Consider the following 71,399-nt stretch of genomic DNA (forward strand, 5'->3'; position numbering starts at 1 on the left):
GAACTACCACAGCTCCCTGCCAGAGGTTTTTTTATTGTACAATTAAGAGCTGAAAGAGCATCCTTAAAGTGCATTTATCGCTAGCCAGGTTCCTCGGTGAACGCCGGCATCAAGACTTACTCCTCCAAGAGTAGTCCACGACCCATAGATAAATTCTTTGCACGCTAATAAAATTTAACTTCATTGGAGGGGTCCTGTCGATTACTTCTCAAGCCGAGATGCCCGTGGATGCCAGACTCCCACCTCGTGCAAACCTTGGTGCTGAGCAAAAGTGCTGACTCTTTATCATCACACTTTACAGCAAATCGTATGTTTGACATGCCCCAAAAGTAACATTTCTCAGCAATTTTTCCTCAGTCCTCTGGTAGCCTTGGGGCTTTTCATGTGCCACAGCGCTTTTGGGGGACCGATGGGGACGTGTGCCTCACGTGATAAGATTCCGTGGCAAATTAAGCCATCTTCTCCCTAACCTACTGGAAAAAATGCCATAGGCGAGGCATTTAGGATAGAAGAATCTGAAGGAATGTAATGTTTTAATTTGAAAAAGTAATAATCCAGAGGCCAGAAAAAAAATGTCATGTGTATAACATGCGTAATAGCTCATTATCAAAGCATTGTAGAGTCATTATTTTAAATAACTGTATTTCATTCCAGTGGCTGGGATGGAAAGCAGTATGTATATTGGGTAAAATAGATTTGCATTATTATTTATTCATGACTTTTAAAAGGATCATTATTTTTGACGGACAGCTCCTGTCAAAAGATTTATATATGGGAGCTCGTGTTTTCCCATAGTAATGATTAATCAATAAACATTTGAAAACGGTGCTTAAAATTCAGCAGTACCAGGATACACATTTACCTCTAATTAGAAACAGGTTTTCATTTGGGAAACCAGATCTCTTTCAAATTCCTTCTAATTGCTCACAAACCAACGTGCCTTCTCGCCTGCCGCCTGCCGTGGCAGCACCCGGGGCACCCACTGGGTGCTTTGTCTCCCCAAACCTGGGACCATGAGGGTGGCCGGGGGATGCTGCACACCCAGGAGCATCCAGCCTGTGCGTCTGTTCACGTACGCTGCGGCTCCAGGAGTGATGCTGAGCGACCGGGGGAGAAGCATCACATCTGGACGGCAAAACTCCTGGTGCCAACCCAGCTAGGCAACGTCAGCTTGAAATGAAAATACTGGGCTGTTGTTATTTTTAACGGTGACCCCGCTGAGGGTGGGAAACAAGCGGTTTAAACGCTTTGCGTAGGTGAAATCCAGATCCTACTGCAGAAAAGGAGAAAGCAAAGCCCGTGCCTGCTGCTGCTTCATATTTCAACCTGCTACCGTGTAGTAAATGTTGCCGGGAAGGAAAATACATTGGTTTTCTCGTCACTCCCCCAGGTTTTCTCCCCACGCTGCCTTGCGGATGCTGGATTTGCATTGCTGGGTATCGCCTCTCGCTATGTGACAGCTGAAAACAGGGATGTTGAGGTACGGGCCGCCGTGTCCTGCCCCAGCTCTGTTGTTTCCACCCTCTCTGGTGTCGGTGCTGCTGAATCTGGGGTGCACATGTGGTGCAAGCCAAAAATGTGGACGCTACACCCCTCTTCTCATGCCTCTGCACTGAGTCTTTCAGGAGCATCAGTACATACATTAAATCTGCTTCCTTTGCATTTCCCATGGCTTATATTTAACGAATTTTCAAGACAAGACACCTCCAAAAGTGCGCGGTGTCAGACTGCCTGGTCCATCAAAAGTGTCGTGGCCTTTGCAAAGCGTGGTGCGGGCTGAACGCGTCCCACCTCCCAGCATGGAGCTAAGTGATAACAGGACCGTCCAGAAATGACAGTACGTCCTTCACCGTTGAAGAGGAAGGTTTTTATAACGTTGTTTTCCCAGCCTGAAAACCGTACGGGGTGCAGTGCAGCCAGTGCCTTCAATCAGTCCATTAGTTGACCCATGGGTTCGTTCATGGAGGTGATTTCTTTTTTCCCCAAACCACAAAGCCAAGATAAAATGGTAATAACTTTTATTTTGGCCTTGTCCGTATTCAGGCTCGTAAGACCCCAGGTGAAGCAGTCAGGTGGAATTGGCCACAGGGACTTGGAGCTTTTCTCCATCCAAAGCGCACCCTTTTTCATGTGCCAAATTACTTATCCTTCACGTGGGCTGGTGAAGGATGCATAGATGGCGTGCAAATGCTTGTGAGCAATAACAGCGGCAACAATAACTGTCGTAATATTAAAGAGCCAGCTGGTAATTGGTGCCCGCCCTGATGAGGAGCGTGGCCATTATCTTTATTATCCTGCTTGCTAACAGAGCAGATTGGCACCGCAGAGCCGATGACCAGAAGAAATGTCACTGTCGCCCGGCTTTTCATTTACATCCTGGACCTTTTGCTCTTGGGGATGTGTTAATCCACGGCGCTGGGAGCGAACGAAGCAGGGGAACCCCTCGGCGAGGCAAACCTGGGCCCGAAATGCAGCCAGAGCACCCTCGGTTGGGCAGGGCAGGACGGGCAGGACAGGCAGGCAGGGCAGGCAGGGCAGGACTTGCCAGCTGTGTACGGGAGCACCAGCCCCATTTCTCCTGGGCATCCATGAATTATTCAGCAGGGCAGCACTGTTCTTGCTTTTCCTGGTCCCCCCAGAGCATCCCAGTGCCTGGCTGCATCGCTGCTCACCATTTACCAGGGGAATTACCAGGCGAACCCTTCCCTCAAACCAGCGCACCCCAAAAACTCCTTTTCTGCCCATAAATCAGCCTCGAAACACACATTTTATTTAATTTTTTTCCATTACCATGAATGGAAGTAGCTCAGCCAGATGTATTTGGGCTGCTCCTTGCCCGTGGGCTACAGCTTTGCAGCTGGATGTTGCTGCCGCCGGGATGCAGCAGGGACCCTGCGCCATGCAGGCGGCCCTGGTCCCCCTCTGCTCCCAGCAACCCCAAACCCCATGGCGGGGAAACCGCCGTCAAAAACATTCCCAAACATTCAGATGCAGCAAATTTCCCTTCAAAGAAGAAGAAGAAGAAGATTTCCCAGGGCAATTCTTCTCCAGGTGCCCCCACCCTATACTGGAGGGAGATGCAAGAGGAAAGGTAACTGGACAGAGGTTTTCTAATTGGTTGGGAATTTTAGTGTTAAATGTTGTTAGAATAATTTTATTTTTATAATAATAATTTTATAATATAATTTTATTTTTAATAAATTTACGACCTGAATAGGTGCCTTCGCTAGTAATGGTTTGCAATTTATGTGGTGTCACAAGCCTTTTTAATGTACGATGGTGAAATCTGGAGGTATTGTGCTGGCAGGGAAAACAGCCAGAAGTCACAGAAGTCCCGTCTATTTGAAATGGATGCTAAACTCTGATCATGAAAGTCGTCTTTAAAGAAATATGTAAAAATTCTGAAATTCATTTCAAATTAGCTGACTTGAATATTTTGTACCCTAACAACTGTACAGCCAGAGAGATGGCTCAAAGGCAGAAAGAGAATTGTCCTGAAATGCTCATTAAAATCACAATGGAATAAGGCTTTAAGAAAAGATGTTCTTTTCTCTCCGGCATGATGTGAGATGGTGGAAACTCCAACTCTTTTCACAGCCTCCCCTTGCTCCACTTCAAATCCCTTCCTGCCAGCGCTTGAAAGAGGCGTTCAGGCTGCGTTAACCCTGTGGGTACCTGGCGCCGAGCTCGGGAATGGTGGGGTTTTTTTGCAGGACGGCCGTTTTCAGCGCTGGGGATAAAATTCTTGGCAGGTGGGAAGGTGCTACCTCCATCCCTGATTTTGGGGTTTGCGGAGGTCGCGGTGGGGTGCGGGATTTCAGTGCTGTCCTGCTTTGCCCCTTGTGCTTACACAGCACAGGTTCATCATCCCTGCGGTGCCACCGGAGTAACCCTGAGCATCCTCAGGTGCGCCGGGAAGGTTTTCACCAGCAATATCAAGTGTCGTTCCAGTCTGCGGCTATTAAAAGCTGGCTCTGAGCCCATAATATAATACCTTGCGATTAAAGGAAGCACGTTTGTCCTGCTGGTAATATCAACATTTTATGAATGAGCGGGTTCTGATATCAGCTAATTAGGAGTGGTTTTATTGCAGCATCTGTCACCTGGAGTTAAGCAATTTATCCTGGGAGGCTCCTCCTGGGGAAGGGGCTGTCAAAAGCCGGCGGTGGGGAAGGCGCGGGCCGCGGGGAAACGGCTGCGCCTCAGCACCGCCGGGGGAAATCCCCACTGAAAAAGTGGGGAGAGCATGCTGGAAAATATACAAGCAATTAGATGCATTGTGGTAGCCTAATTGCCTGGCTCGCCAATAATTTTGGAGAGAGAACCATGGCAACGGTGGGATCACACACTTGTGTGTCGCGGCTGGAGCACGCGGAGCCAGTGGGCTTCCTTCTTCCCTTGGACGCAGGCAGTGCCCGTCTTTTCTCCTTGAAGAGCACCTCGTTTTAAAGCACCGCTACAGGGCAGCATCCTCCAGCAGCGCCAGTCCCCGCTGCCTCCCATCTCGCTGGCCGGGGCTCCCCACGGTGCTCAGGGGCACCGTCATCCCCACCGCCGGCCAGGGAAGCACGGGCAGGAGGAGAAGGCCTCTTCCTTGAAACCCCAGTGTTTGAATTCCCCACCATGAGCTTCCAGAAGACATGGGGAAAACAGTCGCACGCAGGGCATTGTTTGCAGGGAGCACTCGTAACGATGTGTCAGGGCAGGTCTCTGCAATTTCTATGTGTTCTGCTCAGCCTCCCATTCCTACCAAAAAAAAAAATAGTCCATTTACGACACGTCTCATATTCAAAGCTTTTTACCCTCGCTCCAAGAAGCAGTATAAAAAACACACATGCAAGATTTTGCCCTAACCCACGTGCCTGCTCCTGTCTTGTGGGACAACCCAACACTGCGTTTGAGTCCAAATTACCCAAATTCACCGCTGCATTTTAAGTGGGGTGTAAATTTCGGTGGCCACAATAAAAACCCTGGGGTAACCCAAATTTGAGGTTTCCAGACAGTTGGGGTGGAGCAAAGAGGGATTTAACCTCCCGGCAAAGGGTGAAAATTTAAAGGGGTTTGTGAGGAGTCCCTAAATCTGCACAAAGAAGGTGCTGGTCCTAATTTCAGGCTTGCAGATGCTCTGGGTTGCGGATGCTCATTCCCCTCTGATGTGCCACTCCATCGTCCCTCGTTCCCAGCGCTGCTGGGTACCAGGTACCCCCATCCCCTTCCCTACGGTGACCCCCACTTCGGGGCCAGCGCCTGCTGTGTTCTCCGCCTCAACCTACCCGCCTGCCCTCCTCCGTGTTTCGTTCTTGACATTTACAGGCAAGAATAATGATTTTTTATGTGGTTTCCTGCCAGTTTTTATGTTTCTGTTTCCTATTGCTGGCTTCACGAGTGGGATATGACAGCTGGAGCCCGGCTGGCACAGCGTGGATTTTACCTGCTCTACAAATACCTGGCGGTTTGCTCCTCTGCCCACGCTTCTGCAGGAACATTTCACCATCATGAGTGGGTTAAACACAACGAATTACCTCCATGTGCATGGCACTGGTTTAGCATCATTATCCCTGGCACGCGGCTGGTTTTCTCATGATGTGCAAGGAGATAACGAGCGCTTGTAGGTATGTCGTTAAAATAAATCAACTTCAAAGGATGCCACAAAGTTTTCTGTCTTTTATCCAACCCAAAATCTTTAAAATTTAACAAGGCTTAAAATGCAAATATTGATTTTGGTGCTGGATGATGGAAGGCCCAGGGCAGGGTTTTGGAAATGGGCTGTGCATTTCATTTCCTCCGCGCTGGGACAGCACGTTGTCATCAGCGTTTCTTTTATTTGCACATCTGGAACCAGGCAAAGCGCACAGCTGGGAAGGGCTGCTGGCCATTCCTGACGCTCTGCTTTCCTTCTGGAGAGCTCAGAAAACTACCCTCACTAAGGAGTAATTAAGCAGGATAGTTAATAAAGTTGTACTAAAGATGAAATGAGAGTCACGGTAGCACCGACCCCAAGCATATGAGAAAGATTTTGGAATTTGTTGCGTTTTCAGCAGTTTAGCCATTTGTAAAAAGCCATGTTTAGAGAAAAAGTTGTGGCAGGCAGAGCTGGGAGCACAGGCTCCCCGGGGCCGAGGCATCTTCCCATGCCGGCTTTCCCGGGGCTCAGCGTCGCCTCATTAAAATCAGGCAGCTCGAGGTACTCCTCAGAGAAGTGCAATAGCAAAGCCAAGGCTGAAAAAAATCCATGCATTACAAAAATATGTGCGCAAATACCCACCCGAATGCAGCCACCTGTGGAAATATATTCAGGGGCTGGGGGAGGCCGGGGGAGCTGGGCAACACATTCACCTTTTCATACATATTTGTGCTTCTGTGATATAGCCTGTCTTGTTATACAAGCGCAGGGCTCATGGAGGTGTTTCTTAGCCATTAATAAAAGTGAAATCACTATAATAACCATGGTTTTACCCACGATCAGCCCCCCTCCAGTGGGTCTGTGCCGTTGGCAGCTTGGCTTCGCAGCTAAGCAAATACCGGATTAAAAAAAGGGAAAATCTCATTTCATCTCTCTTAGCCTCAGGTCAGAGAGACTTTGTGACCCATCTCTATATTAAAATCCGGTTAAGTGTGGCCTGAGACTCAGCTGACATCATTAATACGGTGCATATGTTGGTATTTCATCTTTGGTTACGCCAGGGTCGGGGTTAAGCGCTGCTCGGTAATAACGCGGCTCCCACCCACGGGTGGCACTTAGCCTGGAAGATGCTGAGCAGGTTTGCGGAAGTGTCCTGGAGTAGGGGTGTGTGCTTTTTGCGAGCATTAAGTGCCGAATCAGCCTCCCACTAAAAGCGTTCCCCGCGATCCGCAGCTGCAAGGTAGTGCAGGTTGTGAGAGGTACCTCCTCGCCCACGGGACGCTCTGGCTTCAGAAATGATGTGCTGGGAGGAGGATGTCCTGGGGAGAAGCAGTTTGGGGGACATGACCTCTGTTTTCGAAATGCCGATTTTAGCATGGCGGCAAGGGCAGGTTTAAATTATGTTTTCCAAGCAGAGTTACCAGCCTCCACTGCCTGATACGATTATAACCTTCTCTCTTATTTGCCCGCAACTGTTTCTTCATGCAACGCCTGAATCTCAAGCCGCTCAGCATCTGCTAACGCTCTGCACCGGCACAGACACAGACCCGGGCTCACAGGACATCGCGACCCATCTCCTCCTACCATCACTGCTCTTGGGACCTGTTCTTGGGGTCTTCATTCCTAGTAAGGAAAGGAAGGTTGGCATATTTTTAATATCATGATACGCACATATTTAACCAGCCGGTTCCCAGCACGGTGTAGGTCCTGCGCAGCCTGGGTTCATCTCACCTTGGGATGCCACGCAGGGGGTGACAGGCTTTTCCCCCATCGGGAGCGTTGGGCAGCTCCAGCATCTTTAAATCTTACATTTGCAGTGCAATAAGTCTGGTAAATACCGATAAAATCAGTTCTGCCAAGTAAAGGCCTGATTAAGGGCTTATGCGTGAGCGAGGCTTTCTGAGAGCGTAACACTTGGCATGGCCGCTCCACAAGTGATTTGAAAAGCGGAGCAAAGGCTGCGTGAACGTAAATACCAGGAGATGCCAAGTTCAGGTGTGTTCACCCATCTGGGATCCTATAAATCCGTGCTTATACAGAAAAGCTTTTGTCAGGGCAGAGCCACGGTAGGCAACAGAAATACCTGCATGAGTAAACCCCTGGACAACCGGCTAGAATTTAATTCACTTGGAAAATAACCCCACAATAAAACAACACAATAGCTGGACAAATAAAAGAAGAAGAAAAGTGAAGTTAAAATATAGCTCTATAAACCAGTACCTATAAAACAGAAATGTTGGGAAAGGAGTTTTGCAATGGGTTGGGAAATGTACAGTTATGTTATAGCATTTATTTTACTGAGCCCTGTGACCAAATCGCAGGTCGCCTTAAATAACAGTGACCGCACTGGTGGTGACAAGCAGCATCCTCATCCTCCTGCCTTGCAAGGGTTAGCTGAAACCTCCAGCGAGAACCCAGCATCGAGGCACGCTGGCAGCTCCTCGTGGCCAGGCGTGCTCTGAAGGCTGGCACGGGGTTTTATAACCTGTTTTATGGGAATTTGGGAAGCAGAGGCTCCCACCGGTGAGCAGATCACGCGCCTCCTCAGTCCGCGCTGTGCTTGCTTTACTTCTTCTCCGCTTCCATCTGCACTGCAGTTGAGGCTGAGCAGCAATAGGGGACATTACTACATTTCCAATGAAGCACCGAATCATTAGGGACTTAAAGTAGGATTAAGCAACACAGTTAATTAATTGTAACAGCTGACTTCAGCGCCGAATTTGGAAGACTGCATTAGACTGATTCCCCAGCGCTGATATTCTGGGGGCACGCTCTCCTGATCACAGAAGGATACAAAAGCCCCTCTCCAGGAGGCTGAGCATATCTTTATCGCTGTTTAACATCTTTGTGGGTGACATGGACAGTGGGACTGAGTGCACCCTCAGCAAGTTTGCCAACAACACCAAGCTGTGTGGTGTGGTGTGGTCGACATGCTGGAGGGAAGGGATGCCATCCAGAGGGACCTTGACAGGCTAGCAAGGTGGGCCCGTGCAAACCTCATGAAGTTCAACGAGGCCAAGTGCAAGGTCCTGCACCTGGGTCGGGGCAACCCCCGGTATCAATCCAGGCTGGGGGATGAAGGGGTGGAGAGCAGCCCTGCTGAGAAGGACTTGGGGGTACTGGTGGATGAAAAGCTGGACATGAGCCGGCAACGTGCGCTCCCAGCCCAGAAGGCCAATCGTACCCTGGGCTGCATCCAAAGCAGCGTGGCCAGCAGGTCGAGGGAGGGGATTCTGCCCCTCTACTCTGCGCTGGTGAGACCCCCCCTGGAGAACTGCGTCCAGCTCTGGAGCCCTCAGCATAAGAAAGACACGGACCTGTTGGAGTGGGTCCAGAGGAGGGCCACGAAGATGATGAGAGGGCTGGAGCACCTCTTCTATGAAGACAGGCTGAGAGAGTTGGGGTTGTTCAGCCTGGAGAAGAGAAGGCTCCAGGGAGACCTTACGGCAGCCTTCCGGTACCTGAAGGGGACCTACAAGAAAGCTGGAGAGGGACTTTTCACAAGGGCATGTAGTGATAGGACAAGGGGTACTGGCCTTAAACGGAAAGAGGGTAGCTTGAGATTAGATATAAGGAAGAAATTCTTCACTATGAGGGCGGTGAGGCACTGGAACAGGTTGCCCAGAGAAGCTGTGGATGCCCCGTCCCTGGAAGTGTTCAAGGCCAGCTTGGACGGGGCTTTGAGCAACCTGGTCTAGAGGAAGATGTCCCTGCCCATGGCAGGGGGGTTGGAACTAGATGATCTTTAAGGTCCCTTCCAACCCAAACCATTCTAAGATTCTATGAATCGATGATCTTAAATAACCCAGCCGCAGACAAGGCAGGCAGGGAGGGCAGCAGGGACCGCCTGGGAGCATCAGCAGTGGTGTCCCTGAGCAGATAGTGGGAACCATTGGCCCAGATAGAGGTGAAGGAGATGGAGATGGCCATGGTGGATATGTAGCAGTGACATGAAGGACATCGTGACGTGCTCAAGTGGTTACCTTGGGATAAGCATGCTAGTTCAGGCCACTTACATGCAAATATGACTGTGTGTCTAATTTGTGTGGGTGCCTCTGAGCGTTCCTGAGCACAAGCGTGAGCAAAAGGGAAAAAGCTGTGCTCGAGGGTGTGTGATTCACCTTCTGGGGCCACAGAAAGGGGTTAAGTGCACCTGCTCATTTGGGTTTGAAACACGTGGAGGGTTTTGCCGACCCTAGAAGTCAGAGCTCTTCAGCGAGGGGGCTTTGCTGCTCCCCCTGATGCTGCTCTGAACCACGTTGTGCTTCCCACATTTCCAGGGCTCTAGCATTTTGGCTGCTTTTCATTAAAAACCTAGCCCACTTCAGAAATGAACATTTTATGATGAGTGAATACAGTCTGAAAGAAAACGTGGCTTTTAACTACCTCATGTTTTCAGTAATGTTTTTATTTGAACCATTCCTGACATCATTCTTCTGTGTTTTTCTGCACTAAACATGGATTTTCATACGATGCTGGGGAGATGCTCAGAGTAGCTTTACCCTACCCGTGAGACTTCCCTCCAACCTCTGCAGCACGAGGATGGGCTGAGGACACGGCTTTATCACTTGTCCTTGCCTCAAGAACATGCCAGGGAGGGCTGGGGGCAGCATGCCAATGTTTTTTGCAAAAAGAAACATATCCTAAGAGGAAGTTATTACTCAGGATGGTTCAGGAAAATGGACTTTGATGATAAGGCAACACAAAGATGCTTGGGTGTAATTGAATGCGGCTACAGTGAATCAGGGTAGATAATAATTTGCACTGGTAATTCGTTTTCAGAAGTGGCATGGCGCTAATGAATTCATAGAAAGTGTCTGCTTTCTGTGGGGTGGGCAGAAGGAGGCTTTTTGAAAGGGTGTTTTAAAGGTAGAAGTAGCATGGGATGGGAAGAAGTATAAAAATAAGCGCTTGAGCAAAGCCAGCACAAAGAGGTCTACACACACGGCCTATTCACGTCTGTGTTTTCAATGGGATTTATTCAATTTCTGGCAAATGCATCGCTTTTATGAAGAAACACGTGGTATTTCTCACCTTTCATTAGCTGGGAAAGAATGACAGGTTCAAACCTGGTACCACCTTAAAACTAAATAAACTTCCATCCACCAACGCATTTCACATTGTTTTGCTACCCAAAAAAACCTCCTGGAATGGGGCTTCAGCCTTTCATTAGCTAAATCCTGCTGGAGCGAGCACGGTGTTACATGAAGCTTCAGCAGCCAGCCAGGACGCTGCTGCAAAACAGCCGTTCCTCCTTGCCAAGTTCAGAAACTTCCCTGTGTTTCTGTTAACTGCTTTCATCATGTAAAATTGCACCAAAGAAAACATCGAGCTTATAGAATCATAGAATCATTTGGGTTGGAAAAGACCTCTAAGATCATTGAGTCCAACTGTTAACCCAACACTGCCAAGTCCACCACTAAACCATGTCCCTAAGCACCACGTCCACATGTCTTTTCAATACCTCCAGGGATGGTGACTCAGCCACTTCCCTGGGCAGCCTGTTCCAATGCTTGACAACCCTTTTGGTGAAGAAATTTTTCCTCATGTCCAATCTAAACCTCCCCTGGCACAACCTGAGGCCATTTCCTCTCGTCCTATCGCTTGTTACTTGGGAGAAGAGACCAACCGCACCTCGCTACAACCTCCTTTCAGGGAGTTGTAGAGAGCGATGAGGTCTCCCCTCAGCCTCCTTTTCTCCAGGCTAAACAACCCCAGTTCCCTCAGCTGCTCCTCATCAGACTTGTGCTCTAGACCCTTCACGTGTGGTCCAAAGAAGGACCATCAAGGACCATCTCCTGGTCAAGGACCACCTCCTGGTCTTACACTGCAGAGACCCGAAAGGTGCAATATTCTGCAGATGCTCCTGGTGTTGCAATAGAGCAAAAGTTGTATTGCTTAAAATGTCCTTATTTCTCCCGGGGGGCTGACAGTGGCACCCCCGGGGTGTGCATCCCTCCCCGCTGGCTCCTGGCTCTGTGGTGGGATGGGGACCGAGCAGGGTGCACGCCCCGGGGATGCCGCTGCCAGCCCCCAGGAGGGACGAGGGCATTTTAAGCAACACAAATTTTGCTCTGTTGCAATGCCAGGAGCATCTGCGGCTGTGAGAGCACAGCAAAAGCCAGTAAATAACCTTTGCTTCACTCTCTGGAAGGAAGAGAGGAAGGGAGGGAGGAAGGAAGGGAGGGAGGGAGGGAGGGAGGAAGGAAGGAAGCAATTCTGGAGATGCGTTAAAATGTGTGATTTGCTTTTGGAGCTCTGTGTGGGCAATAAAAAGCAGTTAGAAGGACGTGCCTAGTGCCAGGGCGAGGGGTTGGGTCTGGGGTTAACAGGTATAAATCTGTTATGTGCAAGTCTGCTTCAGAGAGACCTTTTTTTTCAGTGGTGTTAAGCTGAGCTGGTGCATTCAACCCTGTTTTGAGACCAGATCCAGGCAGGGAGAGCTGAGCAGCTGCAGATCACCTGCCGGGAATTGCACTCGTCTCAGGAAGGCTGAGGAATGCTATTGTGAAACCGCAGGGTTTGATACTGGGGGGACATAGGGAGGCTGTGGTGCAGCACAGCCAACATTCCCATCACGCTTCCTTGTGCAAACCTTCCCAGGTCTCACCTGAATTCGTAGCCCAATGCAAAGCCCTGAGGCTGCATGGTGGGGCCCCCATCCGTGCTCCTCAGCAGCTTATCACCAGCATTAATAGCTCATTACCTAATTAACCTCTGCCATCTGCTTTTTTTCAGGTGTAAACTCAATGGTAAGGTGGTGTGGAAATCGTGCAGGAACAGGGAGGGCGGTCCGTGCAGGAGGTACGGCTGTAGGGCCAGCGACCATGCGGTGAGCCTCCCGGGGCTGCCAGCTGCCTGTCAGATGCGTTATGGGACTAAGATTTGTGTACCATAAATAAATAACTGAATAAATATCCTCACTAGCCTGTGCTCAGGGAAAATGAACAAACAGTGATCTTCTCCCAGCTGAGAAGGAGCATTATCGGCTGTATGTTAATAATTTGCACCCAGCTCTTGCCAGCTCCTCTAGGTATTTAGTGCTGCCCGGGCGCATTCCCGCTGGCACTGGCGGAGCCTGGTCAGGTGAGCCCATTGCGGGCACCAGCTTCATTCTTATACCAACCTGAACAATTCCCCTTAAAGACAATTACATGTTCTTCCACCTGCAGGGACTCCAGGATGTTTGCTGCTAGCAAGTTATTTTAACCCTCCTTGGCGTGAATGCTGTAATTTCCTTTCCTGCTGGCTTTTCCAGCGTTTGGCCCATAGACTATTGTTTGCCAAAGCCACCCAGGTGTGCCAAGACCCCCCAAAGCCACGCCGGAGCAGCTGCCGGCGCTGAGACCCCGAAGCCATGCTCGGCCGGCAGCGGGACTGCGCCAGGATAGCACTCGCATCTAATTCCTCATTTTAGCGAGAAAAAGCAGAGGACATTTCCACTTTGCAAAGTGCATCCACAACCCTTGTGCATAACCCCGTCCTCCTTCCCCGCCTGGATGCACGTGCTGGTTGCAGCAGGGCTGTGCTCCGCACGGTAACGAGCTCATTAGGAAACTTCTCATTAATTGCAGCAGGTTCTGGATCGGAGTTTGTTATCTGCAAACATGACCCAGATGGAGATGCCGGGTGCGGAGCGTGCCCAGGCTGGGGACTCCCCTACCATGGGGAGTGGGCACAGGGACGGGGGATGAGAGCCAGCGCTGCCTTGATATTTGATTCAGCCATGCGACACTTTTTTCCTTAAAAACACACAAAAAAGAAAGAGAAGATCTCAGATAAGAACGCAAATGTTTTTCTTTCCCCAGCTCCAAGCGAAGAACTGTTTTATAAATCATTTCAGATAAACAGAGACAATCAAATCTTTGTTTTCAATTCACGCTGGAGATACTGTGCAGGCACTGATAGCCTGGGATTGCTTCACTCCGCGCCAATAAATCTGCCATTTGCAATACGGGGTCTGCCAAGAAAATCCCCTTAGGCTTGGTCTGGTTTCAGCAGAGGATATATGAACAAGACTGTATAAATTTTGCAGTTTTAGGCCAGCTCCCTCTCTCGCAGCTTTTGCAAACCCAAGTAAGTTTCCTCTTGGCAATGTGCACATCAGATACGAGTGCCGGTTGGTGTTTGCTCATGCAACCTGATTTTTAGATATTTTTTATGCTGGTAATTCACTGGTTTTTAGGCACTGGTGGGAGAAGGGGAGCAGAGAAGTCGGCATGGCTGTAAATACACAGAAAGAGCCTAATATCACTATTTCGTCCAACCTGCCCTGAATTCACCAGTGCCAGGCAGCAGGGACAAGCCGTCACGGCTGCCCGGGGTCAGTGCTGGTGCCGGGGTGTTTGCCGGAGCCGGGGCTGCCCGGGGACCGGGGGATGCCGGGGAGGCTGCACGTTCCCTGCTACCGCAGGGCATCCCGAAGCGCTGCCGCTGTGGCTTCGATGCTGCAGGGTGTACCCGGGGATGGGGAGCAGTGTCCTTGGAGGACCCCCAGCAATATGCTGATACTCCAGGAGAGGGGTAGAAAAGGCTCTTTCTTCTCAGGACAAAGCATTTCTAGCAAAATCAGAGCCCTGCAAATGCTGGCGTTGAGTTAAAACCTATGAACTGTGCCATACGAGTCAGGTTGGTGGGCTACTTTTATTGACTCATTAGAAATTAAAGATATTCTAGAACATTTAATGTATTTTTTTACCCTCTCTTGTGCGTAAGGGCTGGACCACGCAAAGCAACGTTGGTGCTGGGCAGGGCTGCCTCCGGGCTGTGTCGCTGCTGCCTTGGCCCCTGATGCTGAGCAGGGTGACCACTTACGTGGCGTTTGAATAGATGTTTTTGTTTGCTTAGAACAGTTTATATATTTTACATGAACATACGACAGTGTGATTTGGGTTTTTTGGGGAAGCTGGGAACATTCTGGCTTTCCCCTTGGTAGCAAGATTTGTCTCAGTGCAGGGAATACGGTGATCTGGAGATAAACCAAAAACACTTAAATACAAAGCTAAATGTATACTTTGATATATATTACATAAATGTATACTATAAATATTATATATGGTCAAGACACATATGTATTGGTACATTGGTCAGTGGAAGTCAAGGTGCGTCTGTGCCACACATAGGAGCAGGAATAAGTTATTCTTGTCTTAGATGGGGATTTGGCAACTTTGCTTTTAAAGGATGCAGCGCCGGTGATGCTGGGTTCCCATCACTGCGCTCTCCCATCTGGAGTCCAGTTTTACCCTATTTATGGACTGTCGACACTCAGGATTGAAGGATCAGTACTTGCAGAGTCTGTAGTCTAGAAACACATTTTATGGTTCAGGTAAAAGCATATTTTCCAGGTTTCAGGAGTGATTTTGGGGAAAATCCTGCTGTGTAAGGTATGACCAAAAAGAGACAGCTATTCACAAGCCTTGAGATGGGGACAGCTGGCTTGTCCCTCAAAAAAAAATGCACTCAGTGCAGCAATCTGTAGGAGCTGGTACCAGGCAGCGGCTCAAATAAATCAGTGCAATAGTGCGGCTGGTAATGAACATCACTTGCAGCCCCTGGGCTTTTTTGGGGTAATTATTTGCAGCACGGTGCTGTATTCAAAAGGCAGAATTGTGCTTGTAAAGAGCTCTCCGCATAGGTGCTGGGCTCCTCTGTATGGGTAACCTTGCGTCGGCAATGGGACATGGGTCCTGGGGGCAGCATCAGCCACGCATGGGATGGGGATGCTACCAGGCACGGCTCCGGGACGGCCGTGTGTGCTTCCCCAGCCCCAGGAGAAGCAGGGCAGCCCCGGGCAGCCTGGACGCAGCCAAGCTGCGATTCTCTGCGGCTCCTCGGCCGGAGGGTGATTTTGGCCGAAGAGCTTCAGCCGAAAGTTTGGTGGCCCATCGTGCCAGAGGCACCCAAAACACACCGGTGTGATGTAGCGATGGCCAAGGACTGCAAATTATGACCCCAGAGCCATTTCTTTAAATGCTCACCCTCCGACATGCGTGCTGGGTCACATTTCACATGGGGGAGCTTAAATTGCCTGTAAATGCGTCGGCAGCAGCAAGAAAGGGCTGCGGCGTGGGCTGCCTTTCCTGGCCCACGGGGCCCGAATCCGCAGCCTGCAGGGGCTGATGTGTTTGAGGGCGGTGGTAAGAGCAAACACTGCCCATCCACCCCTGCAATGTCCATCCCAGGAATGGGACCGCCCTGGGCAGAGGGTGCCCGAAAGCCATGTGAGCACATTGATGGTTTGTATCCGGGCCTGGAGCGTGTTCGTGCTCCAGCTTTGGCCGCAGGAACGGAGCATCCTCCTTTACATCCATGGAGAAGGCAGCAGGAAACCTGGCCTCAGAGGCTTCCTGGACAATGTGAGTAGGCTTATGTGACGGAAGCGCTGCCTGCTCCCACAGCCGTGTCTCACTGGTGGGGATTTTTTTCTTCATGGGAACAAAACAACTTTTTTTTTTCCCCCTTCGGTTTAGGGAAACGAGCCATTCTTGTTGCAACCACCTGGGGAAAGCCTCCCCAAGCAGACACCGGCCCTGGGAAACTGCCCCACAGCAGCTGAACTGGGGCTCCCCAGGACCCTCCGCCTTTCATGGGGGCTCCTGGGGCTCCTCGCCGCCCTGATTTTGTGCAGAAACCAGGGCTATGAAGCACGGGGCTTTGCTGAGCAGCCCCAGAGGAATGTAAAACCAGGTGGATCACGAAGACGGAGAAGGTAAAGTTAGCCAAAATGTTTTCCTTCATGGGCCAGCCCCCATCACACCCCATATACGGAGGCAAAGCTTACAGGATAAGTGCAGAGTGGTGCAATAAGTCCTGCATCTGTCAGGGCTCTGCCACCCTCCCCACCTTCACTCGCCTCCACCCCCGAGTCCTGATTTACACCGCGGGGGAAGGGAAATGAAGGCGAGCACGTACCTTCATGCCCAACCACTCAAGAAGGGGGACATCTGTGGCAAAGGCATCTGGGCAAAAACAGTTGGGGTACTTCAGATGGGATGGAGATGGGAAGTCAGCAGAGCCAGACCTGGGAAAATCCCAGTCCATCCCCAGTTCCTCTGCAGAACGTGCTGATGCAGCTGTGCCAACGTGTGGTTCATCCTTCCAACTGCTCTCCCCCAGATGATGGAGGGGAGCTGAATAGCACTGTTAGGAGGCACAGTTGTCTTGAAACAAATCTGATTGCTGGTGCAATGCAGCAGAAATTAATTTTCACCCTACAAGACCCTCTTTTGCTTGTTCTTGCAGATTATGCCCCTGGCCCTCTCCGAGACCCCTGCCTGAAAACATCGCTGAGGTCGGACTGTCCTTGTGTGATGTGGGGGCAAACACAGGCATGAACCAGAGGGCTCAGACCCACTCGCATAAATAGGGCTCCTTAACACACATAGTGGGTGCAGCAATTGCCCAGGCTCATAAACCAGCAGCATCCCGACCCACGCGCATGCAGCCCCTTGGAAAGGCAGGGGCTAGAGTCAGTGGGCTCCCAAAATGCCTAAAACAGGTAGGAAAGAGAGAGGTGTAGGTCTCTCTCCTCTTGCAGGCTTTTATTTTTGCTGTATTTCGACATCTTTCTCTCCGTTGATTGTCCTGGGCTGGTAAAGTCTTCTAGGATTGAGAAGGTAATATATTAATTTGTCATTAATTAGAGCCTTCAGTTTTTAGTGTCCCTTTGGACAGATTGGTAGCTCTGAACTGCAGGACCCAGGGGACCCGGAGAGCTGGCAGCGAGTTGCCCTTCCATGCTCTCTGTTGAAGGAGCTCTTAAAAATTGAGCGAAAAAAGTGCTTGAGCCCCAATTTCCGATTTTGGTTAGGAATATCTCATACGAAAATAAAAGCTGGAAAACAATATTGGTAAGAGGAGTTGTTCCTCCTGGGTTGCTGGCAGGAGTGGAGAAGCAGGGCTGCAGCCCTGAGGAATGCCCAGCGAGGCTGGACAAGCCCCGCAGCATCGCCCCAAAATGCAAACCAAAGCTGTGCTGCAGCGTGCGCTGTTACAGAGAGGCGTGGGATTAGGGAAATGTATAATGTGCCATTATGTGCAATTTCCTTTTATAAGTTTCCTTTCTTAAAAATTATTCCTATTATGTAGGTGGACAGTCTCTTTATATAGATAAAGACCTTTGCAGCTGCTCCATCGTCGGCCTCGTGTTTAATATGCACTTTATAATTAGCCTGGAAGGGAAGACCCACAGTTGCAGTCAGCCCCTGTTCTCTCAGATCATTTTTAATCTGAGCCGGGCTCAGCTGGGAAGGGCTGATAAGCACTTCTGTACATGACAAACAGGGCTTTAATCTCTTCTTTCCATTTCTAGTGCGCTCATTACACAAATTTGTCTCCGAACGACCCCAACACATTAAAAATTACCCATCCTGGATGCTGTATCCTTTCCTTTAAACTTTCTTAAGACCCTCAGTTTGACCCTGGGGTTCATAGAACGAGGGGAGGCGATCACAGGGGGCTGCACGGCAAAGGTCACCGATTCCCTCCCGCAGCCTGGTAAACCCTTTGCTTTTTTATTGATTTTATTTGCCGGCCGCCAAGTCTCGAGAAAAGCCTTTGCTGGGTGAGGACCATTACGGTCCCCATCGGATTTAGGCCATGGGGTTTCCTCCTGCGGAGGGTTGATAGCGGGAATAGCAAAGTCCGATGGTTGGAGTTGGAAGCTGGGCACGCTCCAGTTACCGGTGACACAGGTGTTCAGTCATGAGGGTAGCTGAGACCCTGAGTCAATTCCCTGGAGTTTTTGGCCAAGCCACGCCAGGTTTTTCTGTAGAAGAGATGTCTGTAGCCCAAACCGACATTGTAAGCACGATGCTGATTTTACTGGGCAAGGTTTTTTACTCTTCACCTGGAAGAGGTCAGGTGAGAGGACCGTAACTTTCATCCCTCCCGTCGCTCAATAAACACATTAGCAAACCAGTTTTGTGTTTGTCTGGGTGAGATAAAGCTGCTTCTAACCAACAAATTCTAAATATAACATTTTTTTCTTTTTTTTTTTTTTAAAATGCAATTTTGGTATTTCTACACACCTTTATCCCGTGGACAGAGAAGTGGATGGCTCTCAGGGGTGTTCTTGCCTAGTTTTTTCTCAGCTCCCCTTTGGTGGGGAGGAGGGCTCACAGACCCCCCAAAAGATTTCAAATTGCAGCAGAGGTGAGCGGGCTCCTGGTGGGGGTCAGGGGAAAGGCCACCCCAAGAAGATGACATGGCGGGACCTCCCGTGGTGCCAGTGGCTTCACGCCCAGGCACAGCGACGCCGACCGCGCCACCCCAGACGTCTCTCCTGACGGCATCTGGGACAAAGAGACAATAAAAGACATAACAGTTAATCAGCCCTTAATTAATTATAATAGGATAAGGAGTCCGAAAGGATACGGAAACAGATCTGAACTTTCTAACAGCATTAGAAAAATTGCTGTTTGCTCCTGGTGAGTTAGAAGTGTGAGTAAAATGGGTGTCATGAGTCTAAGCCAAAAGTTTACTAAATATACCTTTTTCTTCCTTTAATAAACCATCGGAGCTACACTAAGATGAACAAGAAAGAGCCTTTGCAACAGCCCCAACTACAGCAAACTCACTCAGAGCTCTGGTGATTGTAGCTCGACTGCCTTTAATATTAAAGTGGGGCGATAGCTAAATAATTTTCACATGAAAATTATCATACTTGGTCTTGATATTAATTTTCTGAGAGATGCAAACAGTTATTTGCACTTTGGAGAGATACACAGAAGCGTATTTAATCTGCACGTTAAACGTGCACAGTTCATCAGCCTTAAACACCTCGGAGACCGGTAGGAGCTAAAGATAGCATGGATCTGGCACCGGGAAAGCCATTTCCCTTCCACTTCCAACAAGGTTTAACTCTGACCCGCAGTCTCCGTATCGGGAAGCACTAACGCAAGCACTGCCATTTGCTCTTCCAGAGGAAAACCAGCACTTGTCTCCAGCTAAATCACAGGCTGGAGAAAACTGATTTTTTTTTTTTAATAGAAAACAACTCCTGGAGAACAGTGCAAAGTGCGGCTGTAATAATAATATCTGGGTGTGCCACCAAAATCCATCCCAAGCGACGCCACAATTTCCTGCACACCGATTCCCACTTTGCTTTTGTTAATGTAAAGGGGGTTACATCCAACTGCACTAAATATCCCCCGAATTATTTTTTTTTCACGAGCGCATAAATGCGTACAGTGGATAGAGGTGCTGCTCCCACACATCATTTTTAGTATTTTATTTACTAATTTTACTAATTCCCGCCATAGGGAGAAATAATCTGCATTTATATGTTTCTGGTACTTGCAGAAAGGAGAGGCCTGTATAAGATAAAGAAAAGAGATTTTTCAACTTGGCCTTTAAGACTTAATGGAAAGAAATAACATGGAAATTTAATAAAAAGACACTGATGCGTTCTTGTCTAATGTCAGCTTGTGGAGTTCAATGTTAACTGTCCTTAACAGCAAATAATGTTGGTGCGTTTGAGCCAGAGTCCCAGAAGGCCGTGAACGACGCCCACGCTCCCGTAGCCACACGGCCAGGAGAGCCGTAACATTAAAGCATTGTATCAAATCATTTAAATCTTCAAAGAAGGCTTCAAATTAGACTTTCCCACTGCAGGATGGAGCATTGGCATGGGGGTGTGAAGGTGCACTGGGCACGAGAGGGACTGTGTCATCGCTGGCGTTCTGCCTTGGAGGACAGGAGATGGCTCCCCAAAAACCCTCTCTCAGCGGCGAAACACCACTGGGTAGGGTGCTGAGCTACAGGAACCCCACCTGCAACCCTCAGCCTGGTTCCCACCACACGTCCACCCGCAACCCTCAGCCTGGTTCCCACCACACGTCCACCCGCAACCCTCAGCCTGGTTCCCACCACACGTCCACCCGCAACCCTCAGCCTGGTTCCCACCACACGTCCACCCGCAACCCTCAGCCTGGTTCCCACCGAATGTCCACCCGCAACCCTCAGCCTGGTTCCCACCAAACGTCCACCCACAACCCTCAGCCTGGTTCCCACCACACGTCCACCCGCAACCCTCAGCCTGGTTCCCACCACACGTCCACCCGCAACCCTCAGCCTGGTTCCCACCACACGTCCACCCGCAACCCTCAGCCTGGTTCCCACCACACGTCCACCCGCAACCCTCAGCCTGGTTCCCACCAAACGTCCACCCGCAACCCTCAGCCTGGTTCCCACCAAACGTCCACCCGCAACCCTCAGCCTGGTTCCCACCACACGTCCACCCGCAACCCTCAGCCTGGTTCCCACCGAATGTCCACCCGCAACCCTCAGCCTGGTTCCCACCACACGTCCACCCGCAACCCTCAGCCTGGTTCCCACCACACGTCCACCCGCAACCCTCAGCCTGGTTCCCACCACACGTCCACCCGCAACCCTCAGCCTGGTTCCCACCGAATGTCCACCTGCAACCCTCAGCCTGGTTCCCACCACACGTCCACCCGCAACCCTCAGCCTGGTTCCCACCAAACGTCCACATGCAACTGTCAGGCCATTTCTGGAAGAATTAGGGCAGCGAGTGTGGGCAGCATCCTCCTTATTTTGCTGGGTCTTCTCCTCAGTGACTGCAAATGACAGTTCTTACATGTCCTCAGACTCCAGTTTTGAACAACCGCAACAGCACAACATTTCAGATAAAAGCCAAGTAGAAATGGCTGTGTTGACATCTCCTGCAGGAAAAAATACATAAGTATTAAGCTGGAACTGATATTTTCCCAAGAGAAATCTTTGCTTTTCATGAAACCATATGTTTTGGAAGAACCCTCCACACACAGATTTTGATCTGTTCACCTCTCAGTGGAGATAAAGCCTTCATGAAGGTATCCACCTCTGTTTGGTTTTAATTTATCAGTAACAAGGGTGTCTGAGGCTCCCAAATCAATAGTAAATAGAGACGTATGTGTCATCGTTCATGAGGAGTTTACGAACGGGCACAGGCATTTCATTGCGTGGTGAGCGGCTCTTGTTCGCTTTGCTGCAGTCAGCTGAGCTTTCCAAACCCCCAAATTAATGTGATCTTATGAAGACTTGTTCAGCAGCACAAAGGATTCTATTCAGATAGTTTCAAGGAAACAATCCAAGAAAATGTTCCTTTCAAACGTCTTCTGTGCGAGTACATTCAGACAGTTTCTTGAACTCACAACCAGCTACAACACTCATTTAATTCCTTATTTGTTTAGAAAGATTTATCTATTCATGCAAAACTGATAAAGGGAGACGCTACGGGGGTGCCTTGAGTGGCACGACGCAGCATGAGGTTATCAACACCTTGTGTTCCAATTTTAAATTTTATCCCTAAAATCTTTTTCCTTGCATGTTTTCAGACGCAACTGGTTTTTAACAAGAAGATGACGACAGTTCTTTGCTTGCATTTAAAGATCTTGTCCTTGAGAAGAGGTGTAGGAATCACATGAATTGAAAGGAGAAAAAAAATAAAGCTCTTCACTCAGGCTTTCATGGCCTGGGTAGCATCAACATTTACATATCAATCCCTCCCGCTCTGCTAGCTGAAGAATATTTTTGCATTCTTCAGACTACCAGACCCCTGTCTAAAAACAAGGCATCTCTGGAGATCTGTTTTCTTGAGCTCGAGGTCGTGTATAAACCAGAGGCTCTGCTGAAAAATGGAAATAATCCTTCTCTTTGGGAAGTCTTTTGAATAAATGATTCAATCTGTTTTCTGACCAAGTACTTGGAAGACTCCAATTTGTGGTGATTTAACAACACTTGAGAGGAGAAGTCCAATAAAAAGCTCATTCAAGGTGGAAATCACAGCAACAGTCGTGCATGCATATTTCAAACATCACAGTGAAATAAAATGATATAGAAGAGTAACGTGTAATAGAAAACAAACACTTCCATTTGAAGGCAAAAATAGAATAAAAACATTTTACAGAAATAATACAACTCTGGTTAACACAAGCAGTGTTAGCTTACAATGGCTTTTATTACTTCATATATTATTCTTGGATGCACAAACCAAGAGCTACCGCGGTTCCGCTCAGCAGCGTAATAAATATTCCTGAAAATTCACTAAAGGTAATGAACAGGTTGAAACAATCTGACAAAAATAATTCCAGCCTTCCCGCGGGGATAACGTGCCCCGATAACATCATGTGTGGCCCCTGCAGTTCTCCGCTGCGCTCGGCGGTCAGAAATTTCTGCAGAGGAAAACTGAATTTAACCCCGATGATGGTTTCCTACGTGGTGTTCCCAAAAGTGCTCCGTGGGGCCGGGCTGTGGGTTTGGGGCAAGAACCCTGTTTTTTTGCATCATATCCCCGCCCTGAATTTCAGTGAGAGTTCCAGCTGGCGATGGCTATGCCGGAGGTTAAGTTTGGAAAAGTTGCTGCCAAAAAGATAGTAAATTAGCCAAGTGTGCATAGCAAAGGCTCATACATTTCTAATCAGCACGTGGCAGGAGCTACCACACCGCAGGAATTTACACCCAGCTGCTACAGGGTACGGCTTTTATTATTTTTATAGTGGTGGTGCATTGCTGGTGTGTGTCTTATCATCTCCCCAGCTAGTGCTTCGTAGAGCGTAACTTGTGCAGCTGAGCACAGCTAAGCCAAGCGTCTGCTGGAGTTTGCAACATAAAGCTCGTGTATGTGCATATGTATGGAGGGAAGATTTTCAGCATCCCGTTTTTGTTATCTTAAAACAAAAATGGCCTGGGGAGTCAGACCGCCCCGTAGGAAGCTGGAGGTAGGCGGCGGGGCTCAGGAGCCCTTTTCCGGGGATGACTTCGTGTGCGACACCTCTTGCTGCTCGTGTGTCCCACCTCGTGCACTTCTTTGGGCTCTCAGGGCTTGCCAAGGGCCACGTTTGCAGCTGCGCTCAGCTAAGCACTGCTGCAGCACCCGCGACACGCTCGGCATCCCATTTCATCCCCTAAAATGCAACTTAAACGCCACGTTCTCCAGCTTAATTGTTGCTAAATCTGACTCGCGGTGTCTTTTAAACACTATTTGTCAGCAAAGCATGTGCAACTTGATCAGAACACATAGTTAAACTTAATTTTCAAAGACCACTAAAAACATTTTAATTGTGAATTATATTTCTCAAGCCAATTTCTGGTGGCTACAGCTGGAGGTGAGTTATCCTGGAAAAGTTTAGCAGAAGCTGTTCGATCACTGTCAGGTTATTTGGGGCAGAAAAATCTATCCAAATGTTTAGTTTTTCTCAAGCTTAGTTTATTTTTATAATGTCATTAACAAGCAACAGGAGGGCTTCAAGAAATATATTCCAGTGCTACAGTAATTCAGCTAATCCAGCTTGTACCTTGAGCTGGCACACCAATATCTTCACACAGGTTTATGCAGACACAAAATGCAATATACATTGCATAAATACATTTTAAATTACCTTAGCTAAGATTCACAGTTATTTGACAACCCTTATTAAGCATTCAAACTTCTTTTCTCTATTTTCCTTGCAAGATAGCTGTAAAAAATCCAGCATCTCAATGTCTGAGTCACCACTGACTCACAGATAGAACTATCCACGCTCGTTTGGGATAAGCCAAGAGTACGAACACAGTCTGTGGCCCGCCGAGATACCTCGGAGCATCTGTCTGTCCAAACAGGAATTAAACTTCTTTGCATGAAACACGCTGGCTCCCACCAATCGATTTAATGAGCTGCACACGGCTGCCAGAATATCATCCCCACTTTGCATCTACTTATCCTCTCACCCAACGCACTCCAAGACGAATTCATTACAGTGGCAGCAGCGCGTTTGGATTTAATATCCACCGGTTTCTGGATTGAAAGATGTTTTCTCCTGTTTTTCAAGTCTGCAAAGCTTCCCACTTCATTGGCCTTGCCGCAGAGGCAGCCCAGAGATCTTGTCCTCCTTTGAGGAGCGCCGTCGGGATTTCTCACTCCCTTCAATGCACGTTGTCTGAAGGACCCAGAAGAGAAGACGACAATCAGGCGAGCTTTGTGGGGAAGAATAGCAGGAGGAAAGGGTTCTTCAAGGAACAGAAAAGTGGCGGCAGAGGCAGAGCCTGGCAGGAGTCCCTTCCATCCCAGGCGATGTTCGCAGGGATGGTTACAGGCTCGGCTGCTCACGCCAGGAGGAGTGGGCTGGCAGGCGCAGCCAGCCTGGGACCTTCATCCACACACGGGACCCTCCAAGCTCTCCAAATCCTCCTTGCAGCCCAGCCCAAATTCCTTGGCAGGACTATTTTTAGTGGAAAAGCGTGTCCCCGGAAGGCACGTGCGTGCCACCGCCCTGTTTACTTCTTGGTCTTTCACAAAAGCACATGCAGCTTCATGGCGCATCTCTGAGCAGCCCTGGATGCTGCGAGGCTGGATCCAGCCCCCGAGGCAGGACCACCCTTCTCTAGGCTGAGCTTTGGACCAGCGCACCCTGTGCTGCATCTCTTCAGTCCAGGCTAGTTTCTTTTTTTGATGTATTTTTTATTTTGCACAATATATTATTAACTCCGTGTCTCGCTCAAGGCCAAGTCACCCTTTTGCAGTGAACAGACATGCAAACGTGCCGGCGGTTCCTGGTTTGAGCATCACTCCCCTCTTCTGAGTCGGTGGGACAGAGGCTCTCACGCAGTGCTGCCTGCATCCTGCACCGGCAAAGGGCAGAAGAGCCTTGAGTACTGTGGTTTTAAATGTGAATTGTGGTGGAACAAGGTGTCTTGGTGAAGAAAACCTCTGCCTGAGTTTTCCCGTAGCAGAATCGCTCTCTTTTAGCTAATGCCAAAATTGCCAGGCATCTCCAGCCATCACCGCTCCTATTACTGGATTAAGCAAATTCTTTGCTATGCAGCTGCCTGTCGGAGGATCTTCTAATTTAAGGGTTACTTGTACATATTAAGAGTTGTAAAATTGGCCATTACCAGAGGGGATTTGTGCTGGAAAGGAGAGGAGACAAAGAAAGATGGCCTGACTATCTCCGTTAGCCATCTCTACAGGGTTTTGAACATCGAACATTTGTTATGAGGACTGTTTGAAGGATGCAAGCTGCGAATAGCAGCGCCCAAGCAGTGGGAGCATGAGGACGTGCGTGGTAACACCGTCATGCAAGTGCCCAGCAGAAAGCTGGAGAGAAAGCAGGTGGAAAAGCTGCCCGAGAAATGGGTTTTTTCTTTATTTAATCTCATTGACCAGTATTTGAACTTTTAGGGTTAGGAATTGCTGTTCCGCACAGAAACTCCCCAAGGGTTTGAATAACCCAGTCTCCAACACCCCAGAAGACTCCCTGAGGGTTCAAGGCTGGGTTTGCTCCCGTGGCCCCAGCAGGACACATCCCAGGACATCCTCGGGGAGGCCGCAGACACAGCAAAGTGGAAATGGGATGATTCAGCTCAGGTTGGGGCTGACTTCTCTGTGCAAATGGCCAAAGCTCACGGTGACTCACACACAGCTCCTCCCAGCCCGTGCAGGAGCAGAGTTTTGCCCTTTGCGCATGGGCAAGACTGGGAAACTGCAAATCTCTTGAGCTTTTGCCCACCAGAGCATCAGCGTTCACAGCCGGAGTGGTTTCTTCTCATAGCAATGATGAAATCTTGGATTGTATTGGCTTTTTATGCAAGACTGTCACATGCTTTTCTGGAAGGAGAGCATTTAAAAAGAGGAGAAAAGGAGGATTTTCCTCCAAAGAGTGAAAATCAGGACCTAACAGGTCACCCGTTAGTCCATTACCCTGAGAAAGTGCAGGATTTCTCCCCGTAACATTTCCACCAACAGTTTGTCTAGTCTAGTTTTCAAAGTCTCAAGTGGAGAGGATTTACTCGAGGTCTGGCACTGCTCACTTGCCTCTCTGGTTAATGTTGAAGCATCCCTGCCAACGTGGCTTTAATCTCCATCTCTGTGAGGGATTATTATATTTAGGCAGAAGTTAAATAAAGAATGAAGACAAATAATCTACACTGAAGGGAAAATAGCAGCTCACCACTCTCTGCTTGCTTCGAGTGAAAGAGATTTCAGTGGGATTTAGAGGTGGTGCGAGTCACAGGGAGTTTGTGCCTCCCTGGGATCCCACTGCCGGGGGGGAGGCCATATTTTGTGTTGTATGGTCCCCGTGTATGGGGTTTGCACGGGGGACAGGGGAGAGGACATCTCTGGGGCCAACCTCGGGGCAGGCGTGGTCAGCTTCGTTGGCTGTTATCGTCCACAGAAAATAGAAACTCCAAGGGAAGACGATTACAAGTGTCTATTTTATTCTAATTCTATTTTTCCCTGCTTGGTTATTGTTCGATGTAGTGATGGATGCCTGTCAGAGAGCAGGGAATGGGCGCCTGGCACTCTCTCGCACTCGGTCCTCCCCGCTCTGCGTGGCCGGCGTTCCTTGGGCTGAAACCAGAGCAGCCTTCAGGAAAAACACACAGCACGTCCCACCAAACTGATGAACCTCTGCGCCGTTCAAGGCGAACACGATCTGTTTGTTTGTTTGCTTTTAAAATTAAATTAAAACATCGTAGGCAATTATTCCTGACCGTTTTCTTTGGAAAGGCTTTGCAAACATCTTGCCTGGTGGGTAAATGCCATTTAGGTCATCTGATTGAAGGCAAACCCCTCGTCTTTGACTCTGCCCTTGCTAGAAGATTTCTGTTTCATTAGCACAGTATTAATGAGGCTGGATTTTAAAGCAGGTGTTAGGTGCAATCAGAGCAGCTTTATTAGGCTACAAATTGTCTGGAGCTGACAAAGACAGTCGGATCAGTCCATGCTCAGTTAACCTTTGCCTGCGTGCATGACTTGGCTGATTAAACAGCGATTGATAATGACCTTCAGCCCGGGGAGCCTTTAAAGGTGATGCTGCATAGACTCCACTGCGCCGCACGTAAATCTTTAGAGGATCGTCACCTTTTCAATTTAGTAACCCATAGTCATTTTAAAATTATGCAGTATCATGCTACGGCGAGGAGCTAATTTACTGGTGCTAAACCGGTATTTTGAATGCAGACTGAGAGAGGGACGGTAACACAGCTGCATTTAACAGAAACGAATATTGAGGATTGAAGGGTACCAATATTTAAAAGAGTGTCTGGCGACTCGAGTACTGCATGTGTATATAAAAATGAAAGTGAGGGATTTTATGGGAGCCGCCCTTTCTGGGTCCCGACCCCGGCCGCGCTGAAGTCAAGCAAAATATTTCCCTTGGCCCCAGCAGAGCTGGGCTCGGGGGCCAGCGTTTCGGGAGGCAGCGGGTGCTGCGGCTCCCAAACCCGGCGGGTTCCCCACGTTCACGTCGAGGCCAAGGGAGCCGGCCATCCGGGAGGTAGTGGTCGTCTTTCCGTCCTGTTTCCTAAACAGAACAAGTAGGGCACCGCAAAGATGCTCGGCCCTGGGGCATTTCTGATGCCCGTACGACAGCGGTGTCTTGTGTAAGAAACAGTGAATTATTAGAGTCCAATAGCCAAGACGCAATGCTTTAGCCGAAAATACCACATTAATAATTCTCCCTTTCAGAAGGTATTGATGACTTGTTGTTAGATAACTTTGCATTGAAATAACAACATAGGCGCGTACGAAGAAAAGCTGCAGAAATGTGTTACGTAGGTGAGTCTGGGATGAAAATCTGGGCAGAAGAGGAGATCCTGGAAATGACTCAGGATGCACGACCCAGGATACACAGAGATGACTGAATTTGTCTAGTCCGCATGAAAACGTGAGCATAAAACTTCAGAAATCCTGCTGTCCTCTTCGCAATTGTGAGAAAAAAAGTACTTTTGGAAAAGAAACTATTAAGAGTGTGGATAGAGCGCAGAGGTGGTGATGTACAGGTGAAAACAGAGAGAAGGATTTTATGGTTTTATAAGCGGCCAGGTCTTGAGCAGAACCATTCAGACTTGCAACAGCCCCAGAAGTAAATAAGCAGATGTGGCTGGTACCAGTGAGGGTTAAAGGGTGGGACTGGTGCCGGCGGCATGGGCTCATCAAGGATAACGCCCTTCGCTCTGAGCTCCTCTCCGTGGCGATGGCTCTGCTCCCCGCCGTCGTGCCGGGGTCCATCCGGGCCATGCCGGGGCTGCCGTGGGGTGGCCGGTTGGAGAAGGATTTAAGGAACCCCCCGAAAGCCCCTCTGGCAGCGCTGCCCCTCTGTTCTCCAGAGTTTATGTTTTATTACTTCCTTCCAGAGCCATATATTTTGCCGCGAGCGTGCAATTTCTCACACGTCACCATGCCTGACGGGGCAGATTTATGTTCCCCGGTGGCGAGAGCCCCCCGCAGGCATCCCCCCGGCCCCGGCCCTTTCAGAGAGCAGCAACCCACCGATCCCCCTCCGGTGGGGCCGGGAGAAGCCGGAGCAACCCCAAAACCTGCCCCTCGGCTACAGAAACGTGGGACTTGTTCATAGCACTTCATAAAGCCCAACCCCTCCTTCCCTGGGTGCACGGGGGGGGAGCGTGGATGAGGGGGCTGTGCAGAACCCCACACCTCCGGGTCACCGGTTCAGAGCTATACATGCTTCCAACATCCAAATACAATTTTATTTCATGTCTTTTGATGGTTTACAGCGCGCCGTGAGTTTGCTGCACGGAGGGGTCGGGATGGCCACAAAGCAGCAGCTCCTCCTGTTTCTAACTGCTAGGCTACATTTAAAAAAGCGGTTAAAATCTAATTTATCTCAGGCTTTCCCATATCAATCACTGAGACACTCACTGACATGGTGAGCTCTGGAAGCCCGGGGGCTGGATGAGGCCGGGGGGGCTCTCCCTGCCTCCCCGCAGCCAGAGCATCCTCACCGCCAGACCACCACCACCCCCTGCCCGGGGTCTGCCGGGGATCCTCTCCCAAAGGATGGTGTAAGAAACTGATTTTGCTCCAATTAAAGAAGGAGATAAATGTCCAGTTGCACATTTCTGACCGGGGTGGGAACAGTAAGGGGTGGGATCCCGGGAGGTGCGTGTTTTCCCTCTCCATGTCAGCGCTCTCTGGGAGCGCAGGCAGGGTGGGAATCTCCAAGACAAAGTCCATTTCCAAAAAAAATGCTTTTAAAAATCCCGGTGGTATTTCCTGAAACACTCATGCACGTAAACATTCGTGCCGGCCCCGCACGGAGCGCGTCAGTGTGGATGCGGCAGGCGTTTGGAGGGTACCTGGGGGAACCAAGCCAGCCCCGTGACCCCCTCACACCGGCTGTGCTGCCTCTTGCGCTGTCCAGAAACCGCCCCATTTCGGGGCACACAAACCTCATCTTCATACTTGCTGATGTGCTCTAGCTTCGGAGCTGTTTTCGTGATCCCTGTGTTTGCCCCCAGGGCCGGTGCCGCCGGGCTGTGGGGAGCTGCAGACAAAACGGACGGTGCCCTCGAGCAGCCCCTGCATGCCCACTCGGGCGCGTATTTTTAAAGCAGCCCCGCAAGGCTGGGCAAAGGCCCGGGCGATCTGCCATGGGCAAACTGCCGGCAGCACTTCCCGAGAGCAAGTCTGGCAGCTCCTCCTGCCCATGCACGGGTACAAACCCCCGCAGGCAGCGCCGCCGAGCTCTCGTTCCACTCCAACAGCAACGGCGTGAAGTCACAAGTTATTTTTTTAGCAAAGCATCTTTTCTTTTTTTTTTTTTTTTCCCCCCCCTTTTTTACCCCTCCCAGGCCAGCTGCTGCCCGTTCATCAGTAGCTGCGACTCCCACGTGACGAACGAAGGCGATGGATGTGCCCCGGCTGCGGTCCCCACCGGTGTCATCCCGGGTCGTACGATGGGTGACAGCGCACCGTTAATTTGCTGGAGAGCCCCGTCCCCACGCTGGCCTGGCCCGGCGGGGCAAGTGGGGAGCCGGGGAGCGGAGAAGCAGGAACACTGCACAGGAGAGGCACGTTCTCTGCAAACCTATTAAAGCTGGGTGTTTGCTGAGGTCCCAGCAGGAAGGAAGATGCAAAGCCATGGCAAAGCATCTGCTGGCCCTCTTCCCCAGGGCCGCTGGAGACCTTTTCATGCATTTGCTCCCAAATCCAGGCTCTTGGCTTGGTTTTAGGCTGCGGAGGCAGGCCAAGCTCTAACTCAGCTCCGTGCTCATACCCCCTGCTTCCCCAAAGCCCACTGCAAAACCGGTCAGAAACGTCTCTCTCATCTAATCCTGGCACAGAGGATTATCTCGGAATAAAGGACGATAATGAAAGAGGAGAAAACCTGACTTTGCTGCTAGAGAATTCGACCGTGTCTGGCTGAAGGGCTGTTGCACAGTGCTGAGCGACGCTCCGGTTTTATTGCACGAGGAGGCTGATTTATCCCGGCTTCCCGCAGCAGCAAGGTGGGAGGGATGCTCCTGTGTCCTGCGCAGCCCTAGTGCTGTGCTGTGCGGGAGCAGGAGGAGAAGGGTGTCCTCCAGCATCCCTAACGAAGGAGTTAGAAGTAAATTAAGTCAGGAGGCTGGAAGCCACGGCTTCTCTCCTTACCACATCATCTGCTCCTATCCCTGAAGGTTTTGGAACGGCCATGGGAGGCTGGTGGAAGGAAAGAGCCGGCTCCACAAACGCACCAGCTGATTTATAGCAAGGTTGTGGCTGGCAAAGAAATGTTAAAAGAAATGGATTTATATGTGGGCAATGGTTTTCCCAAATGCACGCAGTCGCTGCTGGGGGGGGGTATGATCGCACACAGCGGAGCCCCGGGGCCGTGAGCGGCAACCAGGCTGCCCCAGAAACATTGTTTTTTTGTGAACTACAAATAAATGTGGAGATGAATATAATCTACCCTTCCTTTACAACTCTGCTCAGACCCACGTACATCCCTGCGAAATGCAGCTCAGCCCGGCGTGGGTTTGCTGGGGTGCTCTATGGAGAGTCCTGCTCGGAGCGGCTCTTTCCTACCTCTGCTCGGGAAAAAAAGCAGAAAAATTGGCTGCAAACCTCATGCAAAGGAAAATCACGCACTGCCAAACGGAGCAGCGTAAATCAGTTTTTAATTTTAGCTGTATTATTTGTTCATTAGTTCACTTATTAGTTCGTTGATTGAACCCAACGGTATGTCACTCCGCACCCTCCCATACATAGAAATAGATATCACTGTTAAGATTGCGCTCCCCAGCTTAGCAAAGCTTGCTCTGGACTACTGTGGGCGTCACCTCTTGCAGCAGTGGGGAACGTGGCTTGTCCCTGCTCCAGCGCTAAGGTAAATAAGGATTAATTCATTTTGCAGCTTCCAGAGCCAGATGCGCCATGGCCAGGTACCAGTCCTTCCCGTGCCTAACATCTGTCCATTAAAATAGCTGCAGAGATTCAGCTCTGCAAACGTAATTACGCATCCCAGCTCTAATTTAAAACACTTATTTAACAACCGGCTTAGCAGCATGCAAACCGTTTAAGTAACATGGTTAATGCATGAAGATAGGCAACTCAAAAATAAACGCAAAAGCCTTAGAGACTCCCCTTGCGACTTCATACGGCTGAATCAGAAAAAAAACCCAAAGCAAGCAAGGAGCGAGGGGACACCGGCCCAGAGGCTAAGCCCGGCTTAGAGCTGCTCTTCCCAGAAAAGACGCTGGCCGCTGGAGAGCCTGGGGGCTGCGGTGTTTTGACCACCGCGTGCCTGCTTAGGAGATCTCGGCAGCGAATGCCTGGAGATCCATTTATCTGAAGGTGTTAGGACACGGGGGGGTTATAAAATCAGCGGGATGATGTGTTTCTACCATCAAACAGAAATCCCGGCAGTGCTCGGGTTTATTCCAAGTCAGACGAAGCAATGACCTAATCCTGTTTGATGGTAAATGCTGGCCTTTCATCTGCGCTATCAAGCTCAGGTTGGGAGTAGCCGGCTGCGCTGTTGGCTCTGAAAGAGAATGTAATATTGCCCACCTCTGAAGTTAGATACACCTTTATAAATCCTCCTTATCTTCCGTATTCCAGGAAAAAACTGAATTGCTCAGTGTTATTCCCTGAGGCTCATCGAGGCAGCATCGGCACCCAACTCTCCGTAAGCTTGAAGTCGGCACTGGGCTCACGGGTTGGGGTTGGGGTACGGGGGGCCAGGGGGTCCCGCAGGAACCGGCGACGGAGGGGGCATGCCGTGGCTGGCAGCTGTGAGTTTCGGGTGCTCGACTGGTGCTCGTGGGTGTTTGCTTGACTTCTAATTAGCCTGCAGGACACACGCAAACCTCGTTCGCCTTGGTCTTCAACACAGCCTATATTTAACCCAGCTTCGTGCCTCTACTTACCTGCTTGGGAGCGCTTGCTGGAGCAAAGGCTGCGGGACCAGAGCCTAAAGGACGGAAAACTCCCCAGCCCTGGGTGCTTCTGCCCTGAAGCCACGCAGCACTGCGGCTGGACCCCAACCCCCTCGCACGCAGTGCAATGCATTTATTTCCTATTCAATACATTCTCCTATTTCAATGCATTTTCCTATTTCAACGCATTTCTTTTCCTCCAGCTTAGTACCTATCCTTTTCTCCGCCTCCGGGTATTCGGAGAGGCTTCCCCTCAAGGCCCTGCTGCCCCGTGCATCCACGACAAGAAGCACCAGCCGGCCACCATCCTGCCTTTGCTTATATTTGTCCCTGCATGGGGACCTCCCGCCCGCCAGCATCCTCTCCCCGCATCTGCTTGCGTTGGAGCCACCCGTCCCGGCGGCTGGTGTTTAATCTTTCGGAGGATGACTCATGGGGAAATGCCAGCCTCATCCGCCGAGAATTTTAAACAGAGGCTTTTTTAAAAAGGAATTGAAGAAAGCAACCATCTGTCTACAGGGAAACGTGCTGTTTTCTTCTCTTTCTGCCAGAGAAGGGACAGAGGGAGGGAGGCAAAGCCGTGCCAGGCGCTGGGTCTTACCCACCAAATGTGCTTCACCAAGTTTTGCCACCAAAGCCGCTCCAGCTCCGGCTCGCTGCGTGCTGATGGCACAGGTTGCCATGACGATATCCCCTTAATAAAAAAATCCCGGGGAATTTAATGGGGATTAAACCGCCATGAGTCCATAGAAGTGAGCCAAGATGTGCCATGGGACTTGCTGGCACCCGCGCACCCTTTTCTCTTGCCATAGCCCTCCATCACAAGGAGGGTGTTTGGGGTTGTCTGGAAGGGGGGTTGCGTCTCTACCCCCATCCCAGGGCTGTGGAGATCTGCTTACTGCTGGGTTAGGGTGAGGATTTGCTGTCCCTTTTGCAGGCGGAGGGGTGAAGCCACGCACCCCCGATGCTCAGCTTTTAGGGCTAAAGCCAGGCATTGCTTTTCCTTTTTGCTCCTACAGCAGAAATGTAAAACGGAAAGAGTTGCTGGAAAATTGCAAATGATTAATTGGGGAACTGCCATTGCACAGAATCAGCTTTTATCTTATTGCTTGAAATTAGGGGCTGAGGAAAAGGGCCATCTCAGCAGCCCCTAAAATCAGATTACGGAGAGCAGGGGAACTGGGTCTGATTTAGCTCAGTGCTCTCTCAAACCATACCACATCTCAAAACATCGCACGGCTCCGGCTCTGCTCACACCTCTGCAGAAGGGATCTGCCCAACCTGCTGTTCATTTATTTGTCTCACAGGCACGGCTGACTTTAATCCGATGCTACAAAGCCACGGGGAAAATACCCAGGGCTGTAAATAAGTAATAAACAGAAAAGAAATCATAAGGACCTCTGCAAAATCCTTGGAAAGCAAAAAATCCCTCCTTTGCCCCGTGCTGCTGGGGTGCCGGCGGCACAGATCCGGCCCTGGGGGTGCAACAAGGAGCTTGAGAAAGGCACAGGCCACTTCTAGGAAAGATGGCGAGAGGGAAGCAGCTCCTTTTGCAAGGGCTGTTTAAATTCCCAGCACACGTGCTGGATGGACTGAAGGGCTGCAATTATGCCAAGGGCTCCCTCATGCCTTAGGTACATACGGTGGTGGCATCGGCGATGCTTTTAAGTTAACGCACAGCCGGAGAGTTCTCAGTAACTGCAAATATCATCTGCTTCTCATCAGGGTGGCCATTTCAGAAAGCCACGCTCCTTCTCCCTTCTTGCCCCAAGCCCCCGGCACCCCGAGCATACCCCGGCGCAGGACCCCACGTCGCTCGGCTGGATGGATTGCATTGGCTTTGGTCAAAAATGCAACTGAAAAAGCTGTTTTCCAACAAACGGCATCAAAATCTGTTCAGGATGTGTCTGAGTGTCTCGTTTTAGGGTACGCCCGTTCCTTTCTGCTAGTTTGGCTGGTGAAAATAGCTCTCGGAGCACTTTTTGCAAGCTTTTAACAAAATTGCTTTGGCCAGGAGGCAGCTCCCATGGGCGTGCTATCAAAGATAGTTGGTTTTCTCCATCTGCAAAGTTAAAATTAAGAAAATAAAAAGAAATAGATGAGAAGCCATGCTGGTGATGGGCAGCTCAGGCCAACCGGACCCGCTGTTCGCCTCCTGGGACGAGGGAGCTTTTTGGAGGCACCTCAGCAAAGCTCAGGAGTGTCGTTCCTGATGATGTCCAACTCAGGTAGCACCTCCGGGGACAACTGCGCTTGGTGCGGCCATTGCATCCCCGGCACAGGGCTGACGCGGGAGGCACGGCAGATGCAGCAAGCACTCCTGCTTTCTATGCACAAGGGATTGATTTTTGGGAAGCATCGCTTTCTGCCGGGTGCACACGTACGGATCCGGCCCCGCTCCCTGCACCCTTCATCCATGAACCCGCCGTGGGAGGGGTGCGGGCAGCCGAAGCCGCTCAGCAGTCACACCGACCGCTTTCAGTGCATTCATCCTGGCTGCGTGCAAACCAGGAATTATTTATAGCAGTTATTTAATTTTTCAAATAACAAAATTGAAAGAAAAAAAATGGTAATCTGTTTTCAGATACTTCACGGAGGGGAAGACGAGGTCATATTTGTTAAGTGATGCAGTAATTGACCCCAGCTTCGGTGAGAAGGGATACGCCGGCGTGCTCTAGGCAAAATGCCCTGGGGAAAATGATTTGGAAGAGACTGTTAAGGAGATGCCTCTGGGCGGGTGGGAGGAAGCGGGTCTCCTGGGCAGGGGCAAAATTTGGGGGGAAAAAAAACACCCTCTGCAAGCAGAAAAGGCAGAGGTGATGGAGGCACGGGAAGGGCTGTGTCCCCTGAGGGACCGTCCCCTTCTGTCCCCACACAGGAGGTGCCTGCTCGGGAGCAGGAGAGCTGCCCCTGGGGCAGCCGACCCCGCGGCGGGTGCAACCGCCCTTTGGCAGCGTTCCTCTGATTTGAGCTGCTAACGTGAATTCAGTGCCTCTGCTCATAGGAAAAAGGACTAGAAAAAATCCCGAGTTCAGTTTGTAAGGCTGATCTTCTGGGGGACCTCGCTGCTTTTTTTTTTTTTTTCCCCCTTCCTTTTTTCTCCCCAGAAAAACAGGAATTTCTGTGGCCTAATTCCTTCCAGAAACTTGTGGCCCGAGTCACTGTCAGCTTCTGCCTTTGCCCTGCAGTAATTCGGCCAGTGGCTCCAGGACCGCTCTCCATTTCAGCCTGCGGGAGCAAAATGAAATGGAGAGGATGCTTAAAACCATAAAAAGCTTCCAAAGCATCATGCAGCTCTTCCCATCTGCGCCAGAGCAGCAAGGGATGGCCTTTTATCTCACCGCTTCTGAAATTTTAGGAGAATCGGCTTACTCCCTGCCTTTGAAAGCCTCTGCTCAAGTGCTCACCGGAGCTGCTGTGGGCCTGTTAGGATAATCAGGAGACGGACGGTCACTCCTCTGCTCTCCCGGGTGGTCCGGCTGGAAACTCCCTGGCACTCCACGGCTTTCCGACCCCACTAACTGGAAAAAAATCAAGTAGCCCTGGGGAATCGTCCCGGCATTTTGACAGACCTGAGTTATATCCCGGTTAAGCCCTTGTGGCCTTCCCTGTACTGTATGGCCGCCTTGCTGGGAGACTTCATCAGCCAAATAAGTCATTAAAACAGGACCTCCTTGGATTTATGCTCTGCTCCTTTTGCGGTGCGCCAGACTACGGGGGATGTTTTTCCCTCGCGCTCGTCTGATGGGTTTCAGAGGCGTTAAGACCCAGGACGGTCGCCTTCCCGGCGCGCTGCAAGGACTGCGTGCCTCGGGGCAGAACAGCCCGAAACAGCTCGGGATGCCGCTGCTGTGCTGCGGGGAGAGGGAGCAGGATGGGCCCCACTCCACGGGCCAATGAACCCATGTTATGATAGATAAAACCAGAGTTATGATTAAAAGAGAGTATATCCTGCAAAGTGTATAATGCTCAAAAATACTAATGAGCCCGGCAGATTTATTCTGAGGTTTTTCTCTTCCATTTCTGCCATGAAATATACTTGGGGAAAAAAGTGACTTTTAATATCCCTGAGTGCTGGAAAAGTGAACATCTTGAAAACACCTTGAAAAGACGGGAAACCATCCAGCCACGGAGCACAAAAATCTCACGCTCAAACCTACAGCAAAGGTTTCAACAAGTGACGGCTCAGAGCTGTAGTCATGGTGAACGGTTTGATAAACGAAAATACACTGGGGAGGGGGAAAGATGGGAAAAGGGGATTAAAGGCAGCCTCGATGGGAGTAGTGGGAGGCGGCGGTGGAAATCTGGCGGTGGCACAGGGGTGGGGACAAGTCATCGGCACAGAGGAGGATCAAAATACCGCGCGTGAGTGACCTGAGCAGCAGAAATAGGATAACATTAATGGTGTAGGAATGTGCTACGTGTGGGGATGAGTAACGGAGATCTGCGATGACACACGACGTACCCCTGGGAAGCAGCGGGGCGCGTGAGGGAGAGGGCAGCTGCGGGGCGCAGCGGGCACGCTGCCCGAAAGAAGCCAGATATTTCCATAGCGAAGTGGACCGGACCCGGTCAAGGGGAGGAAAAATACTCAGAGTTTGCCACCGGTTGAAAACTGTGAACTGGGACCTGGGGGGATTTTGAGGACGGGACAGAAAAAGGCGTCCCGAGGGCGCTGGCTGAGCATCGTCCCCAGGCTGGCAGGGAGAAGATGCCCGTCGGCTCCTGGAGGTGCCCGCTGCCGACAGCCAGCCCCTGCCTGAAAGGGAAACATTTGGCACCGCGGGGAGTCGCTGGTATTTTCCCGAATATGCCATATGCAGAGAAATCGAAAAGGGGAGGGGTAATGACCTTTAACACTAAGATTACCAAAAAAAAAAAAAAAAAAAAAGAAAAAAAAGAAACCAACCCAAACCATTACCATGATCATTGTAGCATGAAACACAAAACCTTCGTCTCGGAGCCACACAAAGCCGTGTGGAGCACACCAGAGTAATTAATAAAATGAAAGCCCCGTTTCTTGCAGATGGAGATGTGGGGAATAAAGGAGCTACACTGCGCTGAGCTGTCATGCATCGCATGCTACATCTGTTATGGAAATCAGTGGTAGTGGGGCCTTTTGTTCGGGCTAAAGCCCTCCCAACAGGGATTTGGCTGAAGTAGATTTTCTTGTTATTAAACATGATTTCGAGCTAGTTGAGAGCAGATGCTCCTGCAGCATTTGGAACTAATAACCAACCTTCAAGTGTGCAGCATCCCTGAAAAGTCTGGGATCGCCTGCAAGAGCGATTCCAGCTCGGAGCTAATGCGCTGCCCTGGGTCCCTGCTTTGCACATGAATGCTGCTGACACCAGATGAGCCTTCTGGCCTCCCCGCCGCCAGCACCCCCGCCGCCCCCTCCCAGCCTTTTCATCGCCGGGGCTGCTGGGGAGCATAGCGAGATGCGCGCGCACACACACACACACACATGCACACACGCATCTCAGTGCCCTCCCGCATCCCCCCAGGAGCACAAAGCCCTCCTCGGTTTGGAAAGGCACCAAACCCCATGTCCTCCCCCCACTGTATCCCCTAATCTTAATGAAATCCCTCTGATGTCCCCCTCCAATGCATGTTTGCTCAAGCTTCGGTGGCCATGTCCCGTGTTGAGCAGGAAAGGACCAGAGCAGCCCGGCACGGGGCCACCTGCTTTGGCCGGAGCCGTTGCAACTACTGGTGGGAGCGCAGAAGGAAGGGACAAAGGGAGGAGGGCAACAAAAAGCCGCCGGCCCATCCTTCGAGCGGCATGCCATCGGCATAGCACCTTGGTGCGGTGTTTCGGGATGGTATTGCCTTTGTCAACGGCGGAGAAAAGGGTCCTGGGGAAATGGGATTTCCACTATCTCGGCAGTTTTAGGTGTGCGTATGCAGAGAGAAGGATGAAGTTCAGCTGCGTTGCCCCATATTTAGTTGTAGAAGCACGTCCCCAGGTATTTGCACTCCCAAGCTTACTGGGGGCGGTTAAAGCTACAGAAGTGGTAGCAGAGAACAGGCGCTTCGGAAGGAGAAGGGTTTCTCATAGCTGAGATAGCCCGTACAATGCTACCCATCCATCTTGTCGGCTGCCCCTGCTCGGAACTACCCACAGCTCCCTGCTCTCAATCCTGGCAAATAAGCGGGATGAAGAGCAGCAGCAGGCCTCCAAAGCAGACACACACCGATACTTCAGCCTAAAATCTGATGCTGTGCCGGCAAGGAGAGGGTGAGATCGCATCCCAGGTGCCTTGCAGTGCTGGCGTGCAAAGGTTAATGCTGCGCATCCCCAGCGTCACGGATGCTCTGCTTCCATCCAGCATTAGTCACTGGAGCCGGCAGCATCGAAGGGAAGATACTTCCCTAAACGCTAGACATGCTATAGAATAAATGACTCACTGTCTGGTTTAAGGAAAGTCTTGAATCTAATTTGCAGTTATTAAAGTCAGGATAAGCTTAATGGCTCTGCTCTGAGTAACTTGAAAGTAGCAGAGTGACCTACAACTGAAAGTCCTTCCCTGACTTTGGGAAGTTCATTTTTGGGGGCAGAAAATGCCCTGCAGCCCCGTAAATTGCTTTACTTCTCCTCTGCCCACGTTGGGAAGGTTGTGCAGCTCGGTGCAATCAGCACATTTCCAAGGAGGGGAACACATCCCCACCCCAGGGGATACATAGGGACGTGCTTCTACAACTAAATTTGGCCACATCAGGTGGCGGCAGCCAGGGTGGTCGCAGGAAAAGGGCTGAGGATCGGCGTGCAGCTCCTTTGCTGTTACATCCCCAGATGCATTTCTCCAAGCAACCTCCTTTTCCCTTGCCCAGTCCCTCCACGGTCGCCACTAGCTTGTCCTCAGCACTGGGATCGCCCACGGACCCACCGTAACTCCTCAAGCACCGGCCAAAGGTGCTCCAGGGCGTTACAGCCGATGTTCAGCGCTTCTTTTACACGGTGACAACAACCATGTAGAGCACGCGGTGCCGGCAGGTGATTCAGCATCCTCTGCCCTGTTACATCCCAGGGCACCAGCGGGACCACCGATGCCATTTGCTGGCCTGGCTGACCTGGACTCCAGCCATGGGTCGACACCTTAGAGCCAGCCACAGTGTTTGTTTATTTATTCTTCTCCTCCTTCGAATCGGATGCTTGCTTAAGTCAAGGCTCCTTGTGCTGGGGACGAAGACTTTCTTTGGGCTTTCCCAAAACAAGCTGGGTGACCCCAGCAGGGTCCTGCAGCACAGCCCATACACAGCTCCACCAGCCAGAGCCCTTCCCCTTCCTCTGCTGCTCATGGGTTACCAGGGACCATAACTTGACTCTCCACATGTATATATTTAATAATATTAAATAATATGAGCATTATTTCATTGCATATGCACTGAAAAAACACTTTATTTCATGAGTGCACAACGTGGGCGCACTGTAGCAGGTTATTGATACCTCCCCACTCCAATAATTAACGTTTTCCTACTAAAGTGAGTGAAAACAGCTACTTTCATCCCAAAGTGGCACCTAGGACGCAGGCCCAGCAACCGGTCCCCCCGGGGGGGGCCGTTCCCACCCGCTGCCGGGGGCTGCAGGAAGCAGGACCCCAGGAATGTGGTTTAGCCAGGCGATGCCTCCGCTCGCTGGGCGAGAACACGCGGGATTCCCACGGCAGGTTCAATGCCGGCTGGGGGTGGGGGGGTGGGGTCCCTTGCTCAGCCCCCCCGTGCTCAGCATGGGTGGCCATGGCAGAGCAGGGACGTCCCCACGCTGTGCAAGGCAGATCCGTCCCCCTTCACAGCCTTTCTGCAGCTTATATATAAGCAACCTCTTACCGACTTCAACAGCGAGTTGCAAGAGAAGAAGATTTATCAGCTTTAGGAGAACCTTGCAGAATTTGTGCCATGGTGTGTATATATAACGGCACAGAGCTGGAGTTGCCAGGATTAGTGCTTCTGCAAAGTGCGTGAATCAGTGGGCTAAAAAAACATTTCCCATTTGACAGCTGTAGTAAAGCTTCCTTTTTCACAGATCCTTTTTAAAATTGGACAAGATCTTTTTTTTTTTTCCCCCCTCAGACTGCTTCTCATCCCTAATCCTCCAAACTAATTTCGGGAGGATACGGAAGACACTTGGCAGAACATCCCTCCTCGATACTGAGCAACTTCCACCCTCACGGGGCTCTTGTGCTGGCAGCCTGGACCCCAGCATCCCCTCACCGGGGCTCGGCACAGTCCAAGGGTCGTTTTGGACATTTAAGGGCCTCCCGGGAAGCTGAAGGAGCTGAACTGGCTGCAGGAAAATATAAAAGTTGCTTCTGCATCCAATACGTTATCACTTGAGCGTACAAACCAGCAACGGCTGCTGTTGCAGCCCTGGGGACTGCAGCTCTGCTGCAACTCCAGCATCTCGGTGGCTTTTGCAGAAAGGCTGGCAGTTAGAATGAGATCCGAACGAGACGGAAAGTCCCTGGGAAGAAAGGTTAATAAATCTTCTGTTATAAGAAAGGAGTTTGGTAGGAAGAAGCCCAATGATCTGAGAATTACTAATTACTTGCTTTTCAGCAAATAATCCCTCCCCTAGGAGAGCCAGCGCTGCTACGCAAGGATTAGGCAACGAAATGCCATATTGACAACATCAAACTATTAATTAGCCAAGCTCTCCCCGTTTCTCTCTGCAGACCAGCTATGAAAAACAGTCAGAGAGATGAGCTGTCTCTTCCTCGAGCTCTCCTCCCTGCCTGCAATCAGCCCCAGAGGCAGGCAGGTCCTGCCTGGGGGGAGCCAGGGCCACCAGACTGACCCGTCCACCAAGGACCCAGCACCACCGAGCCCCGCGCCCGCAGACTGAAATAACTGCCCCTGCTAGAGCTTTAAGCAGCTACCAAGGTAGGTGGAAATACCCATAAATATCCATCAAATAGCGTAACTCGGGCATTTTAAAAGTTTTAGCGAGGAGCGGGGGGTGGGCTTGCTTCTGCTGCCCACCTTCTCCCCGCTGTGCTGGCATCCTGCTGGCCACTGCCTCCTCCCTCGGAAGGATCGCGCGCCGAGGATGTGCTCATTACAAATGGTCTATGAGGTGCTGAATTGCACGTACTCAGCAATGGCGAGGGTTTGCCATCCTGCTGAGGTTCGGTGCCAGGTCTATTTCTGCACCACAAACCAGCCCACTGTGTTTAGAAACACTGCTCTCCTGGGGATCCCCCGGGGATTTTCTGTAAGGGATGAGTTTTAGTAAAACGTCTCAATTACCGTAAGCGATTGCACAACCCAGTTGTGCAATAAAAGAACAACCAAAAAAAAAAAAAATTGCATAACTTAAGTGCTTTTTTGAAGTGGACCGAGTCATGGCGATCTGCCAAATCTGTTTTCCAGGGATCAAATGGCGCTGAAGAGAAACATCTGACCGAGCCACAGCCCACAACTGAAAACACTTCCGATTCACCCATCGCTCGCTTCAGCGAGCAACCGGAGAGCTGATGGGGGTGATCATCTTACCACCACCAAAATCAAACCGCGCTTCTGCAGCTGCTGATGTCACCTCAGCCCGGGCTCTAGTTTTAGAAGAGTAAACCTCTGGTCCTTCCCTCTTGCTCAGAGGTTTCAACCACCATTGGCCAAAGCTAGCAAGACATGTTTCATGTGAACAACAAAATTGGCAATTCTGGTCTAAAGGAAATGGTAAAACTAGCAGCAAGAAGAGAAAAAGAAACACTGGCAAGGTTAGCGCCTTTAGACAGACCTACCAACTTTCTTTTTTAATGTTAAAAGAAAAATGTAGATAAATCAAGACGTCTCCCATCTTCCATCCCCTTAGAGCAAAATAAAGGAGGACTGAGCTGGTGGCATTAAAGGAGGGTAGTGATCAACTACTGCTCAGTGTTGTTTAATTGAAAATGGATCTTTATCTCCTTTCTGTAGGAGTCTAAGGGTGGTTTAAGAGTACCTTTAACAGTACCCTCCTAATCCACACCGTTTGACTTGTGACCACACCACGCTTAGATATAACACAGGAGCGACATGAAACCAAGCCCGCGCACATTAAATGGGTCAAAAACTCACTACAAACTTTGATGGATCTCAAAAGTAAAACTGGACTCACCAGGAAAGCATGTTTCTAGTGAGGCTTCAAAGGGGTTATTTCTTTGTCCTAACGTACGCCACAATCTTACCAAGACCCAGAAAACAGCAGATCGGAGGTTTGAAGAGAAACAGCAGGATCTACAAAACCCAGGAGAAGGTTTGTAGATCGTGCAGAACATGCGTGGCCACATTGCTCTACCAAGCGTGAGCAAAAACCGGCTGTGCCGCAGCCAGATGCCAGGGAGACCACTGAGCACTTGGTGTGGGGAACTGGCGATGTGGGGCCAGAAGGGTTATGATGAAGCTTAGGATGAACACGAAAACACTACTAGTAGAAAGGCTGTGTGACTCAACTGCTCCTCCAGCATTTGTAGCTGTGATAAAGATGCCAAAAACCTCAAAGAGTGCTGAGAGGAACCACACAGTTGGTTAAATATGAATTGGGAAATACCCTTTATAGCGAGAGATTCAAAGTCATTGAAGAAGGAGTCGATCTGTTTGGTTCTTGGTGACTTAATTCTAGACCGGTGACCTACAAGGTGTACTTAAATTCAGTAACCAAGAGCATGTCAATCTGACACACCTATGAACTAGATGGAAAGACCAAAGGCTGAAACAAGACAAATTCAGACTACAGAGACAAGGCAGCTTTTTAGGGATAAGGTTGATTAACCCCTGGCCAAACACACCCCGCCACAGCAGCCTCACCAGAGGAGTTTTTACACCCCAGCTGCCACCTCCAGCTCCAGGAAGAGCTGCTGCAGGGCTGGCGTTTCAAGGATTGGGGGGGGGGGACGGGGGGGGGGGGGGACGACGACACAGGGACGACAGGGCTCCCCGGGAACTCACGAGCTGCTGGAAGGGCACTGCGGCAGGGAGTGACACCACAGACCCAGGCCAGCACCCTCCCACCAATACGGGCTGCCTTCTCGCACAGCAGGGCACTCGCTCACGTAATTACAGCATCTACAAACCCAGGGAACTAAACCTGGTTTGTCCCCAGAAATAGAAAAGGACGATCAGGTCAGCACAGGACAGTCAGAAGCACTAGCGAGATAAGCAACTGCTGGGACTTCTGCCCGACTTTAGAGATGCGGAGCAAACACGCGTGCTTCGGCAGACCCAAAAGCGAGACACTTAGCAGCTCTCCTGCCTTGACTTTACAAGGGGAGAAAACCTTGTGAAGGCGGCGAGGACGACCACCCTGGCTGCACCGAGCACCACGTCCTCCGCGCCCAAATGGGAGCCTGACACCTAGCAGAGCTGATGTGTCGGGACAGCTCTTCCAAGAGGAGTCACAGCAACCACGACGTCCCAAGGGTGACAGAAAACAGGCACATCCCTTGGTTAGGAAAGTCTGTCTTCGCTGAAATCGCAGCGGGCAGCAAAGAACAGTTCGTAGGAGTAACCTGAACATATGAAACCTTTTAAAAAGCAGCACTCAATGCTTTAGAGGCAAAGCAAGCCAAACTTCACTTGTTTGCTTGCTCGGGTCTCCTCTGCCTCTGTCATTTTTGGGAAACACAACTCAGATCAGTAACCCACGCTACGTACCTAAATATAATGCCAGAGAACCCAAAAGGCTGTTGCAAGGCTAAGACTGATTTCTATTCAAATCACACCCCAATTCCCAGCTAAGCTTGGCCTGCAGCTCAGTACAATTATGTCCAAAACACACAAGTATTAATGAACTAACACACAAAGGCCATTTCCACTACAAGTCAATTACTTCTTCTTTTAATTCAAAGAAAAAAATGGCATTTTAATAAATACTGCAGAAACATTAACCAAACATACAAAGTGACTTCAACAGTTAAAAAAAAAGTAATGAGTGTCCTGTTTTATAACAGTTATAACTTATTTTTTCCACAATATTTAAATACAGAAAGCACTTACCAGCTATTTTGTAATACTGCCCTAAGCGCACTGTTGCATCAGTCAAAAGCTTATTATGGTGGTAAAAATGTCTTTTTGTGGGAAATAACTGGAATGTTGTGGGTTGTGGTTTTTTTTTTTTTCTTCTTTTATCAGATGAAACAAAGTGCCAGGAACACACAGAACTGAGTTTTAATTATGGTAACCGTTTACCTTTGCACAAGTTAACGTGAACACAGCTTTAACACTTCAAAAATGAAGCATTACCCTTGGGAACAAAACGCTTGTCCTCAACAAGCGACAGCCACACTGGTTAGAGCCTACAGTATCCTCCTTTCGAGAGAAGCTATGAAGTTAAGTCGGTCAGTAAGCAGTTGCAAACAATTTTAAAGGCCGATTTATTTAATGTAACAATAGTATTCAATAAGCAAAAAGGAATTTGACTTAACTGGTTCACCGATGTTTCGTGATTGTTGTCTGGATACGTATATATTAATCTTCAAGACTAAGGGCAGTATCCAGTATCCACTGGGGACCCCTTAAGGCGTCGCAGTTCTTCAGACCCCATTTCCTCACCACGAGCAAACGCAGTCTGCAGCGAGAGACGGCTGCCCCAAAAAGAAGAGCATCGCAAAAGATAACCTGGCTCTGCTGGCTCATTTGCAGATTCTTGGGGTTTTTTTTTGCGAAGATAATTGCAGTGAACCACATCACAGAAGAGCACTTCTCTGTAGCGTTTACAGAGGGCTAGATCCTGGGATCTACCCGGCTCTCCAACTCCTAGCAGAAGCAGAGGAGTCTCGGGGCTTCCCCAGATGGGCAGTAAGGCTTAACGAATTATCGTGGTTGTAAAACTAAGGATCATTTGTCCTCATAGCTCTTAGCACCTTTCACTTGAACCTACAGTGACATACCCATACAGTACACCAGAACTGGAGATCATTTCCACTCTAAATTACAATCACAAAGAGGAATGGAAAGTCAGAGTCCTGCCACGGGCAGGCAGTTTGCCCCCACACCCCAATTTGATCCGTTTTATTTCCACAGTGCGAGGGCACCTATAATACCGGGAAATCTCAAACGGTTTTCTTCATTACCAACGTGCTGAAATGTAGATTGCGCTGCCGCCTCGGGAAGGCAAAACTCCAGACTTCTCACATACAGTGTTTTCCTCTAGGTGACTCACAGGCCTCGGTATACTCTCCATTTTAACGATGAGCTACTAAAAAAAATGAGATCATATCCTTTGGAAAACCAACTATAAGGTCACAGGGATAGTTCCTTAATGAGGAGGGCATATTAATAACGTCTTCTTTAAAAAAAAACATTAGAGTATTATTTTAATGAAATCAAAGTGGTAGCATCCAGGAGTAGAGCGTTAATAAAAGAAACAAGCAATGTCAATGACACCTCTCTTCTTTGCAGTGTTATTTTCCCATTCACCCTTTCTTTTTTCAGCACATTCAAACATTTTCCCTTTTTTTTTTTTTGGCATTTTCTTCCATGTATCATTTTCCTGATGCCACCTCGTTTAGAGCCATTTCTTCTCGCTGCTCAGTTCCTAAGTACAGTCTCACACAACAGGCGAAATCTCCATTAAAGCACTGGCATAAGCCCTCATTAAATACCATGTGGCTGTGTACTTCATTGAGCCTCCACCCCTCCCGGATGCTCTCTTCCTCCTTCTCCAGGAAAATCAAGGTCCTTCACATCACCGTGCAACTCTTTGCTTTGTCCTTTCGCAAGTCCGTCGCCACTGTGGAAAGTTCTGGCCTGCCAGGCATGTGTGAAATTCGCTTTGTTGCCCTCTGCGATTTGTTTCGTTTAACATTTTTATTTGTTTTATTCACACACGCCAAGGTGGCAACATGAAAAATGTCTCTGACACTGTTTTCTGACTGTAAGGCTGAGCATTCAATATATGTAGCTGCTCCAATCTGTTTGGCCATATTTGCACCCTAAGGGAAAAAAGAACATGCAATCAATACCAAGTTTCCGCAGAGAGCCAAAGCAAACCATACAATTACTTTTCAGCGCTGTTTTCCATACACAGTGTTTTGTGAAAACCAAAGCTAAAGCTCCAGCACTACAGCCAGCAGCTAATTTTGCAAAATAAACAGAGCTTCGGTTCCAAGACGCTTTAAACAAGTATCCAAGCATTATCTCCTGTGCCGATAAATACAAATTGGAAGGGAGAAGATAAGCTCTCCGACCTGCAGACAACTGCAGAAAGCCAAGAAGTATTAGTAGGACCTATTTAGCAATTTCACCCTTACACCTTAACTTGCATCCGTGAATCACGTGCTCACTGGGAAAGGTCTGGACCTGGGCAGCTTCCAGATTTAAGCCTGCTCTCTCCAAGGAGAAAAATGTATTCCGACTGCCTTAAGGGCTAGCCAGGGTGCCCCTGACCTGGAGCGGGGGCCGTGTTACATCTCCACGAAGGGGGCAAAGTTCATAGGGAAATGTGCTGTGGGTTTCTGGGTCGGGGACAGTTATATCAGCTTGTAGCTAGGGAGCAGGCAAAAAAAGAAAAAAAAAAAGGATATTAGTGGTTATACGAGCCCTTCTTTTTTGATTTTTAAGCATATTAAAAGTCAAAGCAGGGATATTTGTTCCAGCAGCACAAGGAAAACAACACATGACTCCGGCGGATGACGATACCCTGCTATCCTGTTGTGGATTTTGCTACTGGAAGACAATACAGCACTGTGTGAAAAAAACGGAGTTCTTCCAACGGAATTTTACTTCTGAGGGATGAATCTTTTTAGTAAGTTACAAAATCCAACCACATCCTTGATGTGCCACTCCTCATATTCCACTCACACTTCTGCCCAAGATACAGGCATAAGTCAGTCCAACCCCTCCTCTTTGCTCCAGTGCCAGGCTGATGGCACTAATCCATTTGGACCCATGTCTTCAGTACGCACTATTTACACTGCAGTGATGCAGCCATCTTATCAACTATAAGTGGGAGTGGCTGATAAAGGAGTATTAAGTTTGTAGGACAAGCCCTCCCCACGGTTAAACATCTCAACTCCTACTAACCAAGCCTAGCCTATACCTTAGAGCCTCAGAAATGTTTGCTCAGGTGTAGCTGACTGGAAACCGGCTAGCATACTGGAGGTGGCTTTATCCTCCCGACACTTCCTTATGAAGTTAAGAGGAATGGGGAAAACCCCACTAAGCTCCTTGATCCCATGTCGACTTAGCAAGGCAAGGGAATTTAAAAATAAGCTGTGTATCTCGACCCCAGGGGACCCTTCCCTAGAACTAACACAGGAGCGCACTGGGCTTGCTTCATGCCACCAGGGATTTGGCAACCACAAGAGATACAACCATTGCTCAGTCTAAGCTTTTGCTTAGAGTACAGATGAAATTATGGGAGTGTGCTGAAGTGTGAGCTTCCCTGTAACACGTACAATTTTCCCTTTGGCTGCCAAGTAATAGTTTCTGGCTTAGCCCTTTGCCTTCAGCCGACTGCTGTTCCTAAGGGGTACAGGCTAAGCTGTGACACCAGAAAAGCTGTGAATCTTCAACTCCAGGGGAAAAATCCACCTGTCAGTAGATTTTTGATCGCTATCTATGGAAAGAGGTGAAACTTGGTGATTTTACTGAAGTACTGTAAAAATGTAATATACAAACTCATGTGTGTAATAAGTAGCAGACAGTATTTCCTTTTAAGTTTAATATTCAAAGAAAAATAGCATGGAAAATTACAGCTCCGAGGCTGAACAACATGAATATATATACACATGCAACAGTGGTAGTTTGGAACAGAGATGACATCTTCCGCAACAAGCAGGTTTAAGGACACTTCTGAATTGTTTTACACCGAGGTAAAAAACTGGCATTTAGTTTCATATAGAACTGTCTGAGATGGAGGGATGTTTACTGAGTGAAGCGTAGAAAAATGCCATAACCAGTATAAGCCATCACAGTACGATACTCCCTGTTATATTTTAATCAAGATAGTCAGTTTATGGTATCTTTGCATTTTCAAATTTAAACATGCTGTAGGAGGCTACATTATTAGTAATTGCATATTAGGAGCTGTTGGTTTGGAAAACCTGAGGTTGTGGATAAAACATCAAAAACTGCTTGATAGCATAGGATATACACACTAAAGTTACTTCTGGAGGTACCATTCTCACTCTTACACCCTGCAGGGTATATCTCAAACCGCAACCGAGATTCAACTGCAATGCATGATACACATGTGAGTAATAAGGGGAAGTTTACCTTAGAGCCCAGTTTTCCCATTCTCTACCTCCTGCTCTCCCATGGCCTGACTCCTTTCCCTTTCACCTCAGTTTCTCTATCCCATGACGCCTGGCTTCAAACTTCTCACTTCCCCAGCAGCAGAGAACTGCTGCCAAGAATTAAGATGCTTTCTGGATTTGCTGCCACTTTCAGAGGGAGCTACAAGGTGTTTTCACAGATGACGTTTTCAGGAAATTGTTTTTTTAAGCACTACATGCAGTGCTTGTCATGATACTAAAGTCAATTGTTTGAGATTAAAATCTTAAGTTTGAACAAAAAATGTTACCAATTTATCAGTAAATAAGCAGGACATGTCACATCTCAGTTACTGTTTTGGCCTCTGTAGGCCCAGAAAAGCAATAAGTTTATTTTCAATTCACTTAAAAGGCTCTTTGCAATCAATAAGGCTACAATCTTATGATGCTTAAAGCACGTGCTGTGGGGCTGCATGATTTTCTGCTGCATCCAGTCTGTGGGTAGGCTTTGCCTTTACTCGTAAGTTTTCAAGTTCACCTCCAGCAACTACTAGAGTACGCGCATCTGACTTCTAGGACGCACTCGTGTCAACGGGGGGAGAAGTTGTTCATAAAGATGGCCACAGTGATAGAAAAGAGTCTTATCTTCCACCCCTAAGTACAATGAAGGAGGTGGCACATACCTGATCGTAGGACACGGGTGTCTGCCTGTGATTGGAAAGTTCCACTAGTGTGCTCACATCTGTGCGCAGATCCGACTTGCAACCAACCAAAAGCATTTTGGTGTTTGGACAAAACTCCTGGATTTCACCTTTCCACTGTAAAATTTTAGGTTGTTATTATACTCGAGTAGCTGAATGTTTAAATCCAAAGAAGCAATAGATACAAGATGAAGCTTAGTAAGTCATGACATTTCATGTGGAAATATTCTTACGTAATAGTTGTATCTACCTTCAAGCTAATTTCTAAAGGCATTTGTTCCAGCAGAATCTGGTCAAGGATGAAATCTTACAATCTCATACACTCATTAATTCCACCGACTTACTAATCAAGAGGGAACAAATTGAGATTGTTTACCTACATGAGTAAAGGTATGCAGACCTGTCACTCCTCACAAGCGGTAAACACCCAGCCATAGCCATTTCCAGACAGGAACCAATGAAACCTGGTGTCACCGCATTCAACGGTTCCTCAAGACAGAGCTACAGAGGCAGGTCTTATATGACCAGAAAATAAGCATTGCTATATATTGGCTCATGGCTACATCCTCACACCTAGAACTACACAAATCTGTCAAGGGTTCAGCTGTTGTGAACCAGTATCAAGCCCTTCAAACAGAACTTGCGATATATTCCTTGGGTTTCTTCCCCCTCTACATGGTTATTTTGAGAACACAAGAAAGCCAAAAGTTTTGCAACGTAATCTGAACAAATCACACAATCCCTAAAACTTAAGGATATCATTTGGGTTTAAAAGCATATTAAGAAAAATCTCTTACAGAATTAAGCAACAGTATAGTAACCAACATTATCAGGGACAGAAGAGAAAAAGACAGTTCTAGATGCTTGTTGGCACAGTTAGTAGCTGAGAGAATAGTCTTAAGTATTTTCTGTAGACTATTCAGAGCGTTGTATGCCACTTTACTCCCAGTGACAAGAATCACCGGCCCCAGCTACAGAAAAAAGGAACTTCAGGTCATTAAGCCTCAAAGACCTTAAAAACACTCAACTGCAAAGTTGAGTCACGCTCAGTGACCAAGGAGAGGACCAGGACCACCTTGCAAACACAGAGCTTGACTATCAAAATTCAATGTTTTAACTGGGGGAAAGTCTGGCACTGAATCTCGATCACTGAGCTTGTGAAGAATTCTGAAGTTTGGTGCAGGATCGCATTTCTATGCCACTGCTAGGTCTTCTGGTGGCTTCCAGAGGCATTTGTCACTGGCTCCTTCTAACTTCAGGCTGAGAAATTATGTAAAGCCATGGCAAAAGTCCAAACACTTGGCAGGCACATTTTAACCGTCTTTGCAACATGGCAAAGTTTCTCAATCCTGTCTGTTATATGAATATAATGTGAGAGACGATTTCTTGCTGCACCCAGCCCTGCACCTCACACCACCCTAAACAATTCACTGCTGTCTAAGGGCTGAGGAATGACAATTTACTTCACCCCTGAGCGTCCATTAGGGAGTTTTTGTTTTCAATTAACATTCATCCCTTTCAAACAAATGATCTCAAATTCCAGCAGTGCAGAGCACGGTCCTGTCATCTCTCCATTAAAAGAAACAAACCAGTTTCCAATGTAGGAAACAGCACCGCTCTTCAGAGATTTAAAGACAAGCTACTCAAACAGTTCTGTACTCAAATGTTTCTCGAGCATTTACCTTTTTTAGCACACTGTCAAGAGTTTCTGGCCGACTGATGTCAAAGCAAATCAGGACAGCATCAGAATCTGGATAGGAGAGCGGGCGGACATTGTCATAATAAGGAGACCCTGCAGGGAAACAAACAACGTTTTTATTAGTTTATATTTTTCACTTCCTGCAGTCATTCAAGCTTATTCAGAAAGTTTAGAAAGGTTTTCAGTGAAACTCTTCAATAGCACCCAGCTGCCATCTTTTCTTCAACAGCACTGTATTCCCAAAACACTCGTTGCAGTTGCTCACTTCCCCACTTTCCTTTTGTTTCTCACCTACTAAAGCAACAGCTTTCCCAAGTAACTAGGAGCGATGGCACCCCGGTGATCCATCCCCCACCAAAAGCTTGTGATGCCCCCAGTAACAAGGAAAGGGAAATCAGGTCAGCCCAGGTTTAAGTGCCAGCATTAACCTGCAGGGATTTGACTTCGAGAACAAATCCTTAACCTCCAAAAGGCTTCTTCAAAGCAGATTTGTCACAGTTGCGCTTTCATGGAAAAAAAACTCAGAAAGTTTTGAAATAAATCAGTCTTGATTCTTCTAACATTTAATGTAAAACAAAAAGTTCCAAGTGTGAAAAGCATCTGTAGTTGTCATGGCTATCAGCAATTTTTAGAAGAAACTCTTGCTTCAAACTAAAGCATTAAAGCATTTGTTGCAGTACTCCAGCAGGAAAGAACCCCAGTCCTGTAGGCAGGCACGCAAGTTATCTGTCACAAAAAGCCTCACCAATCTGTAAACCAATATATGCTTGCAATAAATGTTTATGTTTAGCCCATAAAAATTTTTTATCGATGAGATCAAAGCTAATCTAGTAATCTGATGGAACAGATATAGGTCCAGTATTGCACTTTGTGCGTGTTTTACTTCCAGAGCTGTTAAGGGATACGCTGTTTTCTTGAAGTATTGTCACGATGTGCAGAGTTACAAATATATCTCCTGAGTCAGAAATCTCATTTTTATCATCTGGTGAATCTGGTAACAGGTTTGGGGGGAAAAAAAAAAGTCTTTTTTTTTCTAGGAAGTTCCAGTCACTCTGCCACCATTGGGTTTGGCCTTAACTCTGCTGAAGCTTCACTTACTGAGGAGAATGCATTTCTGATTTAGAAGGGTACTTAAACAGTTAAGTGGTCCAACAGGATAAGGGCTTGGGCTTTAAAATGCATGCCTGCAACTTGAAATGCGTTGTATTAGTCACATAGTCTTATTTCTGTATTTTTCCTCTCATGAGCCTGAAATACAGCATAGAACATACGCAACAAGAATACAGCTTTCAAGAGTTTTGGGGTTATCAGCTAATTATATCACCAATTTTCCAACTATCTAGAACTAATTGGCTGTAAGGTCTCAGAGGCTGAGCAGACTATTAACTGGATTAGAGAAATTCCTCAAGTTTTTAACTGACAGACAGCTCATGCTGTTGCACGAAGCAGAGCGGGGAATGGTGTGAACGTATCGCAGATGACTTCAGTTGGACAGCTTATACTGGAAGGAAGGAGTCAAGAATCCCAGGAATGTTGTTTTTGAAATGAAGAGTAACACATGGGGAATGAAGCATTACCAAACTAGGTAGCAGAAGGTAATTTGGTGAACGAGACTATTTTATTCAAATGCTCATCTTCATAAATGATGTCAATCTAACAAAGAGACAGCTGTCAAAAACTCCTCTTCAAAAAACAGTTAGCTGTCTTCAGCGGTAAATGACATGTTAGTAAGAAATCTAAGCGAGCTGAGCTGACCGGTAGTTAACTATTCATTTGAGCTCAGCTCTGCCTGCAGTGACTATCAAGAAGCATTTTCTACTACTAATTATTCCCCAGCTATCTCCAGCACTGCTATTACAGTGCCTCCATCCTGCAGCCCCAGAGCCAAGTTATTTATCCTGGAGCCCCAGGGCCGAGTTATTTGCCCTGGACAGACGAATTGCAGAGCAGCGTGCCGTTAACTAGCCACCTGCTTTAAAGGGGCCAAAGCACAGACTGCTGCCCAGCCGCCAGCCCGCGTGCTGGCGAGAGCCACGGCCTGGCTGGCACATCTCCCTGCCGAGCTCAGGCAAGTAAGGGCAGGACGGAAGATCATTAATGCTTGGCCAAATGGTTGCTGGCTAGAAAGGAGTCTCAAAAAAGCCTCACCCAGAAACTAATTCCTTAGACACATACCTATCTTCTCACTCACCGCTCTTCAGGGATACAACATACCATATATGTCCATCAGCATGTATTTATGTATACATACAGTCACCACCTCCAGCCCAGAGACTCCTTTCTACTGTGTCAGCTGTAGCTGCGTTTGTTTTGAGGGGTTTTCTTTTCAGGGTTTCCTTATGAACCTCTCATAGTAAAGATGCTGAGCTAGAACAAGTGCACTTTTACAGGCAGTCCTTCTGCTCGGATGCAAGCTAGGAGGAATATTTGACACCTTTTCTTTGGGGTAGTGTGTGGCAGAACAAGTGGGAACCATTTAAAGTACTCGGGCTGCAGTATCAACAAAGGAAATTTCCTGGTCTCATTCAACAGCAATAACTGAACCTTTATTGCTGCGCAAATAAAGAGGGGCTCCGGCCCTCGCTGTGCGAGCCTATTCAATCTGGCATTTCATCGTTTCGCCCAGAGAAACCCTCAGAAGCCAGGAATCTCAGGAATGAGGCTCAAGTCTGAACAGACAACTTGAGCACAGCCCAGTGAGGCTGCTCGCTCTTTTTCAAGTTAGTCTGCAGATTTGAAGCCGTGCCAGCCCTAGAAAACAGAAGGAGAATGTAGAGCTACAGCTATGGTATTTGTGGAAAAAAAATAAGCCTATTAGTGTTTGATTCTGTTCCTACAAAAAAACCCAAACATTTTTTGTCAAGGACAACATGGATGATTTTTCTATTTTATCAAGGAATTACTGATAATGCTGTAGGTCATCTTTGTGGTAGAAGTATATTCCAGCTGCAATCCCCGTTTTTCAATCTGCTTGGCAGCTTAAATAATTTAAGCCAAAATAATTTAAACATTAAGAATGATCTACTTTTAAAACCTCATGTTTCATGCAAAGTACAACATAAACTCAGCTTTTGAACTGAAAACGAAACCCCTCACCAGCAATATGGTTGGCTTTGGTCTACAGAAGATACCAAAGCTTAGCTTTAAATGTTGCTATCTTCATGAATAACAGAATTACATTGTTAAAAGTTAAAGCATACTTAATTTTTTGATGCCTTAGTACTACTCTGAGATGCTAGATCATGGAGAGCTGATGCCCTATTTGTCTGCAAGACCCAAAGCCGCCACCACCACCAGTTCCAACCAGGAGGTTCAGCCCCACGTCCCCACCTACGGAGCTGAACCTGGGCAGCTCCTGCTCAGCACGCTGCTCAGCCTCGGCTTGCCCACAGGCCCCAAGGGAAGCGGTTCTCAGTAACAGGCAAGACTTTACTATTTACACACCAGCAAGCAGCCATCAGGCATTAGTCTTTGTAGCCTTTTGGACTCCAGTCAACTGAAAGGACAACAGCTGAACAGCAGCATTCTCACTCCCAAACCCTTGGGCTCACTAATTATCAGCTACATAGAAAACACATCAAATACTGCAGTGGCCACTCTGAGTAGCTGACTCACTGCTGACGGCTTTCCTCCTTCCAAATCCACCTTGGCTGTTTTGGAGAAAATGCAGGTGATTTTGTATACTGAGTGTCACAGAACACGTCATCTCCAAGCACGTGAGTATCACAATATTCATAGCACCTCAAACAGAAAACAGGACTTTGGCAGGTGACTTGGCATTCCCAGTTATCAATTCTAATTATTTCCCCTCTAAGGGGTGGAAAAAAAAACCCTATAAAGACTAGTTACTGTTACTCTGCCATGAAAGAAAAAAACCTCACGTGGCTCAACACAGCCAACTTGCAAGTGGAAGGCAAAGACAGAAATTGGACATTTCCTTTACAACGCTTACTGCCAGAGAGCTCAGGAAAATACTAACTTTAATTCACGTATGTTTCAGATGTCTTCTGAAAGATCTCAGCAAAAAGCTTTATAATTAGTATTATGTTTCTATACAGACACTGAATACATTGTGCACTTCCAAATCACAGTAAAGCTAACCTGATTTAAAGCTCTAAGGCCCTTCTGGATTTAATTACATGCTAATCCCCAGCAGTACGTAAGTATTTCTGGCCCTGCTGAGAATTATTTTATTGGAGTATCCAGTACAGCTTCCACAGTTCAACCAATAAAAAAAGAAACTAAAATATGTTTTAGAGAGACACAGGTATGTAAATGCTAATTAATAGTATGTGATTTCTGTGCCACAGCTGCTGTTGCACTAGCAAGAAATAAAAGTATCAAAGTAGTCACTTTTAATGGAAGAAGCCAAAACCTTGGTTAAATGCACATTAAGACCATGCCTATGGTAGACAAAGACGTCTAATACACAAGTATTCTCCACAGTGTCCGTGAGACTACAAGATGAAGCTTCAGCCTGAAGAAACTTCCAATGCTCTACCTCGCAAAACAAGGACACAGCTCCCCAACAGCTCAAGACTGCCATACCACAGAGTGGGGTAATTTATGGTGTAGTTAGATTGCAACCAGACAGTCCTGCTTTGAAAGGAGGGTTGGTAGTCCAAAAACCAATTGAAATTCAAGTTGGCAAGTGCTTTCCTTAATGCTGTGGCTGATTTAAATCCTTATAATGACTTGCAGAACTAGACACTACCAGAAAATATTTTAATAATGAATCTTCCCATTCCACTCTTACTTGTAAGAGCGTTTTGTCCCATATTTCTACAGGCATATCCAAGATACAACAAAAACTTCCCAATAAGTTTACAGCTAGCTTTAAAATATTCTATCAATTGCATGACTCTCTGCATTTTGTACTTAAGAGTCCTCTAGGAAAAAGCACATTATTGTTATATAAAGGATCGTAAACCAAAACCATGACAGCAGGGCCTGTTCTCACCCTAACACAAGACTATTTTAACCAATGCCTACAGCTTTTCTCATTTCCTCAGCGAGCAAAAAATTGCTCAAAGTGGCAGGACCTTCCTTCCAAAGGATTCAATGCAAAACCCGACATTTACTTTAACTCCAGTTAGAAACTATATTTGCAAGGCAGCCTGTTGCATGCTCCCAGTTAGAAAATAGTTAAAGATGGATACTAAATACAGTGATCAAGTCACACTGAAAGTATCTGCAGTATATTGCAATCAAACTCAGCTAAATACTGTCTCTTGGGGGAGGGGGAAAGGACGCTGAAGTACCTCAAATGACTCAAGCCATTACCTCCCCTGTGTTGCAATGGACATTATCTTCTATTAGTATTTGACAGTTAATCAGTCATATTTTTAAGCTAACTAGATCTAGTCCTGCTTTAAAAATGTCATTAAGACATTTATTCTAGTTCAGCAGAGGACTAGGACAAAGACTGTAAAAAATAAATTACCAAGAATTTAAGATAATGCTAAAACACTATCTTATCTTCTGATGTCCCTTATCTGGCGGTGCGATTTTTGCATTGTGTTAATGAGTTTGGGTAGTGTTTCTTCTTGCAGTCGGTGAGAAGGGCTGTTTACCGAGAGGCAATTCTTCACCCGCAGAGTCCCACAACCAGAGGATCCAACGTTCTGCAATACTTTATAAGACCGAGCATTGGATCTTTCAAACGTTTCCTCTTCAGTTTCAGATTGCAGACAAATTAGCCACTTGATCTTACGCTTCTGACTCAGTCAAGTTTTCTATTAGTTCCAGGACAGGCCCGAGAGGATGACATGCACACGCAAAGGCTGGCAGGTGTTTCTTCCACTGCTTTTGCCTTTTGAAGTGCTACAGAATATTTCGTTACATGGGTGTCTCCAGCCTTTGACATATGGATTCCAAACCTTCTCATGCCAAACAGCTTAACCTGCGAGTGCGTTGTATTTCAATAGCTAAAGATAAAATTTTCCAAAATAACTTCACTAACTATGAATTTTTAATAAGCCCTTACTCCATAGAATTTGTTACAACCAGCTTAGTAATCAGGATGAAAGCTCAAACCAGACACACTCTAGAAGTCTTCAAGTCTTACTTGGCATAAGATGAAGAGAAAAAAATCAGTTCTGAGATACGCTGATACTGGTTGTGGGCACAGAGACTGCCTTTTCCCAGTAATCGTGTTGCAAGAATTTGGAATAATTTCCTGAACAGCAAGAGGAAAGCCAACTCACTGCCTAAACTCCTTTTTTTTTTTTAAGAAAGGGAGTAGCATTTTCATTTCTGGTAAAAGGACTGCTTTTGTATTTAGAAGAAATTGCTGGGTCCAAAGTCAACATTAAAAAGCTATCTACACAACCTGCCTAAAGAAGAAAGGGCTTGCATACTCTGTCGAGTTCCTCCAGCTGTTTTCCAGTCACTTCTGCAGAATTCATGTTGATCCACACCTGCGTTAGCCGTTCACGGTGTCATTCACCCCCGACCACCTCTCCCCGCGCGCTCAGTTACCGTGCAGCAGAGACTGACGGGCTGCCCACGCTTCTCTCCAGCACTGAGGTGACAAGTTCAGGGGGGGCATCCTCACCACCCTGCCAGTAAGCTTAGTCCACTTATCAACGACGGCAGGATCTAGAGGAGTCCCTGGCCTAACATGAGATCTAAGGCAGCCAAGCATCAAGAACCTCAACCTCTGAGGCACGCGAGCCAGGGTTTTTGACATGGCCACTGAAGAAGAGTGGCCGCAACTGGAAGAGTGATGAGGACCCTAAGCACTGCTCATGGTATGTAGGAAAGGATGGCTCCCTCTGCGCCCTCAGAGGGCCAGAGATGCCTACGCTTCCTAGTCTTTCCAGGCTTTAAAGACTTCTCAAAAGCAGGGGAGAAAGTACTGTATTTTATAAAAAATAAGCCAGGCATTAAGGAGGCCACAAGGAGCTGTTGTAGTTTACCATTAACATATATAAACACCTCTTCGCTCTTCTACCAGGTAAAGGGGGGTTTCACAGCAGCGGAGGAGCAAAGGTGGTACCCCTGGAGCTCCTCGGATAAGTTCCTTCCAGTCAGGCAGGTGAGAACGCATACCCCTGCCCTGCCTCCCCCTGCAACGCTGACAAATCGCTTAACGGAGGTTTGATCACACCCTTCCCCCCCAAAAAAAGGCCAAGCATACCGCTGAAGTATACCTCAGATTTAAAAAGAAAAAGACAAAAAACCAGAAGCAGCCGCCCGCCTCGCACAGCTGCCGCTCGCACCTGGAGACAGGCACCCCCGCCGCGACGCGGCGGTGAGGGGCTGCGGGGCCGCGGGGGGGGGGGGGGGGGGGGGGTGTCTCCCGCTCCCCCCGGCTCCCCCGACCGAGGGGGGGCTGCCGCTCCTCACCGATTTACACAGACGCCCCCCCGCCCCCGGGGAGCGCTCACCCGAGGTGTCCCAGAGGCTGAGCTCGATGCGCTGCGTGTCGATCTCGAAGCTGGCCGTGTAGTTCTCGAAGACGGTGGGGACGTAGCTCTGCCGGGAGAGAGCGCACAGTCAGCCCGCGCCCACCGCCACCGCCGCCCCGGCCCCGGCCCCGGTCCCGGCCCCGATCCGCCCGGCCCACCTCGGGGAAGCAGTCCTTGGCGAAGACGTGGAGCAGCGCGGTCTTCCCGCACTGGCTGTCCCCCACCACCACGATCTTGCACTTCACGTTCTGGTTGGGATCCATCACCGCCTTGCTCGATAACTTCTGGCTCGCTCTTCTTTCCTTCATTGATCTCGGCTTAGTCCCCCGGCCGGCCACAACAAAAGGGGGGAAGAAAAAAAAAAAAAAAAAAACAAAAACCCCAAACAAAACCAAACCCACACCCGGTTCCCTCAAAAAATATAAAAAAAAAAAACCCAAAACCCAGGTGGAAGTGGCAGAGCCCCGGGACGCGCCGCTGCCGCCCCCGCTCCGCCCGCCCGCCGGTCCCGCGCAGACTGCTTTGTCCCCCCCGCCGCCCGCCTGCATTTATAGCCTCGCATCCGCCAATCACCGCCCGCCGCCGGCGCGGGGCCCGCCCCCTCGCCGCGCGCTGCCGGCGGGCCGCCGGAGCAGCGCGCCCCCTAGGGGAACCGCGCGGCGCCGCAGCCCCCAGCGGGGGCGGGTGGGGTTGGGGGGGTCCCGGTGCCGCGTCGCCGCCCGCCCCGCGGGGAGACCCTCCCGCCTGGCCCCCCTCACCCGCCCCCCCCCCCGGCCCTCCCGGCTCCACCGGGCCCGGGCCCATCCGCTGAGGCCTGGGCTGAGCCCGTGCCGGCGGCAGAGCGGTGTCATCCTGTCAGGGAGAGGCCTGGTGGGGCCTGCGCCCACAGGAGCGATGCGTGGAATAAAGGGTGGGTTTTCTGGTGTGGTGTTTTTGTTTTTGTTTTTTAATTTTATACAGGCCGTCTATAAATCGCAGTGCTACGAAAGGGAACCTGCGGCACGCGGGGCTTTGTGGCCTCCAGAGGGGCGGCGAGGCGCGCCGGGCCGGCTGCTGCCCACCGGGGGTCCCTCGGGGAGGTGCCCCCCTCCAGGGCCACCGGCCGGGCTGAGGAGAGCCCCTGGGCTTCGGCCTTAACTGCACCGCAGAACTGGCTCGGCTGGGTGGTGGGTGGTAGTGATCGCGGGCAGAGAGGTTTTTCGCTCAAAACATGCTCACAGGGAGCGCGTCGGGATCTCAGAAAACGTCGCCACCATTAACGTCCTCTTTTTTTAGCTTCCCGGACACAGAGACGAGCAAAACTGGGTAACGGCTTACGTTCACCAGAGGACCGAACGCTGCTCTGACTGAAACAGCGATTCTGTAACCGCGCGGGGTAAATCTTTCCTGAAGCGACAGCCCCGAACAAGGGACGGTTTGTGAGCGGTTCGTAGCAGGCTTCTCCGTCAAGTGCTCCTCTCCTCTCCCGTATGGCTCCGCGTGGCAGGCAGACAGACGCCCTCGGGAAGGGGCTGCCAGCAGGCGGGAGGGCTGGAGCAGAGCCTGCCTCCCCTCCTTGCTCTGACCTCGCGTGCCAGCTTCGCCTGGCGCAGCCGAAGACAGGGGTGGCCTTTGGGAAGGTGGGGTTTTGGCCTTGTCTCCTGAGTGAGTCATCCAGGTCACGAACTAGCACCGTGTCAGTTCTGGGCTGAAATGTGAGCAATTAATCAAGTTCTACAACATCCTGAAACGGTCAGCGCTACTATCTTGTGCACGTTTGACCATAGGGAGATACTCCAGTGACGCAGACAAGAGAATCCCAAGCATGACATTTCAAAATTCAGAGCTGATACTCTTATTTTGTTCCGATGTGTCACATCTTCAGCTGGTCAAATTGCTCAGCTCTAATGAATGTTCAGAAGAATTTAAGCCTTGGTTTCTGCTTGGAAATCATGAACAAAACACTGAAATTTGCAGTGGGTGCATTATTTGTAAAGCCTTACTGAAAAGTTGGAGCAGACAACTTTCCATCTCTCTGTCTTTTTTTGAATTAAAAGCTGGTTTCAGCTACTTTGCAGTCTCCATCCATCCCTGCTGTCCACCAACACGGCTTCAGCTCTTTGGACAGATGATGGAATGGGAGAACAGTGAGTAAGCAGTGAGGAAACTTATTGCTCACAGCAAGTGGGATTTCTTTCTTTTGTTCAGCTGTGTACATTTGATAAGTCTGGGAAAATGCAGTTGCGTAAATGCTCTCATGTCTTCTCCAGAGCGCAGAAAATCCTGTTTCTTCATTCCCTTCCACTCCGCACTGAAACACGTGGCAGCCTCACAGGCAGATGCAGGTGGGATAGAGCTCTGGAGGTTCAGCTCTGGCTCTATATTCTTTGTGAGTCCAACATACCAACTGCGGCATATCTGTCGAATATAGGGAGAGAAGAAGACGGGGTTGAAAGAGCTCTTTGTTAATCCTGAGTGGAAGCTGGGTATGAACATCTGCTCCCTATCAGTTCATCGGTCACCTCCGTACAGAGGGAGGCAAGATGCACCAAAGCCAGCGCTGATGCCGCCCGTTCCTTGGCGGTGGCTCGGCTTGGCCGGGACCGAGGGTGCCCGGAGAAGGAATTGGTGCTCCCGGGAAACCACGCACCGAGGCCGGGGGAAGACGGCTCCCTCGCACAGCTCACGTGGAAAATTCACTTGCATCCAGATATGTTAGGAATGTGGAAACTTTAATGCACATGAAAACACTTACTCATCATGACCACAGAGCTTCCATGAGCACGCTTCCCAGTAATATCATCTGTACATGCTTTGTTCGCCCTTATGGCCCGGAGGCTGCCAGCGTCACCCAGCTAAAGCCCAGGGCTTTCGGGGTGCCCTGCAGTGCTTTGGGCACGCGTGACAATCAGTGAGCTACAAGACACCCCTGCCTCCTCCGAAACCGCCTGCTTGTTGTCATTCCTTGGGGAAGCTGTTCCAGATATGTTAATCCCCGTAAAACTATTATTCATGTCATACTCTTAAGTTTAATGCCTTTTCCCATATCTTGATAACTAGGGGGATAATGCAGTGGGGGTTAACATTTCCATCGGTATTTTTCACACGCGGTCTGGATTTTGATTTATAAGGCAGAGTTTCTGGCTTTGCTTAGTTCAAATTCCCCATTTTTCTTCAGACCTGATTCCTTTCTAGACTTCCACAGTTTCTCCACTTTCCATCCAAGAAAGCATTATGCGTATATTAATAACATACATACAATCTAGTATTAGCTGTGGTAATGACTACTGATCTAGTATACGATTTTATGGGAATATCAAAATACATTTTTCTCCTCTCACAAGTAATCTGCCTGAATACTTTCTGTGACTATAATAAAACAGCCGAGAATAAGTGCTTTTAGTATCAGAATGACTTGACGATTTAAATCTAAAATTGCCGACAGAATGTCTCTCCCTGCAATGCCAACTACCAAAGCATCTGTGGAAAGTATTAAACAATATACATAAAACATGAACCTCATGCATCCCATCCCCTCCTCCTTTCTGTGTGAGTATAGCTAAATGGGACGTACATTAGAAGAACATTATTAAGGTTTAAGGTCAAACACTTGTGTATTAGGAAATGCGTATTTCCTGTGTGTCGGAAACGTGGGCTCCCTTGGGAGCATGCGGTGATAGTCATTAATTTCACGATCACGTATTATTTTTCCCCGAGAACCTATTCAGCCCACGGAGCGATATTGTCACCTTAACGAGCAGCTATTCAGAAACATCTGTACTTCTCGCAGGCCAGCGTGTAATCCGTGCCTCATTTAGGGACGCTATTCAGAACCTTCTTCTGAGCACATACCCATTTGTTATCTCTTCTACGGGACTTATCAATGTCATATTTGAGTTCTCAACAGATGAAAAGAAATCAGGTTTCGCCGCTGCCTTATGAGATGACATGATCTGAGGAGGCCTGTTTGACAGACGAGAAGCGGTAAGGTCACAAGTACCCGCTAATTCTGGCTGAGCCTCGGTTCATTCCCAATACTCAACGTTATGTGGCACCGCAGATGTTTAAAACAGAGCTCCTGCTACTTCCGTCTGTAGCCGTGAGGGGTTAGGACTTAAAATCAGAAAGCACTGCCCCACATTGCCTGCGTAGGGAATAAAAAATTCCCACTTAGGGAAAAATAGGGCTCAAGCAGCTCGACTGCCACGTGCGGCTCGGACCACTGCCGAGGGACCGGAGCTTTGGCTGCCAAAACCGAAACCCAATTTTCTTCCGTTTCAGTGAGGGTTTAAAATTGACGACGGTAGGATGAGAATGAGCATCTCTTGGTTTGTCATGTTGGTGTAATAATATGCAGGAACAACGGCGATTGTGAAAATAAATGCTAATTACCTGTGAACTGAAAACAAAATGAAGCTTGGCACTCTTATAATCTGCATTTTGGCATTTAGAAATCTGGCCATAACTACAGTACCGAGAAAGAATTACATAAATTCGTAAAATTAGTTCAAGACGTCAGCGACTCTCCCTCACCTGACTGACGGGTCGTTGAGTGCTAAGGCTTGACTGGGAAACAAGGCTCAGCTATTCCAAGTTTCGGGAGCTGAGGGCAATGCTTTAACAAAGCTCTAAGCACTCTAAAATGATTTTAAAACCCCTCGATAATTGAGGTAGGATATTAAGACAGAGGACAAGGTATTTTAAAATACTGACTGTAGGGTAATTATCCACATGCAAGCGGGAGTCCCACATCTCGTGCAAGCCTGGTGCACTGTTCTGCAAGTGCCTGCAGCTCCGCAGCACGTCTGCGCCTGGGCCCTATCCACAGGGGCTGTTTTAAGGCATTTATTCACATAGCACCAGCGGGATGGCAGGTCTGTCGTTGCCTCCCGTTTACAGAGGGGTAATACTGTGGTTAAATGGCTGCTCCAGGAGCACACGTGGAGCCTACGGCAGCACCAGTGAAACGAGGACGTGCGGGAGGTGATCACCCTTTTCCCGCGTTTGCTCTCTTCCCAGCGCACCACCCAGCTAAGGAGGCTCTGTAGAAGCCACGAAAATTATGTGGATTATTCACACATATGTCTTAACTCTGTCTCTGGAAAAGCTTGATGTTTTGGGAATAGGGAAATGTATCTATTAGGACCCAGAGAAACGGTTGTCTGGGGCCACTTCTTGCCAGGGGAAGGGGTCGGGGTTCAGATACACTCCTGCTGTGGCTTATGGCTGCTTGACCTTCTCATCCCACCAGCTGGGGAATTGCCTGAAATCAAGACTTCCCTGAAGCAGAACTTATTCCTCTTGGGTAAATACATCTAGACCAGGGAAACTCCTGGATAAACACAGTAAAAGCGTCTCATGCAAATCCGACGTTCGCTGCTTTGCTGTTACATTATGTATGATTTGTTAGTGCTCGCAGTAAGAACAAATTGCACGTCGGGGGTGTTCTGCCATCCGTGAAATCACGTGCGGCTCAAGGACGTTTCCTGCTGTAGGATGGTGTAGGGAACAGCCTTCAGTGAGCAAGAACTCATGCGAGAAGCCAAAAATCATCATTCAGAGCCCACAGCTGTAACTTCGGTATTTTCTCTAAATTCCTAATGCTGTTGTGCATTCCTCACTCGTACAAAATGAGCAAAAACATCTTATGAAGCACTTCTATCCACAGACATCAAAGAGTACGAGTCCTTAATCTGGATGACAATATAGCATTCAATTTCAACAGAAAGGAAGATTTATTTTTTTCGAAGCCCCATCCAAATTTGAAGAAACATCCAGAGCTGTATTAAATTGATCGGGATCTGAGCTCTGATCTGAACCGGACTGATCCGAAGATGCATTGAAATCTGTGGAGAAAATCCTATTGAATTTATTGTGCTTTGGCTCAGAGTGAAATGATTTCTAGCCGTTGTTTGAGAATACCCTGCAGACAAAAAGATTTCATTTTCAGTTCCTGGAGGTTAATTACGGAAATTCGTTAGAGAGGATCAGCAGTCCCAGTTGCTGGGGAGACGGTAAAACTATTTGGAATGAAATTCTAGCCTAGAGCTGGATAAAAATTTTCTGACAGAATGGTTTTCCATCAGAAATATTGATATGCTGAAGGCAAAATGTTTTGCAGAACTGCTTCAATTTCAGTGAAATTTTGTACTGGAAACTTTCTGATACAAAGCTCTCTGGTGGCACCGTTCTGATTTAACCTTTTTTTAGTGAGACATTCAATTCCAAGGTTTTCTTATAATATATATTTTTGGAAATATGTAAGAAATGTGTAAACTTAAACATTTTGAGTTTAGTCAAAGGATGGATTTCATTTCACAGGGAATTTTTTTGATTAATCCCATTTTGGGGTGGAAAAAGCAAGTGAACTTGTGTAATTCCCAATTCTCACCCCGCTCCGGCCTATCCCAGCGGGTGCTGGGGGCCAGAGGCAGAAGCTGGGAACGGCTTCCAGGGCAGAGTGAAGTGGATTAGGTCAGTACTGCATGTCCTTACCCATTCCTGTGAACGCTGCACTTCACAGGGCTTCCCTGAAGGCAAAGCGGCTTTAAATTATTGCTGAAGAGCAGAAGGAACGCGGCAAATAATAAATGCCCTCTTTTTTGGCTGCGGTACCACCAAGGCGGTTTAATTGTCCCGAGGAAGTTAAAACTGTTTCTCCTCTCCTCGAACTGCTGCCGGCTGGAGCCATGCTCCCCACCCCTTCATACCACACCAAGCCTCAAATATTCGGTGAACCAAAGCTTTCCTGGCTGCACAGACATACTTGTAATTCTTGCCCATGTGAATGAGTAACAGCAGCGTCCGGGGCAGCAGCACAGACCCTCGGAAACATAGCAAGCATTTTTTCGGTGCCATTTGAAACTCTTAACGCGCTTCGGCGTTGGGTTTTATTGTTATTTTCTGTCCCACAGGCATGCCCTTTCCCACCATAAAGTCACAGGGCCGAGTTCTGTGCTGAATTTCCCCGCTTATTAGGCTTGTGAAGCTGGTAGCTATAGCCTCGCGGGCGAGCAGTGCCAGGCTGTGATTAATCTGGCTCCGATCTGCAGAAAAACCTCAGGAATTTGGGGGGGGGAAGCAGTAGAGTTCAGCAGGACGGCCATGGGCACCCACACAGGTGAACCACCCGCCAGCTTGCCCCGAGCAGTGATGACCTGCAAGTGCCGGGGTTTGCATGCACAGAGCCCAGCGCTTCTGGAAAGCAAATAGCAGAGAGAAGAAATCCTCTGGGAGAAGCAGCGGTGAGCGGCGCGTTTTGCAGGGACGCATGGGGATTCCGGAGGTGCAAGGGCGTCCATGGGAACCGGGCGTCTAAATCTCTGGCCCGAAATAATAATAGCAAATGTTCAACCTTGTTAAACTTCCTCCTAGCCAATCACTGAAAAAGCAAAAGCTGCTAGCGCAAATCCTTGCCCCCAAATTTCTAATTAACTAAAAGCTGTTAATTTTCGAGGCAGCTCCTGCATGGCCACGGCTGTCGGCACCGAGGGATCACTGCTTCGGGAGGAGCCGCTCTCCAGGGCTGCTTGAGTGAGGCTGCGGACCAGAGCTGCGACGCAAAAATGAGATTTAAATCAAGCCCCCGGGTCAAATAGGACATTTCTGGGTCATGGTGACCCTGGCCTCGATTTTCACCCATGCTGCCTGCAGCCGGGAAGATGAAATGCAGCGTTTCGCTCCATTTCTTTGCTTGCTTCGAGATGCTGTAGTGGTGCATGGAGGGATGCGACATGCCCAGCCCCGACACCTGGCCTCGCTCTGCGGCGTTTCCAGGACCTGGAGCTCAGAAAGCACCAGCACAGATGGATGGTCAGCAGTGGGCTGGGGGTCCCACGGCTGCTACCGCGAGAGCCTGTCCCACCTTGGCAGCTCCTGAAGCAGATTAGGCTGAAAAAGTGTGAACATCTGAGGGTCGCACACGCTTTGACTCCCTTCAGAGAGAGGCAAATGCGAGGCTGATTAGGCAAGTGTTGGTTGCAGCAGGTTTCACACACTTCCCACCCTGAGATTTCCATAGACAGGGAAAGTTAGTCACTCTAATTAAATGACTCAGAAAAGACTAACTGGTCTTCTAACGCATTTTGTATTTGGTTTTGTAGCTGGGTGTTTGCAAATGAATGATTCAAAACTTTAAATCTCTCCTTCCTACACTGCTGTTTACTAAATAAAACGAGTTTTATGGGAAGGTTACAGAAAGCAAGGGCTTCTGGAGCATCTTCACGTTATTTGCAGCTCGGTGTATTGTAACAGAAGGGTTGGAAGGAACCTGCAGGACGTCGCTGCTCCACCCGTTCACCTCCAAACCCCGCAAAGGAGCGTGTGGGCTCCATGCCGGCAAGACGAGGAGTCCGGGGCTTTCCGAGCCTCTGGAAAGTGTCGCTGGGTTTGCCTGCATTGCTCTGCGCTCCGTGCGGTGGAGCAGAGGCAGCGGCGGGGAATCGCTGGGAGAGCGGGGTTCGGTGCAGGGTTCGGGCATTGCTGCAAGATCCCCCTTTGCCTCTCCAGGCCCAGGAGCAGACTGGCGGCGGCAGCAGCGGGAGCCAGCATAAATCGCTCCAAAACTCTCCCTGCCTATATTGGATGCATTAAAAATTAATTACTTAGTTTAGTTATTTCATATTGAAGGCAAGACTGAGCAATGAGAACCAAATCCTGTCCTCAGATAAAACCATTACATCAGCCTGCGCGGAGCGGTCTGGGAGCCTTTAGGAGCCTAGAGCTGTGCTTTCCCTTTTCCATAAGCCCGTGCTCAGCACATCCAGGTGAGCGGCTGCACACGCTCGGCTGGGTATTAATGCACAGGTTGGATTTCAGCTGGAACATGTATTTGCAGAGTCAAAGGAAAGCCTCATTTTTTCCCCATAAAAGGTAAGGAGCAAAATTCCAGAGCTGAATTTACATGTCCTGCTGCTCCTCAACGTGGGAAAAGAATGCTGCATCCTCCCACGTATCTGCTTCCCATCCCAGGTCTTCCTCCCTCCGACTTGTCCGTGCAAGTCAAACCTTTTCTGCCATGAGCCAACAATTAATTATAAGTATATAATAACCTCTCATAAAGAAAGATACATGCAGAAACCGGGTCTGGTTCCCTTGATGCTTACATAGTTTTTCTCCCGCTGTATTTTCCAAATTAATTGGAGCAGCCCATAGTTTTCACGGGTCTGGGGGGACATCTGGCACAGAAATCTCTTCTGACCTCCTGCCTAATAAATAATGATGGGGAGAGAGGATTATCCAGCAGCCAAGCTTGTTCATGCCACGGTGCTGGGGTTTGAGGGGATATTCCTGGTGGGAATGGAATGCCTGCGCGGGGTCAGCATCCCTGCGAAGGTTCTCGGGGCCAGAGTCACAGCGCTACTCCGCAATCTCATCCCTGTGAGAATCAGCAGGGGCTGGACGGTAAATCTTCTCCAAAAAAAAAGGGAATTTGGAATAGAGCTTTGGAAGTATGTTACATGGGGAATGAAAAGGATGGTCTTGCAGCAGTTTTCTCCTACAAAAATGAGCATGACAGAGAGGGCGATGTGCTGACAAGAATTAAAAGCTAATTTTAGACACTAAAATGGGTAAATTCTAAGGTTCTTGGAATCTTCTGGTCCAATTACAAAAGAGACTTACTCTATTCCTGGTTCTCCTGCCAGTTTTCCAGTGGGACCTGGGGCAAGCCAGTTCACGTCTGCGTGCCTTTTTCGTTATCTAAGGCATGTAGTAACTCCCAGGCTCATAAGGGCACGGGGAGGGCGAACCCATTGCCACCACCTCCGAAAGAGCTCTGGTGCCTCCTGGGAGCCTGGGGTTTGGCTGGCCAATGTGACGGGTGCCTCTGCTGCCTCCCTGCCAGGTCCCTGGGTGCTGCCGGCAGGAGCCCACGCCGCCCGGAGCCGCTTCCCCCAGCCCCACTGCCTTCCCGCTGCCCGGCGGGCTCAACCCAACCACGTTGGTCTGAAATGTCAGAAGCACCTCAAGGAGCCATGCTTCAACCCCGAAAAGCTTAAAGGCGATGACCAAATGGTCTTCAGCCCAAGGGGCCTGGCCCTGATGGGCCGGAGACAGATGAACAAAAGCAGGCGGCTTTTTGCCCTTAGGTGGAGGCTGTGGCGAGGCAGGTTGTGTTGGAGGGAAAATGGGGCTTTGTCAAGCGACGCTGGGCTTAATCGTCAGTCAATAACAAAAGAAGAATATTTACAAGCTCTTTAGCTGGACAGTACATATGAGCACGCAAAGCCACACCAAGTCCAACAGGACTGATGACCACCCCGGGGATCTTGACGCACCAAGGAGCCCATCCAGGCGGTGGTTTGCTGTTCGTCCCTGAGTCAAGGAGACCCTAAACCCCAGTGAACTGACCCCCGGCAGAGGGGAGCTGATCTTTTTAGCAGGGAGCACCCAGGGAGCAAAGCCTGGGCCAGAGGGTCATGGTGCAAATCCACGGTGCTCCAGGAAAACCGGGTGCCCGCTCAACTACTTTTACAGAAAGGATGGCAGCTCAGAAAGGGCAAGGTTTGAACCCACCAGAGAGTCAAACTAACGTACCAGTGAGCACAGCCAGTTCCCTGGGCTTGGGTGAGGAGGGAGATGGCATTTGCCACATTGGCATCCTTTCTCCAGTGCCGGTTTAACCACACCTGGAGCTTGTGGTTGCACCAGACAAGCCGGCTCACATCCCTGGCGGTTTGAAAGCCGCAGTGAATCAAGCCTGGAGAATTCCCCATTTCCTCGATGGAGGATTTATTGGTTGTGTTAATTTTGGGAACATCAACTCCTGGCTGCCGTGGAGAGCGAGGAACTGCATCTTATGGGGGTGGCAGCTCCCAGACCGACACCGGGGATGTCCCCCTGGGGTGGCAGTGCCACCAGCACGGCTGGGTCAGGAGCACAGTCTCTCAAAGGGCAACACCAGGTTACTCCCTCCTGTGCCAGAGCTTTTGAGCAACACAGCGCCAGATCCTGATGAAGAAGCCTCCTGGCGTCAAGTAACACTGCAATTATGGGGAAACCAGGGGGGATTTTTTTAAATCCTACCCGTGCCTAGGTCCAAGCGGATGTGAGGGGGCTGCACGGGGCGATAATGGCCGTCAGGAGACGGTGGGGCTGCCCCCATGCTGTAGTTGAGTGCATTCATGCTCGGCAGGGCCATAGGTGGAGAAATCGGCTTTGCTTATTGTGAAACCCTGTTCAAAGTGTTTGCAAAGGCACGGGGTTGCTTCATCGCTGGGGTTAAGGCCAAGTGCCCTCTCTGCCCTGGCAGCGTGGGGCTGGCTGGGCCGATGGGAGCCCTCCCATACTGCCCATCCCTTATCGGAGCAGAGCGTGCATCTCCCATGCCATCTCCGGGAGCCACTGATGGAGCCGGGTTAATTTGTCGGCTCCTCTGGATCCCTTCGTAGGAGAAGCTCGGTCGCTGGTTTTAGCGATGCCCCTGCAATGCCAAAAATGGAGGAGCATCTTCTGGGGACCACCGTGCTCCGGAGACCATTTGACCTAAAGGGACTCATGCTCCCTGACTCCTTAATCTTACTCAGCTTTGCAAAATGATCTTGAATTTTCAAGGGGGGATGAGAGGGGTGATTAATAGGGATGTGGAAACAAAGTTGAGCAGCTCCCAGTGTCTCAAACTCTGGTAGTTATAAAGCCAGCCCAAGCATTTCATGGAGAAGACAGAAACCCCCAGGATCCCAGCAAGGAGCACTGAGAGCCTGGGGTGCACCGCAGCCCCCTGTGCTGCTCGCGGGGCATACAAGCCCAAGGGCTCGGGGACGAGCCATGGACGAGAGGGGTTTGATTTTGCTAGGAAAGCCTAAGCTTTCAGTCGACACCGAGATGCCGCGATGAGCGGCGAGAGGGACGTTCCCCCTGTGCCGGCGGGATGCCAGCCCTCGCGTATGAAGCACCGCTTCTATTTATTTAAGAGATTCTCGCCCAAGTGCAACATAAGCAAGGCAAGTGGCCTGGGCTAAGAGCCAGGGTGCTAGCGGAGGGATCCCTATCGCTCCTCTTCCTTCCTCTCCGGCAGGTGGGAATCCCCCTCCCAGCCCTCAAGCCCTTCGGCTGTGATGCAGTCAGTGACATCAGCACATTCCCAGCAGCGCTCCCGTGGGCAACTTGTTAGCTTTGCACTGAGTCACCCTTCAGCAAACAAGGAAGATAAGAAAATAAATGGCAGCGGTCCAACCAGCACAGATGCTGGTTTATTTTGAACTGCAGAAATTATTTATGCGCTAGAGGAAGGATACCAGCATCTTCTCCTCCCAAAAGTCCTTTTCTACAGTCCCCTATTCCTCCCTCTTTCTCACCGTTTTCCTGCGGCAATCCCCTATCATGTCAAGTACCTTCACTATAGGTACCCTAAAAACAAGGAAGGGCCAAAGCAAATATTTTGGTGAGAACTGAGCAGAGCCAAAGCTCCAGAGGGATGAGAAGAGGTTTTGTTTTATCAGAAAAGCAAACATCATCTTCACAAGCAAAATGCTATTTTCCCTCTTGAAACTGCGTTATGAAAATGAGGACAATGCGGTTTTTATTTGCAACACTAATTTGATGAACTCCAGCGGGTTAATGATATTGCCGTATTTAATTAAAGCAGTCATTAGTCTAGCTGAGTCCCTCCTCCCTAGCAAGGGCCTGGTGCTTCAGAAGCGCTGCCAACCT

The 71,399-nt window shown here is 49.0% G+C and overlaps 1 protein-coding gene across 1 annotated transcript; it reads right to left on the reverse strand.

Annotated features, from left to right (window-relative positions):
* Positions 1 to 44,565: 44,565 nt before the first annotated feature.
* Positions 44,566 to 59,262, reverse strand: RND3 (Rho family GTPase 3). Its single transcript, XM_076343153.1, has 5 exons — positions 58,928 to 59,262; positions 58,749 to 58,836; positions 51,341 to 51,450; positions 49,641 to 49,775; positions 44,566 to 46,677 (listed from the first exon to the last, which is right to left on the reverse strand). The coding sequence occupies exons 1-5, from the start codon at positions 59,075 to 59,077 to the stop codon at positions 46,426 to 46,428; spliced, it is 735 nt and encodes a 244-aa protein (XP_076199268.1). The 5' UTR covers positions 59,078 to 59,262; the 3' UTR covers positions 44,566 to 46,425.
* Between the last annotated feature and the right edge of the window lie 12,137 nt (positions 59,263 to 71,399).

Source organism: Aptenodytes patagonicus, chromosome 6 (assembly GCF_965638725.1).
Source record: "Aptenodytes patagonicus chromosome 6, bAptPat1.pri.cur, whole genome shotgun sequence".
NCBI lineage: Eukaryota > Metazoa > Chordata > Aves > Sphenisciformes > Spheniscidae > Aptenodytes > Aptenodytes patagonicus.

Excerpts from the sequence above, each read along its gene's own strand:
- RND3 (XM_076343153.1), bottom strand. The coding sequence starts at position 59,077 with ATGAAGGAAAGAAGAGCGAGCCAGAAGTTATCGAGCAAGGCGGTGATG. Across the intron at positions 58,837-58,927 it reads CCAAGGACTGCTTCCCCGAG|AGCTACGTCCCCACCGTCTT; the intron begins GTGGGCCGGGCG and ends CTCTCCCGGCAG. Across the intron at positions 51,451-58,748 it reads CAGCCTCTGGGACACCTCGG|GGTCTCCTTATTATGACAAT; the intron begins GTGAGCGCTCCC and ends GTTTCCCTGCAG.